Source organism: Daphnia pulicaria, chromosome 6 (genome assembly GCF_021234035.1).
Source record: "Daphnia pulicaria isolate SC F1-1A chromosome 6, SC_F0-13Bv2, whole genome shotgun sequence".
Classification (NCBI taxonomy): domain Eukaryota; kingdom Metazoa; phylum Arthropoda; class Branchiopoda; order Diplostraca; family Daphniidae; genus Daphnia; species Daphnia pulicaria.
The window spans coordinates 3315486-3372732 of NC_060918.1; the positions used below are offsets into that span (position 1 = coordinate 3315486).

Sequence of the window (57247 nt, forward strand, 5' to 3'; positions counted from 1 at the left end):
CTACACAGATGACGTAATTTGAATGTCGATTGGTGAGGAGCGAACCAATGGATTCCTCGCATTCGGGGTGAATCGAACAACAGCGCACTTTTTCCAAACTTTAAATATCTCCCAAAGGCACTGGAACAGTCCCCCGCATAGTAAAATATGAACATCAAGATCGACGCACCGACTAACATGCCACACGCCACCGAAATCCGCACACTCGCACTTATTCCGAAAAAGGCAGGGTTTTTTTCTTACAATTTCCTTGAGGTTGGATGGGGTTTTTAAACCAATACAGTTCCCGGTTTGTATCCAATCTGAAACTGCATTACGACGAAGAAGGAATGAAATACCTAGAGAGTGACAGCTTCAAAAGAGTGAGCGGTCGTGATGGTCAGTCGACAAAGGATAGGCGTTGATGACGGGGCAGTTGACACCACGACTCGTGACGTTTATGGTCACTGCCCCGTTATTACTGGCCCTCGTTATTGGCGACGGCAGGACTTGCTCTGACGCCGTGTCGCTCTTCGCTCGACCGTTGTTGTTTTTGCTGAGCTGTTGGCTTTCGATCTCGATCACATTCTTGAGCTGATCGCTCCTGTTCCCCTTGTTGCTGCTCTCGTCTTTGGTGAGGATGCGCCCTCGATGCCACTGTCCCCTGGCCGTTAGCGGGAACAAATCCTCCGATTCTTCGCTCGCTCTTGAGTGGGCCATCTGCCCGATCTTGTTCCGCTTCTCTTCGTTCGTGTAGTAGGAGGCGGCGTGGCGTGACACTACGGCGAAAGCGGCGCAGACGGCCGCTACGGCCAGCACCCCGACGCCACAGACAAGCGCCAGATAGAGCGGATTCTCCAGGAAGATGACAAAGCGGCCCATGGGCGTCAAAGTGGCTCCGGCGGCAGTGGCCGGCTTGCTGGGCAGCCCTTGCGAATCGATGAGCATGGGCGGATAGTTGCACGTCGGCAGATTGACGTGATCCAGTCGAGGCAATTCGACTCCGGCCACCGCCGGCGGATCTTGACAAATTGGGCACGGCTGAGCCCCGTCGTCGTCGATGTAGTCGGCCGTCAAGTTGCCGGCGTTGGTCTTTAATCCTCGGCAGCCGTACTTGATGTGACGGCTGGCAGGTGAAATGTCCAGCCACTTGAGCATCGGGCCAATGACACAGGCGTCGCAGTACCACGGATTCCCGTGCAAGTAGATCCGGCGTAAGCTCTGAAGCGCCGACAGGGCGCTGAGCGAGAGATCCGTCAAGCTCGATAGTTTGTTGTACGACAAGTCCAGCTCGCGGAGCGACGGTAGCGAGCGGATCACTGTAATGGTGGAACAATCGGATGAATATTAATTACATAGCTTATAAGAAAATCAAAGTTGATAAGTGTACCCTCGACTGATAGGTAATTGAAGGAAGTGCCGGAGAGATTGAGACTCCGCATTCCGTGATGGAAGGAGAAGAGATCCGTCTGGAAGTTCTGGTCGCGGCCGATGGGGATGTCCGCCACGTCGAATTGGCTGAGATTGAGTTGGATTCGCGGACTGAGAATCGACGACCAGAGATGAGACACTTGCAGCGGATTACCGCCGATCTTCAAGTTGCGAAGTGACTGGTTGAGTGGCAAGAAGACGAACGGGTCCAAGCTCTGCAGACGGTTGTACGACAGATCCAGTTCGGTGATGCTGACGTTGATGAATGAGGCCGGGTCCAGCGTCATCATCTTATTCCGGGCCAGCGACAACGTCGTCAGATTGTGGCCTACATAGCGGGTGATTGCATGGAAAGGAACAAAACAACAATAGACACATTGATTAGCTATTATTCCTTCTTTGGCTTCTTAGTGGAATCGTTAGAGTTGAAGGAAGAATCCTTATATTCTTGACTATATTTTTATACAAGCTGGAAGACGTACGTACAAGCATCTAAAAATAATCGTAATGTCCAGTTCAGTGCTATAACCAAAATAAAAATACTCGAGAGACTGTATAGTTAATAGTTATTCTTTAGGTTATCTTATTCTATCGGAACTACCGTCAACACAATACTTGGCTGACGACGTAAACTCCGATCATCTGGAAGAGATCGAATCAAAGTACCGGTACCACAGCAGCAAACAGATTATTAATACTGGTCCTTTCCCTCTTCACGGATGGTTGCTCTTCTTTTTAGCCATCAGCAGTTGGGATGGAGCCCAGGGAGCGAGCCGATGGAAGACCGAAAATATCTAGGAGTTGCTGGTTGGGCTGGTTCGCTATGGCTATTGGCTCCTGCGATTGCAACTTAATCAATAGCTGCTATTTTTTACGATACAGAACCTTATCTTCGGTAGTAAACTTTCTTTATAGTCTGAGAACCCTGCTAGCTATTTCGAAAAATTGAAGAACCCCAAATTTTGCTACTGCATTACCGTAAAGATTATTGCGAATAGAGTTGCCTTGGAAATTTTTAATCGACTTTCTCAGAGGAAGCGCGTAGTGAGTATTAATTTACCCAAACTGCTTATAGTTGATTTCTTCCGAATTTTTTCCCATCCTATTAGCAATCATTCGAATCACGTATACGTACGATAGCAGTCATAATTGATTATACGCATCGTGAAATGTTTGGACTAAGTTGACAAGGCGGCGATTTAATTTGCAGATAAATAAAAACGCGAATCTTTCGTTTCATCGAGGTTTCAATGGGTCTTGTCGGAGTCAACCCCGACGATAAAATAAATTTCCCTAAAAGTCTAAAACTTCCTTTTATACCGTGAAAAAGAATTGTCTTTTATAAATGTTTCTAGAGTAATGCTCTGAGTTTTTTCTTGTCATGCCTTCTTTCTGAGTTCTTATTGTCATGCCTTTTCATTTTTAAACGGAGAGTTTATTGCACTATTGCCGGTTCGATTACGGCCAGATAAAACTGATTCGCTAACGGAACGATGTGGTCCTGAAAATTATATCGTATCATGCGCACTCTTTAGTTACGCTACTTTAATCCGTGATCAAAAACCGTAAACTTAAAAGAATTGACATTGAAACAAAAAAAAAAAAAACAAAAAAAAAAAAAAACAGATGATCTCACACTTAAAAATATCTATACAGTATGTACCACTCGATTTCGGCACACTACCCTCTAGCATTAATTTGAGATAAGGATCTGGGAATTTTGGAGAGGGGAATTCATCATTTTACCAGAGCGTAACAAAATTGAACATATGGATAATTTTGCGGGTGAGTGTGTGCCGCCTCTACAGGGAAAGAAGACGTCCAACTACGAGAGGAAAAAGAAAAATAGGTTCACCTGTTAATACGCCACTGGTGAGCACGGTCACTTGATTGCCATCTAAATGGAGATGTCGAAGCTTCAAAAGATCTCCGAACGCGTTTTTATCGAGGTAGTGAAAATTATTATCTCCCAAATCGAGGGTGACGATGTCTGGCAGCAAGTGAAGAAGCAGCGGGTTGATGTAAGTCAAACCGCAACGTCGACACCTCAAAGCTCGCAAGAGGCGGACGTCGCGGAATACTTCGGGCTCTAGGTCTTGCAGCAGGGGGTTGTCACTCAACTCCAGTTCCTCCAGTCGATGGAGACCGTAGAAGAGGCGGGGCACGAATTCCGAGAGACGGTTGCCAGCCAGAGAGAGCCGCTTCAAGGCCGGAAGGTGTCGAAATGCGGCCGACGGAATGGAATCTATGATGTTACTGTCCAGCCTCAGATCTTCCAGCGAGATGAGACCGCGAAAATTCGACTCCACAAGAGCTGAGATGTTGTTGAGCGATAAATCAAGGGTTCGCAGAGATCGAAGACCCCAAAACGAATGCTTGCCAATAGCCGGCACGAACGAATTGATGATTTTTAGCTGTTCTAACTTTGCCAAACTCTGAATTTAAAAAAATATACAGGATATAACAATTAAGAGTATTTACGTTATTAAAATGGTGTTCTTATTTTGCTTTGATTGTCATTTTATTTAAAATTGACAGAAAATGATAAAAATCACCTGAAAGATGGGGCCGATCGTCAAAGAATTTGGTTTATCGTCAGGCGCTGCTATAATTAGCACCTCGGTCAATGGATCCATAGTTCTGATGGGGATGGGGTCTCCCAGGTCGCCTCGGTCGCAAACGACTTTGACACGACCGCGGGGGTCCAATCCGCATCGACAGACTTCCACAGGGCAGTTGAATGCTTCGCCGTTATTAGACGCTGGCACCTCAACGGAGCCTCCAACCGCTAATAAGGAAAAGCTCGTCACCGCCATAACGCTGATTATTACAAAGACCCGGAGATCAATTCCAGAAGCAACCATCGTTGGAACCTGTAACAAAAAGTCAATGTAAAATCAACAAAATGTGATGAGTAGGACTTATTTAAAAAAAAAGTGAAATTGTTTATGCTTCATTTGGGAAAGGTGGCGCACAACAAACGACATTTGAGTAACCGGTGGACCCGACTAGGAGACTGCAGCATGCACTCGTTTCCCCTTATTTTTGTCGGCATCCCTACTAGGCTATATACACTCGGGCGCCCGGCGACGCCGACCTAATTAGATCGGAAGCGTTACGCCGTCAGCAACGGCGTGAAGCATTACATTTTGAACGCGCCAAAAATCGGAAGCGCTGATGCTTGTCATTCCACTCTGCTGCTACAGTGGCGGGGTGGTACACAGCAGCATTCTCTAAATTTGTGTGCGTTTATTTCCAAGACTCTCGGTCTTGTACATATTGTAACGTTGGAAATCACGGGATTCCTTTGGCGACTGTGAATTCTAGCGGTAACCCTCGCACAAATGCTATACACATCGAATTTGCGTGAAAGCTAGAAGAAGTTCCGCACTGACGTTCAATGCTGAAGTTCGCCGCAGTTCACTGTTGACATTTACAGAATTTGGGACTATTTTTATTTTCAAACAGGGCCTGTACAGATGAAACGGCGTCTCCTAAAATCGCGATGACGCGCAATGACGCGATTTCATTTGTTAATCATGAAGTCTGCAGCCTTCCTACTAATTATGGCACACTTATACTGTCATTGTCACTGGAAGAATAATTCAATTTACGAAGGATTGAAATCCAATTGAGGTAAATCCTGAATTCCTGATGTAAATCCTTGTTTAGTGAGGTTGTAGCAGATCAAATGGTTCAAATAGTTACAGGCTTTTCCTACGGCAAAAAATAAATGTTTGATTCCATCGAAACACTAAAAAAAGCACGACTCAAGTTCGTCGGTGACTGTCTGCTTGTTTGCTTGACAGTAATGATGTCTCGATACGTGTCAAGCTATAAACTGGCTGCATCACGAGATACATACAGTCTAGCCCGCACGCCTGCTATTATACGGATATTTTTGATTATACGGCTGACTTTGAACTGACTCTTTATTTGTTATTCCTACAACTAGCAACTTGGCTTTGTTACAGTTTTCGCTGGATTCATCTATACGTCACTCTTTCCGAATCGATCTGCATCTGTAGCGCCGTGTAGAGCACGCTATATAAAACAAATCTAAAGAAAAGAACGGAATAAAAGAATATGCTATCCCACTCTCAACTGTGCTGGTATACTCCCAGAGATATTTTTTTAAATCTTATTTTTACCGTTTGCTTTTCAAAACCATTTTGATTGCTGCAATCTGCAAGCAGTGAAAGGAAAATCAATAGTTGTTTTTGTTTTTTTGGTATAATAAAGTTTGTGCAAATTGAGAATCGATCAATTAATATCAATCGCTTTCGATATTAAACAAGAAGCGGGTAAAATAGACTGCGGAAACAATGTGTCCATTCTCACACGTTCGCTACGATGTTAAGTACAAGGTCTATTAAGAAACATAAGCCGAATACTACCGGTACGGTATGTCCTTGAGCGAACAACTTTGATATGGTATTTTTAAAATGTTATCCCGATGAAAATAGTATGTTGTGTCCCTCCGCATGCCGCCTGCGACTTCCTTTTCTTAGACTCAGCGGAGCATTCCTCTCTATGTACCGCTGGATCGTCTTCACTGCCCCTCATCCGCTATAGCCATCAGCCCCCCCCAAAGAAGGAAAAAGACGCACAAAGCGGTGCATTGAATTTTTTCCTTCTTGCTATTGCTCTCGAGTGAGAATGAAGTGAAAAGCTTTACTTTTTCTTTTTCAAAACTCGAAAGGTTTTTCTGCGAGCGTTGGATTCAAAAGCGGCTGCTAAGGCGAATGTAGCCCACCGCGTCGTTATTGGAAATCAAAGAAGAACCTTCTTGATAAAAGGTGATTAATAGTTCGCGGTAGGAAATGAAAGTAGAGTTTGCATTTATCATTCCTTGGAGCTATATGTATATGCTGTGATGTCAGCGTTGTAGAAGTGCGACTGTCTGGGGGAGATCTTCTGTGGAATCATCAGTTTACATGTTGAGAGAATAAAGATTTACTTTTTTTTTTCGTTTAAGACGCGAAAATATTGAATGATGGCACCGAGGCCTCTATGTACAAGCGGTCTAGATGGGATTAATGATGCGCAACCCACGTAGTTTTTCCTTTTCTCTGATAGATGAACAAGATTTGAACTTTAGTGTGAGGTTAGATCCAACGCAAAGAAAACCTAATCAATCCATTAATCAAGAACACAATCTACCAGCTGACCAGCTGCGCTGCATTATGCTGTCTGCTGAATATAGCCTAGAGCCGGTCGATAGAAAAGAATCGTTTTTCTTTTTCTAAAAAAGTAAAAGTTGAGGGATAAATAATTCGTCATCGTGGAAAAAAAAGACGCAGTAGCTGGTGCGGATGCAACTCCAGGATTGCTACCGCATCGTCTTCTTTTCTTCCTTGTTATCCGCCGATTGATGATCTGGGTGCTGGGTTGGCCGCCCGCCGCCGGCCTTTATTTTCTATTAGCTCTAGCTCTCTCTCTTTCTCTCTAGCAGCATTGACTCACAATCTGCCATGGCGCGATATCGTTTAAGAAGGGGAAAATGGGCTTCCATTTATAGTTACTTTGTCAGCTATAGAGCTATACGCCGACGCCGATGGGGAGACTCAACCAATATTTCTGCACGCGCATCACGGCGAAAAGATTTACCTCCCCTGATTTGACTAAATCCCCCCACCCCAAGAGTTGATTCGATGTATAATAGTGTAAAATATATAGACGCTCTTCTGTTCGTCTGCTTGAAATATACCTTCCATGACTCTGCCCCTACTGCTTAATGCTGATTACACAAAAGGTCTGTTGACCTTGGCCTTGTTTTGTTGATTTGGGTCACAAGAAATTAATTGGAAGCTTCTCGGAAGCTATGTTGGGGGACAGAGCTAGGTGTTAATACCATAAAAGTGTGACTCAGATTTTCATGCGAATCATCGCCCCCTATTTTCTCTTAGTCTATCCCCCTCTTCCAAGGGTGTAAAGCGCTGTGACATAAGCTGCTGCGTTGCCAAATATTTGAATGAGCCCTATTGCCTATATAACTGGCTATTGTTTTGTTTTTAATCCAGTCTCTATAAATGAATCCTTCGAACAACATCCCTTAAGTTACTTCTTTGCCAACATTCATCATATTCAAACATCACCATGCCTAGATTGCCTCAACCCGAATCTCTCGTTAAACTGTGTGTCAAGTGCGTAACAAATGCAAGTCGTAGATCTGCAAATAAAATTCCAGCAGTTATGCGGAATTGTAATATGACCGCTATCAATTCTAAATTTTTCCCCAATGCATTTCATCAATTACGTAAGTTTATCAACAAAAAGCAACATTTTATTTTATCTCTTCAAGATGATGCACGAATTAATTGTTTTAAATATTTTACCAAATGTTTTTAGCCGTTGCGCTCCTGGAGGAAATCATTTTTGCTTTTACAATGAGGCGAATGAGAGACAGAGGACGAATGCCGATCCCACATCCATATTTCCTTCATTATCTCATCACTCCACAAATTCAGCATTTAAGTTTTTCTCTTTACTATGGGGGTTACTTGGGTTTATTCCCCAAGCTTGAAAATTTGCTAACATTGGACCTTGGAAAAACTGGAGTGAAAGATGACTCTTTAAAAAGCATTGGAATTTACTGTTCCCAGTTAAGGTATTTATAAGGCTATTACTTTTATTTGATTTTTCCATAGAATGCGGTTTATTAATTATTATTTGGAAAATAGGTCGCTGAATTTAAAAGGTTGCACTGACGTGACAGACGATGGAATTCGATGGCTTTGTGGGGTGGATTTACCGGGAATGGGAAAATCAAGACTTTGCAAGACCATCCAAAAATTAAGTATTCTTCACACAAGTGTTACTAAGAAAGGAATTCAAGTTGCGCTGAAAAATTTCCTGTTCTTGAATATCCTTGAAAATTGTTATATTGTAGATGCATTGGCAGAGTTGGCCCAATCAGCGATAGATTCTAAGCAACCCGGCTTTTATAATAATACGTTCTCAATTTCTACCTTGTACACATCTCCTGATACGCCGTTAAGGAGTAATAGTCTGCCACTAGCCCTCCCTTTATGCCATTTAGTTAATCAGGTTTCAATTTGTGTAACCAAGGAACTGAAAGATAGTGATCTTTTGTGCTTATTGTCGATCAAGATGCTTCGTAAACTTGAAATCGGCGGTTCTTCATTTTGTCAAACAGGCGAAACTGCTATTACTTTTGATGGTGGTGTGGCTCCACTTCTCAAGGCATTTGGAAGATCATTGGAGACTCTTATGTTGGGGGGTATAAAATTAGTTTGTCTTTCCAGCATAATCGAATTCTGCCCAAATCTAATTTCATTGTTTATCAGCGGCACTTCGGGCTCGTTTAAGGACGAAGACCTCTTCCAGGTGAAAAATAAGCCGCCTATTTTGAAAGAACTAAAGGTGTTGACTTGTTATTTTCAGGTTCCAGCCGATATTCTGTTTGTTTTGCTATCTTTTCCTTCACTCGAAAAAATTTCAATTGGTCTTTGCGATTCGCTCACTGATGAGGTCTTACTGGAGGCCTTCAAAAGTCACCGATTCAAGCACCTTCAAAAGCTGGAACTATTTTTTTGCGATTCAGTGACGTGGCGTTGTATCAGAGCATTATTGTTAAACGGCTGCGATTCTCTAGAAGTCATGAGCCTCCATCAGTGTAAATGCCTTGGGAAAAACACTTTTGAAGATTTGCACTCTCTTATTTCTAAGAAAAATTGGAATTTGTATATCACCTGCCAACTTTTTTTTCAGAGAATTTAGAGTCCTGCGTCGGTTCATTTATTCGATTTAATCTGTTATTAGTAAAATCGTTGCATGCAGTTGAAATAATTATGGAATTCGTGGAGGAATGGGGGGAAATTAATATCGAGGTATTAGCGGAGGTATTACAACCTAAACTACTTAGGCTTATTTCCTTTAAAACTTGCAGAAGGTCATTTTTTACTGTGTAATTTCAATATGTAATTCCAAAGAAACATTAACAAGTGAATCTGCATGGCGAATTTTTCAAGGAAAAGCTATATTTTAGTCTTTAATCGTAAAAATTGCTGTTAATAATGTTTTGTCTAAACTGTGTTGTATTTGAATTTATTCAAATCAAAAGGCTTAACACATGACGCAATAATGTGTTATGCTCGGTGTTATGACAGTGCAATTTATGTAATCATATTTCCTTTTTGTTGTGTACATGCATGTGCTGAATATGTAAAACGAACGTTGTATAAAAGAACGAGCGCAAAATTTTACAAAGTGTCACGGTACTATTTGTGTCGTCGAGTCTCCGCTTGTCGTTCTACCAACATCCTTATAGCTTCCCTCTCCATCAACTTTACCCTGAAGGTTTTAAACTGACAAGGTTTTCATTCTAATTCTGATGGATTGAACCGATTCATTCATTGCAACATAGGGCACATATTTGAAATGATTACATCACTGAAGTCGTAGCTAAGCTCATTTTCCAAATTTTTATTAAAATGACTAACTTTGAATCATTGGATTGACAAATTTCCAGTAGTCGGTCGTAGTCGACTGCTATAGGAGCTGTGATCACTGGGTTAATTTATTATAAATTGAAGTGAGTGTAGGCCTACCTACATTTTTAGATTCCTTTTCATGTTTCTTGAATTAGAAAGGGAATAGGAAGGTAGGAAGGTTAAGGCTTACTAAAAACGAATTGAAATCATCAGCGCTAAAAGAGAAATCGAACAGCTCCCGATCAGGCCAAATGGCAGCTAGATCTGAGGACATGGCTGTTAAATACTTAAATCATAGTGGGACTATCTACTCCATCTGCTCTAGAACAAAAGGTGTTAGTCTATTATGCTCAATTTTCAGCTCAATTTATTTAACAGTCAATCATATTTATATTTGCAGAATGCAGAGACAGAAATTAAATACTTATTTGTATCTACAGGCACAAGGAGCACTCTGTCGTGAAGACAAGCAACCAAACTTATCAAAGGTAAGACAAAATGTGTCATATCCATGGGGGATGTTATCGGTAGTGAATCGAAAAATCATGGAATAATAGTCAATCCGCTTTTTCTTGCCACCCAATGATCAATCTGTTGATGTTTTTTGTCCTGAAAAGATATTTGCAATGAGTATTCAACAGCGGCAAGTTTCGATAATTGTATAGCGATTCGTGGTTAGCTTTTTCTTTCATTAGCTTCGTTAATTTCCGCCTGTAGCAAGAAACTCGTCTGAGTTAGTTATCGTCTCCTCGTCCCAGAAGTCTGATGAATCTTCATATTCTTCGATTGTGTCAACATTAAAGCGAACCTCTTCCCGATCTTCCTCGTTCAGATGGACCAACATCATTCTTTTATTACCCGAACTGGATTGGTCTCTTCAACGACAACTGGCGCATTCGCTACAGCTCGATCAAACTGCTGGGTGATTTTCTATGCAAGATTTCCGGCGTCTCTAATAAAATGCGGTAAAATGTCTACGGAAACGTCTAGCGAGGATGATAACTTTGGAACGGAGCAGTCAGATTACAAGTCCATCATGGCCGATCATGGCCACGTTTGGGCGGTTTGGCCCGCCAGCATACAGATCGTCTTCTCTGGTTATAAAGGTGAAATAATCGCCGCGCGTCATTTTCAACAATTCTTCTTGGCCCTGGGTGACGTTGACTACGTCTAGCACGTCCTTGATTGTATCTTAGGTAGATAATAAACGTTTCCGATCTTAATTCATACGAATATCTATTCAAAACGTGCCGGGAACAATTTTTGAATGAGAATCTTGTATCATCGAACACTAGGTGACACTACGGGGATGACATTTTATTCTAAATAAATTATTCGAATTTCCCTTCCTAGATGGCGAAAATGTCGAGCTATTACTGGCTCGATTGAAAACGGGGCATTAGAATACGATTATAAATGAGCCATGTAATTGCGGGTTTGCACTACTAGGTTTAAATAGATATTACATCTATTCATAAAACCAATATTGCGATGTTAGTTTAATTGGTTATTTCGCAGCTGTTTATGCATTGCGTTAAGGTTTATGCTTACCATTACGCAGCTGTTTATGCATTGCGTTAAGGTTTATGCTTACCATTACGCAGCTGTTTATGTTTTGCGTTACGGTTTATGCATGATCAAAAAGTGGCACGAACGGCTTGCCATAGTTTTGTTGATTTGGGTCACAAGAAATTAATTGGAAGCTTCTCGGAAGCTATGTTGGGGGACAGAGCTAGGTGTAAAAACCATAAAAGTGTGACTCAGATTTTCATGCGAATCATCGCCCCCTATTTTTCTCTTAGTCTATCCTCTTCTTCCAAGGGTGTAAAAAGGTAAAAAGGGTGGCGTATGAAAAAAGGGGGACCGAGGGGGACCCATTCACCCATATACTTTCCTCCCCCTTCGGTAAACTGAATTTTCCGTTGTTGTCTTGGAGAAGGTCAGCTGCCGTGATTTTTTCAGATTTTTCATTTTGTTTATGTTTAGCCTGTAGGTAACCATATCGCTCGCTTTGTCTGCCGTTATTTCGCCGTCTTTAACTAAACTGTATTTGAAAATCAAATCCCCCCCCCCCCCCCAATCCCGGTATTTCGGTTCCCAAATGATATTGGTAGTCGGAAGCGATTCCTCTCATCAAGAAGAGCATCAAAAGTTTCAATTGAAAGACATTACCGTGGAGGGAATTTTTCAATCCGGAAGATGTCGTTGGGTTCTCAGTCTTACTCGCTGACGTAATGCATAAACTGCCATATCGTTAGATGAACATTCGTCGTCTTTTTGTTTCTTTCTTTTCGCAACTATAATAAGCGTTTGTTCCCGGTCTTGCGTTAGATTTTCAGTTGCATCAAATTGTCCTGATAAATCGTCATTGATATCCTTATCTGCAGTATTGCTCTTTTTCTTCTGATTTAGACTATTTTCCGCAATGATCTATTGAAGCACAAGTTCAGTCTCACTATCATTCGTGAATAACGTATTCGTTCGGTCAATCGCTTCACAAATTTCAGGATTCCACACATTTTCGATTTTGCTGGCGAATTCCACAACTGATCTTAAAATATTCATTGGCAAATGTAATTCTTTAAAATTACTTGAGCCAAGTGATTTTTTTTCGACCACTCGTTAGTGTTCCTTTTTTTTAAATAACGCAAGAAACTAAATATGCAGTGTTAAAAACACGTACATGAAAACCTGCGCTGGTCAGCTCTTATTTTGTAGAAAAAAAGGACTTAATGACCTCCCCTGACGAGGTTGTTTGAAAGTAAAGAGAGGGAAACTCTTAATGGCTCGCCTTCGGTTTCATCAGCAACCAAGTTTTCGGGGGAAATAATCAACTTGGGTGGCGATCAAACGTTTGGAGGACAACGTCAATTATCAGAATCGGAGTAGGACAACGTCAAGTTAGCAAAAACAACGTTGCGAGAGAAATGCGACAATATATCGACAGCTTGTTTTCGTTCTGTTGAGTTACATTTTTTGTTCTGTGCTGTTTGCATTCTCAACTATTGTTGTTCCTTATTCATTAGTCATGATGGCTGCTCCTAATGTGTCCGATCTCTTTTGCAAAGCTGTCAGCGAAGGTTCGTTTGATGAATTAAACGCGTTATACCGAAAACACGGACGGGAGGCAATCGTGGCTAATTTTATGGACACTTGTATCAACAAACATGGTGATGCGTGTCTAAAAGTGGCTGTTGAAAGCAAATTTTACGACGTGCTCGAGTTCCTGATAAACCAGCTGAAAGAGCACATAATGTGCAGTACATGGAAAACCTCTATTGAAAATGTAAGTCCTTTTTCATGGGAAACGTTTAATTTGATAGAAGTCACAGAGCCGTTTGTACTATCACCCGATATTGCGATCATTCGTGATATTTGCCATCAAATGCCAATTACCAAATTGATAGAATATCTCGTTGATGTTAACATTGACGAGCCTCTGTGGTTAGAGTTTGTTTTAAACTCAATAATGGCAAGTTCAATCCCTCGGCCGGTTAAAATTGTTGCGTTTGAGTGTATGGGTATCGCCTTCATCTTCAAACAAACACGTTGTTACAATTGTTACAATATCCATCAGAAAACTCAGTTGAACGAATTTATATTTTGGCGTGGACTACGTTGTTGGAAAGAAGCTTTGATCCTAAGAAATGCGACAGCAGATGGTGACCCAGTTATACCCAAAGTTTCCATCAAACTGTCTGAAATGTTACGCAATGCTTTGGGGGACATAGCCGAAATAATGAAAGTAGAAGAACTGGAGCAATTGGAACAACAGTGGTCCTTACCTAGAGAACTAGAAGAGTGGAAAATATTACGCCGGTCCCTCGAAGCTCAGGCCCTTCTCGTTGGTCATCGGATCTTTACCCAGCAAACATGTTTACTCAGCACCGATATGAATTCATTTCACCTAGAAAATTTTTGATTATTTTTCCAAACCATTATCGAAACCGAATGGTTATTCAACCAAAACCGTGTTCGCATGTTCAACATTTGTCTAATCATCCTGGTTCTGTCTTACGGGTTCAGGTTCAATTCAACTAAAATTCACGAATACTCATATTTTGATGCGGCAATTTATGTATTGTTTGAAGATGCTAAATTTGCCGTTATCCCACGAGATTCGCCAAACATCGTGCTAACCGTCAAGTATACGCTAGCAGCTTTAACAAACGTGTTTTCAATATCGCCATACTTCCACCGTAATAGCTACTGTACCCAAACTAAAATTCACGTTCTGTTATCAAAATGGCTATCCTACTTAACACAAGAGCAAATTGCAAATGTGAAGGAGTGCCTTATTCCTTTTTTTCGAATTTCAAACCCAACATTTCACCACAATTATACCGGTCTTCTTCGCCAGTCGGTCGTTGGACACTGTCGTAGAAGTGGGGTTCAACTCATTCAACTACTGCTGGATGCTGGAGCGGATCCCCAAACTACCGACGGAAAAGGCAAAACTCCGTTTCACTGGTTATTTGAAGGTTGGTCAGCCTATGAGCCCTATGAATTTTAAATGGTTTTCAAGGCATTGCTGGAGGCTGGAGGCCATCTCGATCAAGCGACTAAAAATGGGGATACCGTTATCAGTTTAATTAAAGACTGGAGAACCTCGACATTGCCTTTTGCCGATCTCGTTCGTGATTCTTATTTTGACTCGATTATTTACTCTGTTCTTCCGCTTTCGTGCTCTTGTGCGCAAGTCATAGCAGAAAATCAAATTCCATTTGAAAATCAACTGCCTCCAAGTTTGAAATCGTTCGTCCTCAGCCACAGCGCGTCTAAATAACACGAATGAAAAGGTATTTAATTCAATTATTCATTATTGTTATGAAATCTTATGATTTTTTATTGTCTCGACTAGTTTTCATTGGTTTGGTTCATCTTTGAAATCTGTCTCGTGATTGCATCACCACCTGGAACCGACACATATGGAACTGACACGCATGCTTTGTGCGGTTAAGAAGATAAAATGTAATTAGTACACCATGAAAATTGTCCAAATAAATTTAGGCCTCCTAATCGTGTTTGATATACTATCAATAATGTTTGGTAATGTTGTTTTTAAGAAGGTATCAATAAAAATTGCTATTGCGACTTACTGCGGAGTGGGTGGTTGGTTGCCTAGTTACAACGTAGCTTAACGTACCTTATAACTAAATGGATAAAAGTAAACTAAACTTTTATCGTTCTGAAGCAAAGGACTCGTGCAGTGTTTTCCACCGATTTCTTTATTGCTGCACATTTGTATCGTTCCAGACTTTCCGTCAACGTTGTAGTAGTAGTAACAAGTATAGTCAAACGGAAATCCCACTTAATTTTTTTCTGAAATGTGAATCGGCACTGAAAGGATTTACGCCGATGCAGAGGTAGGGAGAGAAAATCAATGATGGCCGATCCTTCCAAGTCCTTCCCCGCTATGGAGACCTTTTGGGTGTGCTATTATTTATTATTCTGTTTTACGTTTTCACACTGTGTCAAGGACCATTACGCAATATCTAAGCGTAAAGCTTTATTGAAATGGTGTGATTTTTTAAATCTTGACTTAAGTGGGAGATGGAGACTGTTTTATCACTCTCAGCCAAAATGTTGTAATCTAGATTCGAATCCCCATCGCCATCTTATTTACGTTTTTTATGCCATGGATTATGGCATGTTGTGGCGTTCCAGTGGCGCAGTTGGTTAGCGCATGGTACTTATAAGACAATATTAAATTACGGTACTTATAAGACAATATTAAATTACGCTAGCACATATGAAACTAATGCCGAGGTCGCGAGTTCGAGCCTCGCCTGGAGAAGCGTTTTGTAATAAAACAGATGGATTATGAATAATTGGATTTAAAAAATGAACATGAGCAAAATAAGGTAAACTATTGAGTAATTCAGAAGAGAAGAAGAGATATTGATCTGGATTTAAGTACACAGTAATTACAACTAACCTTAACCCTGATTCCTGACCCACCCCTTTGTATTGTCTACGGAACGCACGAGAAATACTACACTCACCTTCGTAAATCACGAAGTAAGCTGGATGTTTTACTTTATTTCTAAGTTATCTGGTATCTTTAACACTTCTCATGAAAAATTTACAGAGGCCGACGGATATGTGTTTCACCATTTTCAGCCAATAAACGCCAAAAAACAAGTTTAATGTCGTCAGTATTTGAATCCGGATCGGAAACGAATTAAAAAAAAACAGACATCATTCCTAGAAGTTTTTTGTGTTGCTTGTTTTCCAATAATATGCCACAAAGAAATTCTTTGTTGTTGAAATCAAGAAACCCACCACGGTATCCTTAATTCTTAATGCCCGCAGACGTGTATAACATCTCCAGTGGCGCAGTTGGTTAGCGCATGGTACTTAAAAGACGGTAAATCTAATACGTTAGCACCGACAAGTAATGCCGAGGTCGCGAGTTCGAGCCTCGCCTAGAGAATTCATTTTGAAAACGATAAATAAAATTCGCATAAATATAGGCATGGAATAGAAGCAAACTGCTCAAATAAAAGTATGTTCCACCCGACCCGTGGTCCCGTCTTGTTCCGAGTCCAATGGCGTCCAGATAGGAAACTTTAAAAGAAGTCACAGAGCCGTTTGTACTATCGCCTGACATTGCGATCATTCGCGATATTTGCCACCAATTACCAGGCTGATAGAATATTGATGTTGAGTGTGACGAACCCCTATGGTTAGAGTTTGTTTTAAGCTCAATAATGGCAAGGTCTATCCCCCACCCGGATAAAATTTTTTACGCTTGAATGTATGGGCATCGCCTACAACTTTACAGACGTTGTGTTTAACCAAGTCAAATTTTGGCGTGGGTTACATTGTTGGAAAGAGACTTTGATCTTTCGAAATGCGACAGCAGATGTTGAAACAGCTATTCTCAAAGTTTAATTCCCTAAGATGCTTCGTAAACTATTTGAAAGATCATTGGAAGCTTGAAAAGAAGCCGCCTTTTAAAAAAGAAAGGTGTAAGATTGTTATTTTCAGGTTCCAGTCGTTATTTTGCTTAGTTTGCTATCGTTTCCTTCTTAGAAAATATTTCAATTGGTTGTTGCGCTCTTTTATTGCTAAAAATAAAAATTGGAATTGAATTTCTCCTTCTGATTTTGCATTCAGAGAACTTAAGAGGGAGTATTGTGGCGAATTATCAAGGAAAAGGGGGAGAAGGTATAGTCCTTCAGCGACTTTAAGCGAAATTATTGTCAATAATATTTTGTTAATACTGTATTGTATTTCGATTTATTTAAATCAAAAGACTTGACACATGACTCGATAACGTGCTATGACAGTGCAATATGTGTAATTATATTTCGTTTTTGTGTATATGCATGTGATGAATATGTCAAACGAACGTTGAACAAGTGAAAACTTAAACGAAGAATATAGTCGAGCCTTATCAAAAGCAATTTCCTCTTACAAATTGACGGTCGAACTTTGGGGGAATCAAAGAATATTATTTTACTTTGTAGGAGAGAAATATCCATGAAGGCATTTCGGCACGGGGCTAGGAGTGTGAAATTCTGTTCGACCGATTTCCTTGAAAGTAGCCGCATCCAACACTAAAAGGCCAGTCCGCTTTTCGTTGTGTCCGCCAAATATCATGGACGACAACAGCACACCGTCATCTTCCGACTGCAGAGTAAGGTAAATAGAAGTTATTTAAACTTCTCTTCAGGGTAATGAATAACGTCATAGCTCGGTCCTTTAGCTCCGATTTTCTGGCCGAGTTGATAAGCTTCTCCGCTCTCTGTGATGTGCGGATGAGACGATTGATTGAAGACACTCAGCGTCTCGTGAAGGCTTTCCTGTACGTCAAACGATCACCGGTAAATATTTCAATTGCTTCATTGATTTACTCGCTCGACTTACTCGTCTTGTCGTTTCCATAGTTACAGGATCGATGCGATGGATGAACGGAGTCTCGGCGAAGGCGTAAAGATCCTTGGCCATCGGATAAATACTAATCATCGCGTTGTCTGAAACGACTTGATCCAAAACGAATAACGAGCTGATCCTGAGTGAGTTTCAAAACCAAATTGACACAAATAAAAAATGCTTTTATACACAGGAATATTTTCAAAACAGAGGTGTTGCCTATTTACCTGTGGAATATGGATTTACACGGATCGGGAGCTGCTGGAGTAGTGAATTCCGGGACTACCAATTGCCCTGCAACAGTGTTGAGCACGTAAGACGTCGAGTTGACATAGCGGGACTGGTAGGTTACTTTGCCATTTGCGGACGTTAAATCTGCAAAAGGTGTAACAACGTGAAACCGTAGTCTAATATTATCAGGATGCAATTTTAAATACAGGAATTCTTACTTATGCAGAAGCCCAGCAGCGTCGAAAAGATGGTTGACTCTTTGGCGACCATAGTCTTGCTTTCCGGGCCCATTTCTGTACAAGCTTCCTATTAAAGGTAAAGCATTTTTAGTTAATACAATTGTGGAATAGCTTTTTAAAAAAATTGAAATCAAATTACCATTGACCCATAATGGAATGGCTCCCGTAGTGATGCCTTCCAGTGGATTGATCACTTCTATCTCGCAGGACCGCAACCAAATATTCAAATCACAGTTAGGATACGCCATGGATGTTGGGGGATTGGTCGTCTTCAAGTCGGTTGGTCCATTGCTGCCGTCCGGAATCGCTTCGTGGCCGTACGATTCTTCGATGACAGTTGTTCCGGAATTCTTCTCGTGTTCTGCGATCGACCAAAAATGAAAATTTTCACAAACGTCTTTCAGCGTGCCTTCAAACAAACTCGTTTTTTTAGTAGCTGTAAGTCCTTCCATCTTCGTTGAAGTTGCCACTGGAACGGTCGCTGCCGATGTGATGACTTTCCATCCGACCGACATCAGCTTTTATATTATCCTTTTCCTTTAAGAAAGAACTATTCCCAAACTGGGAATTTGAGACTGTTTTTATTGTGTGTTAAACACGTGACAGTCGTGAACCCCTCGTACTTGCTGGCTTCAGTAAAACATTCGACGGAAACAGTTCTTAGTCGAGTCCTAGTATTGATATCAAGGCCAGCTTATTCTTGGAGCTCCGCACGTAAGTCAGTCATCCTGTCTCGGTCGAAACGTGATTTTGAAGCGCGTGCATGTCGCCTGCCATTCGATACTGAGGCCGATTAACAAGAGATGGTCATTCGGTCACTTCCCAGTCGCTAAATTGCTCGTCGGAAATCACGTAGATCCGAGCGTCTACTGTATTTTTTTTATTTTGTGAAAAGCTCCGATTACTTTGGTGTCACGTTTTCAAAGAGTTGCATCCTCCGACTTAAGGGCTGATCAAAAGTTATACCTAGCAAATGATTAATTGTCAAGAGCTTTGTAAACTTTAGCACAGTTGGAAAGATTAGAGAGAACTTTGTAGAACAGGAAAGACGAATAGATGACAGCTAGTAGTACTGGCGTTGTTCTTAATTTAAAATGTTAACTTGACTTTTTTCTTCTGTCGCCGGTTTGAACAATAACACCAATAACAAATTTACATTTTAGTTAATTAAATTTCAGATCTATCTGTGTACTATAATTTATTATTTTTGAATCCTTAGATATTTGCCTTTGTTTTGACGCGCTGCATTTCATAATGTCCCAAGTTGCCACAAGGTATTTGTTGGAATTTGATTTGTTCTTGCTACGCGGAAAACAAAACGAGAATTTTTTTCTAGTAACGTGATAAATGATGATCGCGACTGTGAACTGTCAGCTTGGCACTCCTTGCAAGTTCAAAAAGAAAGAATCGCACAAATCCGTCGATCGCACGAAAACCGGATTGGCAACATTTCGGACAACCCTTCAGTAGTGGGATTTTTGAGGTAATTCAATATTTCATCTGCATTCTTCGCTTCATTTTTGCTAAAGTTCCTTTATTCCAAAAAGTTTGACAGAACGTTTGTCTAGAATCGGCGCTGGAAAATGTCACCTTCGTTGGTTCGTTCTACGTTGTGTTTCCGGCACCACCAACAATTAACACATTTTGTACGTAATTAATATGTTTAAACGTTCATTTAATATAGAATTTTGTTACTTTTTTGAGTTGCAATACATAATTGCTTTGCTTCCAAGATTGTTGTCATGGTCCATTTGGCGTTGCCATAGCAACGCGCAATAACATCATAACAAACCTGCGGTAGTCAGTGTTTGATTCAGTGATTCGTTACTTTAGCAAGATGAAGCCTGAAGACAGATTGCAAATTTTACCCTCCTCGCCCATTTCAGTGCTTGAGAGCACTCGTAAAGACTTTGAAGTTCTACTGCTGGGAAGTGCAAATTCGTCTAGCGAAGAAGTTCAGGAAAGAAAAACAAAACAGACGAATCAATCCAAGAGGCATCGATTCAAGAAACAAGAAAAACACCGTAACAGTGTTAAAGAACACGTAGAGCTACGTGAGCTTTCTTCCGTGCAAAACAAAACTATCATCAATGTAGGCCTTCAACAAAATTTTGTGAAAGTGAAATCCCATACCAACCCCTCTTTTTGGTACGAAGATGAGCAGCAGAATGAAATGAGCAGCTGCTCCAGCTCTTTAAATTCTGAAAAGCTTAAGAAAGTGAAAAGTTCCAGTAATTCTCCAGAACTTGTGCATTCATCTTCAGTTGAGCGAGCAACCATACACCATGGAAGAAGGGCTTCACCAGCAATAACAAACAGCAGTGACGATGAAAATAATAGTGACAATGTTTTAAGTGTGGTACCTTCTGGTGGTAGCCAACACACAAGAACTTCAATTTCTTCATCTCATCCAGGAAAGATAAATTCTAATAAAGAAAGTCACAAGAATAGTAGACAAACATCAGTGAAGAACCTGTACAGTTCAGCAAGTTCATCATCAGATCACAATATAGAAGAAGAGAACAGTGCTGGTTATCAAGAATCGAATAAAAATCTGTCATTGGAGCACAGTATCTTGAAAATTGTTGTCCACCATTGTGACAGATTGATTTTAGATCAACCTAAAAGTCAACCACTGATTGTGGTCCATGCCGTCAATTGCAAGACAGGTCGTTACATAGTGCACAATAAGGTCCCCGTTTCACCGCAATTTACAGGATCATGTATTGCCCATAGTCCTCATCAAGTCTCCAATAAGTCCAATGCTCTGCCGGAATGGAATCAAGAAATGGTTTTTGACTTGGATGCAGACAAATATTTATCAGAAATCCTTTTCTTATTCGAATTAGTGAGTGAACCCAACACGACAGTTAGCTCTTTATTGGCTTGGGGGTTTTTGCGCCCCATGTCAAGAACTGGCGTCAAACAAATAAGCAAGAAACTTCAACTTCAGCTGTATAAAACGCCTGCGCGTCGCTTATTCGGACACGCAACACATAGGCCGACTATTAGCGACCTCTTCAATTGGTTTAATAGCGCAGAGAAAGAAAAGTATCCAGCAACTCTTTACGTCACATTGCTATCTTCCGGCAGTTCTAAAAGTTCAACCGTCACGAAGGAAAGTCGATTCAACGTAACCAGTCCATTACGAGGAGGCCGGCTCAGCGGACAGCCATTCAAACTTCCCACCAGACGAGGCTTTACATTCGAGTCTGCTGCGGCAGGAGCCTTAATTGCCTGTTACCGCTCAGATGGATCATCTTTAGCCTTTGCTTTGTCAACTGGAGATATCATGGTGTATCAAAACTCAGTTATTTCTTTGCATCTAAAAGGACATCAAGGCAATGTGTATGATCTTGAATGGAACAAGAATGAAGGCGGGGACGGTTGGTCTTTACTTTCCTGCGGTGCGGACTGCACTGCTCGAGTTTGGAACGATTCCAATGACGTGGTTTTGCCTCATCCAGCTTACGTGTACAGCGCCCGTTTCGGCGAATCCGACGACCGTGTAGTCACTGGATGTTTCGATCAGCTGATACGGTTATGGGAATTGAATTCATCGTCACCTCGTCTAATAAGCACCTATGTCCAGCACAGGGCACCGATCAACAGCCTCTGCTGGGACTCCCATGGAAGATTATTTAGCGCAGATGCGAAAGGTTCCATTTGTGTCTGGAACTCGACCATTTCTGGCTTATATTTTGAAAAGTATTTATTATTTTTTATTGTAATATTACGTGATAGCTATTAGACTTTTTTTTCCCTCTTCAATCAACAGGATCCTCAACGAATCTAGTGAAGAATATCGCAATGAAACTCCCATAAACTGCCTCTGCTTTCATCCTTCTGGAGGCAGATTACTAGTCCACTACAGAGGAAGTAAGATGTGTTTACTCGAGCCAAAGTCGGGTCTTAAATTGATTTCGTACAGTGGCATCTATAACCCAAGGTATAGTCTAATAGCATACAGGCATAGTCTAGCTCTGGCGAAAAGCATTATCATTTATCATTTTTAAAAACTGATAATCAATATTTGATATGGAAATGTTGTTGGCAGGCTGAGACTGGCAAGTAGCATCAGCCCGTGCGGTGGTTACGTGATATCCGGCAGTGAGGATGGTTCTGTTCACTGGTTTGATTTGGAGCGGGGTGATCTTGTAGCCGTTACAACCTTGCCCACGTCTACAATTGATCCCGTCATGGCGGTCGCTTTCCACCCCACTTTTCACGCCATAGCCTTGTGTTCATTGAGCTCGGAATGTTGTCTTTCAGTTTTGGAATTTAACGCAGCCGATACTGGAATTGAAGGGTTTTCCTTGATAACATTTCCTCGTACAGTGCAAAGCGCCGTTTCCCCGATCGAGAATATTTCAAAGAATAATATCTCACAAGGAAGAAATTGCACACCTACGCTGGATAAATTAGAAAGAATTTTCAAAAAACTTGATCTAGTCATGGCCTGGTCCGACTCGCATAAAAAATCGTTGGGAAAATAAAATGTAATTCGTGTTTCGTTGGTTTCAAATTAAAAACTACCACCTGGTAAGCTCTGGTACCGCAATCTGATGGCGACTTGGAAGAATACAGAAAGTACTTCAACGCAACCCGTATTCCTTACCTTGTGTGTGTGTAAAGTAAACATATGTTAAGTGACAGTTGGACCAAAGTGGCCGCTGTTGATAATTAAAATTTGCTTTGTGACTTTTTTTCATTGGACGTTTAATACCCATTTTATGGCACACGCTTTTATCACTCAAACAGAGGTAAGTCAACCTTTTCTTTGATTTTGGTGGCCCTGAAAAGGGCCGATTTGTTGGTAAAAGGAAATCGAATTGCCTAAGCACGTTCACCACGGATACGGCGGGCGAGCTGGATGTCTTTTGGCATGATGGTGACTCGCTTGGCGTGGATGGCGCACAAGTTGGTGTCTTCGAAAAGACCCACCAAGTAAGCTTCGCTGGCCTCCTGCAGGGCCATGACGGCCGAGCTCTGGAAACGCAAGTCGGTCTTGAAATCCTGGGCGATTTCTCTGACCAAGCGCTGGAATGGCAACTTGCAGATCAGAAGCTCGGTCGACTTTTGGTAGCGACGGATCTCACGAAGGGCGACGGTGCCGGGACGATAACGATGGGGTTTCTTGACTCCTCCTGTGGCCGGGGCACTTTTACGAGCGGCTTTGGTGGCCAACTGTTTGCGGGGCGCCTTGCCACCGGTGGATTTACGTGCGGTTTGCTTAGTACGAGCCATTTCGAGCGACTGAAATTTCAGATGTCCTAGCTAGTGAAAACTGAAAAGTGCTAGGTATATGTTACGGACGTTGCAGAGCTAAGCGAGTTTACTGGCTAGGGATTGGTTAGTTCAAAAATGGGAGGGAAAGAATTGATAACGGATATTCTCTCTTTGTTAGAACGATGGGCGTTGCGGAGGTTCCCACCAATGGGCGTTAAGCTTGAGGGAACTGGAGGAATATAAAAGCTTTGTACTCTTTCACGGTATTCACTATTCAGTAATTTAATTTTTCTATTTTCTTATCTCTGAAACTTACTTCAAAAATCAAAATGACTGGTCGCGGTAAAGGAGGAAAAGGACTTGGCAAAGGAGGCGCCAAACGTCATCGCAAAGTTTTGCGTGATAACATCCAAGGTATCACCAAGCCGGCCATCCGTCGTCTTGCTCGCCGTGGTGGTGTGAAGCGTATCTCTGGTCTCATCTACGAGGAAACCCGTGGTGTTTTAAAGGTGTTTCTCGAGAACGTGATTCGTGACGCCGTCACCTACACTGAACACGCCAAGAGGAAGACGGTGACGGCCATGGATGTCGTCTACGCACTGAAACGCCAGGGCCGCACTCTGTACGGTTTCGGCGGTTAAACATTGATTTTCATTCAGACTCCCATCTCAATTCAATCGGCCCTTTTCAGGGCCACCAACGTTTTACAGAATGAGTTCTCGTTTAACTTACGGTCTCTATTTAAAATTGGCTTAAGTTATCTCGTGCTTAGATTCAATTATTTTACAATGAATCAATATTCCAGAATAAGCTATTATTTCAGTACCAAAGCTATCTTTTAATAAAGCCTGAGATTTATTCGTTTTGGAATAAATCTAGGCTATTTCATTTGTTTGTTGAATTTGTTGAATTAATTGAATTGAATTTATCAATCAAGTTGAATGTGTGACAGTAAGGATTTTTTCTATTCTTTAAACGTTTGGTGGCCCTGAAAAGGGCCGTTTGGGTTGAAAGAGAAGACCGAACTCCGGAGACAATTTACTTGGTGCTGGTGTACTTGGTCACTGCCTTGGTGCCTTCGGACACGGCGTGCTTGGCCAACTCACCGGGCAAAAGCAGACGAACGGCCGTCTGGATTTCCCGGCTAGTGATGGTCGAACGCTTGTTGTAGTGGGCAAGACGAGACGACTCTCCAGCGATGCGTTCGAAAATGTCGTTGACGAAGCTGTTCATGATGGTCATGGCTTTGGAGGAGATGCCAGTGTCGGGGTGGACCTGCTTCAACACTTTGTAGATGTAAATGGCGTAGCTCTCCTTCCTCTTGCGCTTCTTCTTCTTGTCGCCCTTGGCGATGTTCTTCTGGGCATTTCCGGCCTTCTTCGCAGCTTTTCCGCTAACTTTGGGGGGCATTCTTCATATTGGAAATCTGAGAAAGTGAAGTCCGTTTATCCGAATTTCTTCTTTATACTGAAACTAGCTTCCCTTCACTACTTGACGGTAGCCAATACTCGCGTCTCCAGAGACTTGCGTGTATCACGTAGGTGTTCACTCAGGGGCGGAGATATAGAAAAAGGAAAGAATTTCGGGGCAAGTGAAGATCAACTATTGGCTACCAAAATTGTGTTCTGAATCCAACTTCAAGTTCCTATATAAACGTCGATTTTTCAAATTGTATCCATCACTCGTTGTCTCGTTCCTTGATTTTAGGAACCGCGTTTACCTACTCTCAATCCTAATATGTCTGGTCGTGGTAAAGGAGGCAAAGTAAAGGGAAAGTCAAAGACCCGTTCCAGCAGAGCCGGACTTCAATTTCCCGTCGGTCGTATCCATCGAATGCTCCGCAAGGGCTCGTACGCTGAACGCGTCGGTGCCGGTGCCCCCGTCTACTTGGCTGCCGTCAAGGAGTACTTGGCCGCTGAGGTCCTCGAGTTGGCCGGTAACGCCGCCCGTGACAACAAGAAGACCCGCATCATTCCTCGTCACTTGCAATTGGCCATCCGCAACGACGAAGAGTTGAACAAACTTCTCTCCGGTGTCACCATCGCTCAGGGTGGTGTCTTGCCCAACATCCAGGCAGTTCTCTTGCCCAAGAAGACTGACAAACCCACTAAGGCCTAAACTTCTCCCGTCTTTGACTAAACGGCCCTTTTCAGGGCCACCAATTTAATTTTGAAAAAAGGAATTTGCTAAGTTCTATATTTCGTTCTGACTGAGAGAAAAACTTTTTGGTGAAGTAGATGTATTACAAATTTTACATGTTATTGTACAGATTTATAAATCTCTTAATCATTGTCTGAATTCAGTATGAGTTTATGATCCTCGTTTAAATTCAGGCAACCTTGCCCACTCCCCGGTCATGGACTACTCAATATTAAGGACGGGACTCTTCGGCCTTTCCTATGTCGGCCATGTAAATTTTTTTCCGGAAGAATAGGAATCGAAATTTAAAATTATTTATTGTTTTACATAATGTCCCTATACCTAAAATGTACGGTTATAGAGATATTGCAAATTACTGTACGGAAAATTTGAAAAAAGACAAAACACCGGTGCCATCTAGGAACCAAACCTCCTAGGCTCTTGGAAGTCTACAAGCAGATGCCCATTCGTGCATACCAAGAGAAAGAGACACCACTCTCTTATCTCTATTGCTTTGACATAGCTGCCTAACTCTCTTTTACCTTGTGGCATATATTCTTGAGAGCTTGGGGTGCTTGGCTGCTAGATGGCACCGGTGTTTTGTCTTTTTACCCCTACTCCTGAAAGTAAAATTAGAATACCTTATTAATTAGTTTTTTTTACTAAGTTTTTTAAACAAAGTTGGAATCAGCGATAAAAACTATGTTTATTGATGTTTTCCATTAATTATCTCCTGAACAAACCCAACCCGACTAGCTTTAACACGGCGAGATAGGCGAAGAGTCCCGTCCTTAATATTGAGTAGTAGTTTGGTCATTTTAGCTTTTTTACCTCAAACAATTAGTCATTAGGAATGTTTTTAATGAGCACTATTTCTACTTACTTTTTAAGAAAGCGTTCAAAATAATTTTAAAATCGTACCGTGGGATCCCATATAAATTTTCAATTAAAAATAAGAAAATAAGAAATGGGTGACTTAATTTGAATATTTTATTATTTTTAGTACATGTTATCATACTTTATACGTCAATAAACGTGTGTTGCAAATTTAAATGTTTTTGGTGTAGATTTACTATTTTTTATTTAATTTAAAAGTTACTGAAATTGGTTTCCGCGTCAAAATTTTTTCGCCGTATTTAACACGGCGCTTATGGCGCTACGCGTCTTCTTAAAATTAATGCTACATAACAACTAAATAACCTAAAAATCCCCAAATAGTGTGTCATGGGTGATTTTGACAATAGAAATGTCCAATCCAAGCTTTGCCTTCCAAAACTAAGGAAAATTTATTTGCAAGGTAGTTATTTTGATTAACATTTTGTTTTATTATTGCGATATTTAAGATGTTAATGCATAATTAGGTAGAAAAACTTTATGACAAAAATGGTTTTCCAGTCGTTGCTGGATGGATTGTTTTTTGGTTAGTTCCCAATTTCCCATGTCTAAAGGCAAATCCTAGCCGACACCTCACCAAAAGCATAGCCTAATCACTCATTCCCTATCTGTTTGTAAAATGCAAGTGGGCAACCAGATGCTTGTGGTAGAGAAATGGAAACCTATTTGTTATATTTGAATAGCTAACTCAATTATGGTCAAGATTTGGTTCCCACATGCATTTAACAAGTTGGAAAGCAGACTCCCTTTTTCATTCACTTATAATAGTCTAAATTCCGTAATGTACTTTCTTCAGGAAAGGTAACATACTGGAATTTTCACTTGGTGAACATTTTGGTATTCCTTTCTATTATAAACTGCTTAGTTTTCAACCTATCCTATAATAATAATTTCACTTGATCGCTAAACGGATAAAAAAATAATTTCTTGTTTATTTTGTAATTATTCCTTTCATTTCTTGTTTACTCCTGTATGATTCAAGAGTAGATGTTGCGCTTTCTGAAAGCAATCAAGCCGTTCGTTGATACAAAGGAATCCATCGGATACCATTAGTTGGCTAAAACTGTGACCACCAGAAGGCCGAGTGTACATTCGTGAGGGACGGAATTTCTCCCATTTTCTTCGAGACACTGAGCAAAAATGTGTCGCAGTATGAATGGTTATCAATAACATTGTATAATGAAAATGGCAATTCTTATTTTGTCCTCAAGTTTACTTAATGTAAAATATTTATGTTTGAATTAACATGTAAGCCTATCATTTCAACTTGGCTAAAATCATCTTATCACATGGCCCAAAACTGATGTTCATTTTTTCTGAAATGTCATCAGACTTTTGAAATATTTGAGAAAATGTCAGTGAATCCATACGACGTATATACTCCAGTACCTGTAAAACAGAAGAATCGAAAATTGCTGTGCTCGATGAACAAGATATATGGCACCTCCACAAAGTATACCAATAGCGAGAAAACTGGTTTTTCCTACTGATCCTCTCAGCCATACGGATACTTTCGGTACCCACTGTATTTGTCTACGTATCCTTTGCCTTTCTTTTTAATTACGGTGGCTTTTTCACCAACAGAACTTCCTACCACGGGCTCCGTAAGTGTCAATGAAAACTATTTTCCCTAAATTTTCGTCTTCACTTGTTTCAGCAGTATCTAAACAATATTTAAAATAATAAAAAAAACTATTGCATTGTAATTACTTGCAAATAAAATTGCCTTGAGTAATTGAGTTGCTGTTAATTTTCTCTTCTTAGTTTTAGATTGTGTTCCTTCTGTCGTTGACGGAGTGGTGCACGGCGATTGGTCCTCTTCTATTAATTTAAGACGTGCGTGATTGAGTCTCCTTTTTTCGTTTTGAATTTTTCTTTTAGCGATTGGCGTGCCTGTTTTAATTCCCTTTCTGGCAGCAAAGGTGCTGAAACAAATGGATTTGTCTTCAAGATAGAAGTTAGACACAACATCACGAAATGATTTGGTTTTGTAACACCACTGAATGCATAAATCAGATGTTAGTTTTATTTTAATCAATAAGCAACACAATGACCTTATTATTTAATTATCTTGATTCACCTTTTTATTTTAAGACTCTACAGCATTTGTAGCTCCCACCCTTGGTTGTTGGCGTTATCAATGTTGTTAGCCCAACATTTAATTTCGTTCATCAGGAATGTTTTCGCCTTTTACAAATCCAATTTCACACACGGAATATCAAACGCCATTCGAACATTGTCCCGTGTTTTAGTTCCTATGAATAGACACAGTATAAAATATACACACTTAACACCAAGAAAATTAAACTTACTGGAATTGCATTGGCAATTTAAATAAATAATTAGAAGTCACGTCCACTGTAACCAGGTTGGCGATTTTTCACCCCTCTTTTGTAATGGATATCACATCCTCGAATGGAGTCTGCTTTTTCCACTTGTTGGGTTGGATTACAGTACTTGACGTTGCACCAAACTAAAATCAAGTATCCATCCTCTAACATCCTTTCCATTTTCAAATTCCCATTGTATGTTCGTAGTTAATTCCTGAATTATTTTTAAAAGATTGTGATTTTGTTTTAATGTTAGTTTTTGATTGTTATTTACGAGAACTTTTCCAAATGCTTTTTTATAAGTGGACACCGTGAAGCTGGTCATCATCACCCTTTCTACGAATTGGTAATTCAGTGTTTCGTAATTAAACGACACCATATTCAGTGGGTAGGGAAAAGATTTAGCACCTGGAAAAATCACATCTGCTTCAACGTCCCTTGATTCGTTTAGCACTTGAAGCATTTGCGGTGTGGCCAAAATACAGAAGTTGAAAAATTCACCATAATGAGAAAATCTTTAAAAAATGGTTAAATTGACAGTTATTTACAATGAAAATTATGTTAGAAAGATATACCTGCAAAACGGAGAGCACGCATTTATATTTCCTTGGCTGTTTCTTCATTTCCCGCATTTTTTGCGTCTTTTCGTCGATTGAATCATATAAAATTGAATCAGCAAGTTGAAATTTTCAATGATATATCGATCAGCAGCACCGCAATAAAGTCCGTTCTTAGCCTTTTTTACGCAATTGGCTAGGGTGCAGGAATTCGAAGTAAGCGCTGAAATACTGGAGGGGTTGTATGGCAATTCTACACCTATAGATTGTGAAAGAAAAATTACCAACGAAATGGTAATTAGAACTAGTCCAACACACAGAAATACAAAGAATAATACCTTTGCTTATTTCTTTAGTAGTTTTTGACGGATCAATTTTCACAGCTTCTTCTATAGCTTATTCCGCTTACTGACTAACTTCAGTCTGACTGGGTAAGAACGTGAATGAACTGCTTCTAAGCCTTCTGCACAGAGAAATCCGAGCCACTTTTTCTGATTCTGATCGAAGATAAAGAAAGTAACCGGCACATGGTCCAATGCGCTGATGATCACTAAAATGGTTGGCATTTCTGCGCGGCAGTTACGGTAACACAGTTTTGGGCTCTCTGTTGAATAAAATTTTTGCTGTCAAGAAACTGGTCAAAATGTGAGAGGGTTGCCCGGTAACTGAGGAGAAAACGTTCTAATCAATCCTTCCAGTTGCGTTCTTGTACTACTGTTGTAGTTTTAACCATCTTGTCGATGGGCTGCACAATTCACTGAAACCTAAACTGAGGTGACTTTGCACAGGTGAATGGAATGCCCATCTTCTTCGTGTAGGTTTCAAACTCAAGTCCATTGAATGTTGGACCACTGTTTGCCTGAAGGACGTCCAGAATTACATGTTGGGCAGAGATACGCTCTAGGGATGGTATCGCGCTTCTATCCGATGTGTATCCAGCATGGTGAATTTCTCGATAACGAGAGTATAGTCGTCAGTGACTAGAAACAATTCTTCATTTGTCGGGAGGGTGTACAAATTTATGCTGGGATGACTCAAAGGACTGGAAGGCATTGTTGAAATTACTACCGGTTCTCTTTTGTGTGATTTTTACTAGCTATTAATATGGCTTTGTTGGAACGAATTTCGAATTGTTGGTTCTCCCCTTTTGTTTATGCTTGGGATACGCTTATCTTCTCATGACTTCTTTAGTTGTTGAACGCATCGGTGGCCTTGATGAGCCAGCAGAATCGCTCTTTCTTGTAGGAGTACAGGAATGCAGAGTTTGTGTGTGACATTTTCACTCACCGCTAGTTGATCACGGCATTTGTGTTATGCTGACATTTTCAGGTTCTTCCCATTTTCAGATTTGACCACTTTGATGGCCGTTTGGAGACCTAGTAAACAAACGATGTCGTCTAAAATGCCTTTAATGCTAGTGCTGCTATCTTTGGCAGCATAATCTTTTTCGTTGTTTTGTAATCGGGTGATTACTAAGAAAGCTTGTTGGAAACGCTTAAATTGGTGTTATCAAAGAGAACAAAGGAATAGGAAAACAACTATAGATTTATGAGGTTAGATTGATTTTTGTGGGTAGTAGTCTTGATGGCAATTTCACCCCTCAATACTATATTTGTAATTTCAGGTTACAGTAACGCTGGTAACTTTCCGAGTGAAAACTGATGGTACGCATATCAAACAAATCCACAACGCTCGTGATTATATTCGTATTATGCACTGGGATTTTGAAATAGAATACTTGTCAGTTGCAATTCTATACTTACTATACAGGTTTTGTCCATTTGTAATATTAATCTTTTCCTCAGTTACACACAATTGATGAGGTGATATTCCAAGAATAACACCTCATCAGATGCAAGTTATGACACCCTCTCATAAGTCATAAGCACACACGACGTGCTACCCTCGTCCCTCCTGCATGTTACCGGACTAACTGGCCATCACTGCAACCAGCGCTTCCAAACGTGTTTTCTATTCCTTCCTAAAAGTTAAACAAATTAAAAAATTAGTTTTTTAAAAGAGTAAATTTAGAATGATGGCATAGATATCAAAACGTTCTCACCCACAGGTGTAACATCCTGATGTACTACAATGTGTGTTCAGATATAAAACTGTAAGATAGATAACTGTAGATAATTCGTTGTTGGTAAGCAAATACTATCGGTGTTTATGAGAGAAAAGCAAATAAACATTTTCTATTTACTCTTTGAACATAACTTAAGATCCTCAAATGATCCCAGAATGTCTTAGATATTAGATTTGTCATTTTGTTTTGAACAAGTCATTCAAAAATGAATTTTCATTTACCTCACTGGTCCTACACGAAAAAAGGTTTACTTTCTTTGAGTAATTTTGGTGGTGAATTTGGTAAAAAAAAGTAACAAACAGAAAACAGTTAGATAACAATATAAAAAAAAAATGTTTTTATTAGCCATAAAAAATCATGTCAACACTTTTTACTTTACCTATTGTACTCTGGTATGCGGGGGTGTGCCTGTTGAAACTGTGGGCAAGTGTTGAAACTGCGCAAAAAATTTTCAAAAAAAGAAAGGATTGGTTACAATAGAGATCTACTTGTACATGTCGTTAGACACAGAACTTACTTCTTACCATTTCAAACTTAACGCACGCATTGGTTGATGTGCAAAATTACAATACATATCAAAAGTGTAAATTCCCGTAAAACAAGAATAATAAAGATTTTCACACAAATTTGGCATCAACCAATCCGTTAGATGTCAAGAACTTAAAATCACCCACAAGTTATTTCTAGAGGAAGATATCTGGACCCTACGAGCAGACAATCCACATCAAAAATCAGATTTTTCACATTCTGAGATTCACAAATCAGTTTTATGTAGGATATCCTGACTCAACCATTAGTAGTGCAGTTAGAATATTTTACTTACACAATGGATGACAGGTTGAATGAATACAATTGTTTCAATTACTAATTGTTGAGGCGAACGAATTTTTAACAAAAAATAAGGTTAGCAAAAGGAAATACAATACCCCGACAAAATTATTGTAGAATTGTTGGTACCTTCTTCAGCTGGTACCTTAACAGCTCTTGAAAAACTTACGTATTTTTTCAGCTTAAAGTATTGTAGTGTGTATTTTCAGCTTTCAGTATCGCATTGCAGTGCGTGAAGACGACCTTCGGATCGTAGAATTTGCAAAATAATTTATGGTAGTTACATTTTCATCCACATCCTCATTTTTGGCAAATCGGTGACTTTACTTTGCAATTATTCAAACCTCTGGTCTAGATTTTTAGCAACCGAATTTCTCACCGCAACACGAGGCTGGGAAGATGGAATCTGAAGTTAACAGCCTACAACGTAACAGTGCAACATATATCAGTAGCTATCAATTCGGCACACTACCTTTTTAATATATACCTATCTAACCCAGTTTATTTTCACTCGCGATAATAGCAACCAGGCAACGGAACAATTTGTAAATTTAATAACGCGGTATCGTAAAATCCTCAATCCCCAAAGCGCTGTCAATCCCTGAACTCTCAGAAGCATATTTTTAATGCCTTGTCATAATTACAAAAACTAGTGAAAATATACACCTGGAAAAAGGTGGATGGAATAAATGTGATTCATGTATTACATACAATTTCAAAATTCGCTATTAAGAGAAAGAAAAAAAACAATATATGATTGACTCATTACAGATGCAACCCTCCTTGTGTGAAAATTTCAAATCGTTTGATTTTTGAGTTGCTAATTTCCACTTTTTGTTGTTTGCCTTCCAGTGAAGGGAAGTTTAATGCCAACGTTTGCAGATGTAAAAATTTTTTGCTTCTCCAGTAATCTTTTCTACCAATATTATCGTTCATATTTCCAAACATACTTTTCTCTCAAGTTGATATACTTCTAACGAGCTTTGTCAAGAGAAGTGTGATTTTATCTCTCCACTACATTTGTGAAATGTCGACCATATTGTTGAATTGGATGATTTTTTTCAACTTGGAAATGACAACAATTGATTCGTCGATGTTGAAGCTTAACAAGATTCATAACAATACAGATGTTACTGTGACTATCATAGTTACAGTTCCCATCACTTTGATTACTTTAGTTGTTTTGATAGCCTTCCTGTGTAAAAAATATACTGAAGACTATAATTTATTTTGTTTTTATTTGTTTTCCTACTCACTCATCGTTTTTTTCTTCAATAGAGTGGTCATAATGCCACTCCTGGACAAAGGACAGACACCGATTTGCCGAAAATGTAGATGTTGAAATATTAACTGCCATAAATTCTCTTGCAAATGCTACGATCCGAAGGTCATCTTTGCGCACTACAATGCGATACTGAAAACTTACAATGCTGTTGTTGTTGATTAAATTGAAAAGTTTCAAGCAACTTGATAGCAAAAGTACGGACATAATTATGTTGCTGTTGTTGCTGCTGCTGTTGTTTCCCCAAAGAAGATGATGATGATGGGCTGTGACTGCAATCCACACTCTCGTGACCCACAGGACGCCCGCCTCTAATTACGTTACCACCCACCTGTCAAATAGAAAAGAATGAAAAGATCATGTAAAAACAAAGGCTAGGTAAATCTGATCATTGGGTTAATCTTTGGAAACTTACGGCCAGGGCATAGCCCGTCATTGTGATGTAGATGTGGTCTTGATTCACTTTATAAAGACTGCTGCAACTAGGACCAGAACTGCAATAGTGCAGCCTGTTGTGCTGGATACTTCATAGAGGCTGACTGAATTGGATTGATCCAGTTGCTGCTGCACAGAGAGGCTGCGCCCAGGTACCCAACATTTAAGTTGATTGTGTTTCATAATAAACTTGCTAATAGTTTGTGTTTATTGTGTTTTGTCTCTAGGTTGGAGTTTTGAGTTAACGCTATTGTCTGTGACTGCTGTTTAGCTACTGCAACTCCTAGTGCTGTTGGGTTTTTCTCGTTTTCACCCACTGAAACACCCTGAAGTCACTCACCACGGGTACACAACATTTAAGTTAATTGAGTTTTATTTATATATTTAATTATGTTTATTTATATATTTCCATGAAATAGGAAGGACTTCCACCAACGTTCTGATCCATCCTTATCCTCGAGACGTCCTCTCATCCAGCTTCACTTCTTATGCTGCTACACAACTAAGCGATTAGCTGCCTACGTTGCCGTTGCGGTTTACCACCGTTCAGTGGTGCTTGCGTTGGTGGTGCAACTCCTCTGCCGCCAATTGGTGGTTCTCCTCCTGATTTTCATGTAATTATTTGTCTGTCGTTTATGAATATAGTTATTTCCGGTTTTCCCGTGTTACGATATTGCACTGGTCGATCTCGTCAGATTACCCGTGAATCTACCCCGTTGTTTGAACTGCATTGGTCGATCTCGTCAGATCGTGCGTGAGTTCTACCTTTCTTCCGTCTCTAGTGTGTTGGTCGATTCCGTAGAATCGTCCGCAATATCCCGTGTTTCGTTCCGTTATCATTCATCGCCATTCAAGTTCAGTTCATCATTCATTCATTATCATCATTCATCCCGTTCAGTTTGTCCGCCTTTCGGACTGCGTCAGCTGATTTAATTTTTGTGTGTTTGTCTGGTCTTTCAGCTCGCGCCAGCTATCGTTCCCATCCAATCTGTCCGGCATTCTTGCTGGTCAATTGGAGTTTCTGTTTTTTAGTTGTCCGTCTCTTCTTGTCAGGAAGACTTATCACCCGCCTTGGTCAGTGTCTTCCAGCCTTCCGATTGTGAACCCAACCTTTTCAACTGTGAGGTACGCAGTGAGGTGGGCACCTTTTCGGAAGACGATTCCCCTGAACCAACACCACCGCCGGTGCCACCGTCACCACCTCGGAGATGGTAAGAGTCAGAAACATTAAAACCAAAAAGACACGCTGCGTTGGTCTAGAAGAACTTTTCCGTCCAGAACCTCAAGACCAAATCGTCCGTCAAAAATAATTTGCCAATCAATTTATTACCCAATAACCTTGCACCGAGATTCAATTCTAGTAATAAAGGCAATTTTATAATTTTAACCAATTTCTTTATTTTTTTGTTTCACTTGGGTAGTAATGATATTGCACCTCTTCATTACACGACTGCCGTTGCTCTTTATACTTAAACATTTTTAAATTTTTTGATTTTTTTTTTTGATTTCATTAAGATGTCGAACGAATATTTGAGCAAAGTTTACAAAAATAAACTTGGACATTTTTTGAGTCGTAGTAATCACACTAATTTTTCTGGATTAATGAGAGGTTATTTCTTTTGTTAATTTTTTAAATGGGTAGATTTCTTTTACCTTTTTTCTTTTTGTAGAAAGACATCAAATGAAGGGAAAAGTTTACCATGTCATGGAGTCTAGCACATCTGGTTATCATGTTGCTTACTTCGTAGAACGTCAATCCAAAAAATGATTCTTCGACCAACCCAAAGGTCTTACATGTCATAATAAGGCTTGCGGGTTGCCTTCGCATACACTTCATGGAAGTGAAAAAATTTTTCGAAGGTGCTACAAGACTGGATATCCCACACATTCCTTGTTGTGGATATGCTTTGTTTTCCTGCCCAGTTCTCACCCTATCATTGAATCCTGTGATGTTAGTTGGATTACTTGTAAGACAATCCAGGGGAGAACATGTTCCCAGCTCCATATTCGTCCGCCTTAGAGAAATGGTCTTCGATAAGATAAGGTATTTATTTTATTAATTTATAGTCATGCTAGAAAGTTTCTTAAAGAGATTTTTCTCTATTTCAACAAATTTTTCAGGGATCTACACAACTTTGTTGGTTTCGATATCCAATTAAGGATTGTTGCGGAAGTTGCGGACAATGGGAGTGCACTTGCGGAACCAAAAACGATGTCTACTACTTGCCGTGGTTATGAAAATAAAAGGCATACCCCACTATCGCAACTATTGGATATTTTCACCATTCTGTACCGCCAAGGAAATTGGATAGCCTACGTGATGAATCACCCCGGAGACTACACCGCAAAAGTCCAAAATATAGTAAAAATTAAAATTTAATTTTTGTTTACCTTACAACTAATTTTCTTTCAATTTACAATTCTGTAGCTTGCAGCTCAACAAGAATTGGTAGATAAAGGTATTCCTTTGGAAAACGTTGTCTACATCTGCTATGGGATTGATATTTGTAGAGGAGGTAACGGCTGGGGCACTATTGATAATTTAACCATTTTCAGTGCTGTACAACTTAATGTTTTTATCCAGCAAAATTCCGGCAAAGAATTATCACGAAGCAATGCCAATGATGTACATGGTTTTTGCACTACAATGCTGCATGGTAATTAAATAACTTTTGATAAATGTTTTAAATATTTAAATAATATTTGCCATATTCTGGTTCTTATTACTATTTTCGTTGTAATTTAGATTGTGATGGACGCGAGCATGAAACAACCGTAGGGAGATCACTCATGGCCGGAACACAAAAAAAGGAAAAAAGAACTTTTCGGCATTGCTGGAAGTATAATACACAAGGTTTCTCAAAAATTAATTAAACACTTAAAAATAAACCGGCACATCCGGAGTCTTACATGAACTTACTCTGGCGCGAGGGTCGAGGTAGAGCACCAAGACCCATCCAAGGTGGGAAAGCTCCCCGGCCGGAGTTCAACCTTATACTCTTCAAGGACGGGTAAACAATCCGTCCAGTGCTATGACGGGTCACCCCGTCAACATGACTTCTGGTTTCGTCTTATTTCGTGCTCTCTCTCATTTTGTTAAGCGCCAAAATTTGGGACAAGTTAGCAGAGCCCATTTACTCTCGAACAAAACAATTGTGGTAAAATAAAGAAAAAAAATATCCCATTTCCCGTTAAAAAAGAAAATAAATAAAACGCAAAAATACAAATCATGAGAAAACATTTTCAAAATAAGAACAAAATCTCAAAAATAAAAAGAAACATCGTTAGATGGCGTTGATTGTCAGCATATGCGTTTCATTCAAAATTTCAATCCACGTAAAAATGTATTCTTATATTAATTTAAGAGATTTATAATAGAAGATAAAAATAGAATGTACCAGTATATAAAAACAATTTCAAACAGAAATGTTGTAAAAGTACACCTGGTAACCTTGAGCAGACGACTATAGCCAGAGATAAAAAGATGGGACACTGAAACGGAAAAGCCGCCATAACACATTTCGACACACCCCCTAGCGGCTAATGCCTTCCCTTCATCAATGGCAGACGAATTCGGTCCTGACGCCAAAAAACATGAACCAACACCTCCTGGTTAAAAAAATATTCCCATAATTTACCCCTGATCTTAATGCAAAAACTATTGAGCAAACGTAAAATTTTTAATGAATAAATAATATTAAAATAAAATTTTTATCCCCGGCGACTCCATGCGCAGAACGTTCCCGGAATTAACCACTGTAATGAATTTCAAATCTCCCGGACTTACCCCTTAACTTATATTCAATCACGACCACTAGATGTCACGATATGTTTTTATTTTTATTTTTTATACCAGCCAATAGAGGGTTGAGGTAGGGAGACTCGTAAAGGAAAGCAAAATTCACACTTCTTTCCAATACGCCAAGCCGAGAGGGCATCCCTAACTCAAAGCAAACCTCCAACTATAAAAAAAGCTAGTTATCCCTTGCGAGAATTTTTAGTCTACTCTCATATACTTTCGTGGTGTCATCCACAATTAATCATCATAAGCTTAAAGGGCAGGACATACTTTGAGTAGGGTTGGAGCAAATTAATTGTGGGTTGGCTTTCGGAAACCAGATTTCCTTTTGAAAACCGGTTTAGTCGAACACTTTGAAAAGATTCTGGTCTATGAGACAGTTTTTTTTTTGTGATTTCCTTGTTTAATTTTGGTGTCAAATGTTTTTGGGCATTTATTAAAATTTTTCAAATGAAATTTCAATTTTTTGATTACGATTTTGAGTGCAGTCGCTTTTGAAACACTTTTTATCAAGTACAAGTTTATTGAGAGAAATCACTTATGATTTAGTAGTAAACGTAGTTTGAAGATAAAACACAAAAAGAATGGAATTTCTGAGAGGGGATTAGGGTAATGTTTTTTCTTGTAGGAGGGTAGTAAAACTAGTTTAGTTTTTGGCGTTTACATTGCATCATTGCTCATCCTTTTCCTCTTTTCCAACTCTTAAATTCAAACAGATAAAAATTAGTTTTTAACAATAATAATTTTAAATGAAAATTTACCTTCAACCAAATCCAAATTAATTTCCTCGTCCATTGTTAAGTCAATAGTGGATGCAAAAGAAATTTCCAGATTGTGATTGCGTTGTTGCTGGAACTATCGGTTCACTGCGGGTGTGCGGATCGGATCCGCTGCCGGAAGTTTCTTTAAACTAAAAATTTGATTTAATTAACAATAATGATAGAAAGTACAAGTTTATTGAGAGAAATCACTTATGATTTAGTAGTAAACGTAGTTTGAAGAAAAAACACAAAAAGAATGGAATTTCTGAGAGGGGATTAGGGTAATTTTTTTTCTTGTAGGAGGGTAGTAAAACTAGTTTAGTTTTTGGCGTTTACATTGCATTGGGCCATCATTGCTCATCCTTTTCCTCTTTTCCAACTCTTAAATTCAAACAGATAAAAATTAGTTTTTAACAATAATAATTTTAAATGAAAATTTACCTTCAACCAAATCCAAATTAATTTCCTCGTCCATTGTAAGGTCAATTGTAGAGGCAAAAGAAATTTCTAGGTCTGCCAAGTCGTCATCATCACTTACAGCAGGAATTTCATCACCTGCAGAATTTTTGGTAACATTATTACACACACTTATGACTTGCTTTACAAATTTTAAAACTTACAATAGTGATGATCCAGGTCCAAGGTTTCGTCTCCCCAATCTTGTTGATGACTTTCATCTCCCTAATCAAAATTCTGCTCCCCGTCTGAATTTTCTTCTTCCTTTTCATCTTGAGTTGCTAGGTCTTTAAACAATTATTAACATTACTAAATTTTTAAAAAATAAAATGTAATTTTACTTACTTGGACACTTTTCTGTCAGGTACGAGTGCAGTTCATCACATCTGAAAGAAAGATCACAGAGAAAGGGATATACTACATTTTTGGCCCGAGGTAAAATTTATAAATTTTAAACTTACGATGGGCACATGTAGGGCGGGTATAAGTCACTCATTTCAATTCACTAGTTTAGATTTAAAAGTTGTAAACTAAACGTAGGTAATTTGGCTTTTTTTTCAATCTGAAATTTCGACGTCGTCTGCTCAGTTTTTTTCGGAGTTATAAATCAGACTTTTCAAGGGAGAAATAACAATGGTTCAGTTTTGTTTGTTAAATTCAATCCCATGTTCGGCATCTATCAACACGATCTATTGTAGTTGACAAGCTGTAGCGTAGTGTTATTATGACTTTGTCTTAAATTCAAAATTCAGAGACACACTTCAAGTGTTAATACAAAGTTCAAACGGGAATCAAGGATAAGTTGCTTGTTGTTATTTCACCATTCACTACATGGAAGGGATGAAGATACCGTACGACTTTACTATCATTGATACACCTGGTAAAACTAGTTAAATATTAAAGTGTGAACTGATTGTTTATTTGATTTTGATTTCCTTTTCTTACAGGTTATGGCGACATTCGAGGATTAGAACGTGACCGGGAGGTTACTCGAAGCAAATTAAAATTCATTAATTATTGATTTTCTTTAGCTTGTCAGCGATAACTTACGAAAATTAAGCTTGCTCCCCTACAAAGATCAAGACCAAATAGGTCGCAAAACCTTCACGGCCGACAAGTCCAGTAATTTAGCTATGGTGGTCTCTTCATTGGCCGGTATTGCCTTTGTTGCCGCAGCAGCTGTGGTGGCCATCAGCCCGGTCTACCTGACTTTAACTTCATCCATCCTCTCCTGTCGTAAGAAGCGCGATCTCTCATCGATGATTGATCCTTCCATGGCCGACAAAATCACTGAAAAAGAAATAGAAATTCGCATTTATACGTAAGATGTTCTTACAAGCAAAATGTTCTTAATTATGTCAAGGGGGTTTTAAAGGAAATAAAAATGAAAAGAACTCGTAATCTCCTCTAACCATCAAACTTTCCTCCATCTAACCCATCTCCAAGTGGAGCAGATGCTGCTAGTCTACACTTGGAGATTCCTCCGTTCAGCTCTTTTACGAGCCGCCTCTTGAGTGTAGTATTCGAAACTTTTCACCATTTTTTTTTGAACAGTTTTTGTGCTAAAACCATATGTGCTAACAGATTAGCATCCATTTTTGTATCCAAGCTCGTTTCCTCCACTACACAAACTGTAAAGAAAACAATAATTATTTTATAATCAAACACTTAATTTTGTATTAACTACATACCATCAGGAATATATAGCTTACACCTAAAAACGATCCGGTTTTGGCGTTGCCAAGATGTTTCCCGCATGTTTAAGTGGATGTTGTTTCTGGCCACTAATTGAAGGATTCTCGATTTGGAGTTGCCATAGTCCCACCCGCCAAGATTGTTCCCTCTCTCCCAGTCCAAAGCGAATTTTGCCAAGAAAAATTTTGCCCCACGTCTGAATAAAAATAGAAATAGATAATATAAATAATGAGGATAACATAAAAATTTTAAACTACTAACGTTTCATCTTCGGTCATGTACTCCAAACGTACAAGCCTCTTGAAAAGGAGTGATGCGCACATTGTTCGTCCTTTTGATATTTGATCGGATTCAACCGATATATCCAACTCCGGCAAACCCGATGTATTTTTTAGACGTTTGCTGGTGGGCAAGGTAATGGCGAATGAAACGACACAAGGCAATATATTCTTCCTGGCATTCAACCTAATGAACGGAAATGTCAGTTGTTATTTTCTTTTCCCTCGATTGATTTTCTAATTTTTGGTTTGTTTCTAAGTACCGCGCATAACAATTCTGCCACTAAATAGCGGCTTCGCTCTTCGTGCAGGCGTGATTCGAAGTCTCGTGGCTGCAAACTTGGCATACCGAATATCAAATCTACATGAAATCCAATAAGAAATTCAAAATACAATTAAGAGAGAACGACTTGAAATTTCAAAGTGCAAGGCACCCAGAAAGCGATGAAATCCCATGCGGAGGCTGCGGATTGATTTGCGAACGCTAAACACATCGCCCGGTGCAGACATGAGGATAGTGTCATCTCTGGATCCCAGACGGCGTTGTAAATTCACTTCAAAAAGCAGCACTAGATAGAACTTTTTGACAGTTGTAGTCGTCTGCTTTTCGTGGTTTGTCATTCATCCACATGTCATTTTCTTCTTCGTGTTTTCAGTAAAACTTTTTTACTTCAAGTTACTTGAAGTCAAATTTATTACAGATTTTTAAAGTATTTTCAAGTGAAAAGGGAAGGAAGAATGGAGGACCATGTTGAAGACAAGAAAAAGGCTCACCGGGAACGCCGTGCTGGTAAACTATTTTGCAGCACACAGTATTTGAAGACTATAGCATTTAACGATGGTTGAAAAATTATTAGGGCGCAAAGCGGACAAGAAAAATTCAAGGATCCACACGTCCAAGAAATGGATGAGAAAAGCTTTTGCTATCCAGTCAGTAGCCAAGTCTCAGAAATGTTTTCACAGGTTTGGTTCAGCCTAGATCAATCAAATCTTGCATGAAATGTCTTTCATAGCTGACCAAAATTTATTTCCCACGTTGGTTAGCAAATTTCTTATCCTTTTCTTTTTTTTTCAGGGCCCGTAAATGAAAAAGCAGCATAGACAGGACTCCCCTAGAACCCCCACCGATCATGGTAGCCATTGTTGGCCCACCCAAAGTTGGAAAAAACACTCTACTCCAAGCTCTAATAAAAAACTTTACACGAAAGAATATCACATCCATACAGGGGCCCGTTACCATCGTCACGGGTAATGCGTTATCCGTTCATTATTACTAAAATTAATATCAAATAAATTTATTTTCTTAAAAAAATGTAGGGAAAGAAACGAAGGGTGACTTTTATGGAATGCAATAACGACATCAACTCGATAGACATCGCCAAAGTGGCTGACCTTGTTCTTGCTTGCTTTTGACTGATGCTTCGTTTGGCTTCGAAATGGAAATTTTGAATTTCTCAACATCTGTCAGGTAAGGTCTACTGAAGCATGCTCCTCATGTTCAAAATTAATGATCTCGAACGACTAACAGGTGCATGGATTTCACCGAGTATTAGGCGTTCTGATGACTCATTGGACATGGTCAAGAATAACAAGTAGCTGAAAAAACGAATAAAGTTTTGAAGCACAGATTTTTTACGGAAGTGTAACAGGGAGCAAAATTGTTTTACCTCTGGTCAACTCCACGGAACCTACCCTAAAAACGAGATCAAGAACCTCGGCCACTTCATCTCGGTCATGAAATTCCGACCTCTGCTGTGGAAATCGACTCTTCCTTACGTCTTGGTGGACCGATTGGAATACATGACACCTCCCAGTCAATAATAATAATAATAATAAAGAATAATAATAATAATATAAATAAAGACAATAATCAATAATAACAAATTACATTAACAAGCAATCCACCACTCAACCGCACCAAATCCATGGACCCCACTTTTTTTTCCCATTCCGCTATAAGACCTAAAAATCTGAAATAATTCAGGCATATATAGTTTTTTACTCCGGATTCATCAGTTTTTGCAGACATTAAATATTCCCTGCCGTTCGGGAGATATTTAATGTTAAAGTTTAGGTTTTTTCAAATTTTAACAATTTTGGGGGGTCTTTGGTATCGCTTTTTGGGAAAATGCTAACCTTAAAAAAAAATAAAATTCCCCCAAAAGTTTGCTCGGCCATCCCTCAATACCAATCCAAAAGGAATTTACATTCCGGATTAGATTGGCCGAGTTATTCCCAATCTAGTAAAGTGTAATTTTGACCAGTTTCCCACCCAGCCTAGTCGCCATTTTTTATTAATCTCTCTCGCGTTCCTGGCGGATGACAGCCGAAGCTACGCTTTCCTGGCCTTCACTTTAGAACGGGGGACATACTGTAGGCCCTTTCATATAGTCTAGTGGCCAGCAATATGAAGCCCGAGGTGCAGAGAACTCGTATGTTTCGGCTGTCATCCGCCAGGAACGCGAGAGAGATTTTTAGGTCCTATAGCGGAATGGGAAAAAAAAGTGGGGTCCATGGATTTGGTGCGGTTGAGTGGTGGATTGCTTGTTAAATAATATTGTATTTATAGTTACCTAGAAGGATCATGGGACAATTTCTTTTAATATGTCCTTTCTTGCCGCAGTTGTAGCAAAACCTATTATCAGGACGCTCCACCGTAGCCGCCACTGGAATGACCGCCTCTGGACGCTCAACCGTAGCCGCCGCTGGAATGACCGCCAACTGACGCTCCATCGTAGCCGCCGCTGGAATGACCGCCTCCGGACGCTCAACCGTAGCCGCCGCTGGAATGACCGCCACGGTCGTCACTTGACCGCTGTTTGGCCCGTCACCCGTCGCCCGGTGCTCGTCTCGCACCGGCGGACTAGAAGCAGCTGCTAATGAAGCGGCAGTTTTCTAAAAATTTGACATGTTAATGAAATTTATATATAATGCACTATAAAAAAATTTACTTCTTACCATTCCAAGGATGAATCCTTCTTGATGGATCCACCTTAATTGAGCTTCCAGCAAAACTGCATCTGGTGGAAGAACTTCCACAACATCGTCATCGATCGTTTCAATATCGATGACGGTGTTGGTGTGCGGTTTTCCAGTCCGTTGGTGGGGCACATCGGCATCAGTGAACATGCTCATAATGAGCATTACCCTTTATGTAATATTTGTTCGACCTCGAACATGTCATGCCCCGGAGCAGATTCAGACGCCATATCTGTATTTCTGATCTAAAAAGAAGTATTTTCTGTTAAAAAATTCCCTTGTCACGCCGAATAATAATTCAAATCAGAAAAAATCGACAAATAATGTAACGTTATTGTTTTAATCCAAATCACCAATAATATAAACCATTCTTGGTGTCCTCCTGAAATTGTAAGTGACATGAATCCAGATTTAAGAAAAACTTTATGAAAGTCGTGTAGTCCCTAAAAATCTTCTTCGTTGTTATATATTTTTCCTGATGCCTTTTTCTGGACTTCTTTCGATTCAACTTCTTCTTTTTCTTTTCCCTTTTCAATGTCTTCCTCGCGCGAGGCCTTTTTTAAAGTCCTTTTTTCAAGGAACTCGTCTACGTATGGCCACAAGAAATGTTTCACCAATCCTACTGATACCAAAGCCATTATGAACTTTAGACAAATGTCCTCGTCTGTTAGCAAAGAAATATTCTGACTCATTTCAGATGCTTTGGGAGTGCCGCTAACATTCCCCATCTGAGCAGAATTTTTTTTTACCTAAATTACGTCTGCAAGCGTCAGCAGCCTTTCATCAAACAACAGTTCGTTCATCCCGCCTCTCCGTTTTTGTCTTAAATCAATGTGTCAGAGTCCGTATGGGGAAGAAATGGGTCCTGGGCAACGTCAAAGTGGTGTGTCAAAAGTCTGACTCTTGTGGTGACCACAGTGGATGCCAGAGAGTTTCGCAGAAACCAGAGGACAATGAATTGTTGCTGTAATGTTCAGGTCAACGTGGCTCGAGTTCGGCTTATGATTGGTTGCCTTTTGAAGTTTAAATTGATAAGAAAAATGTTGGAATCTCATTATTTGTGAATGTGCTGGTTCTCTTCGTTAGCTTGTATCACAGCCGTAATTTGTATATCATAGGTTTTCTTTTCACGCGGCTCATAACACAACCAAAAGTTTAGGTATGGCTGTGTTAAAAAAGCGTTGCTAGTGTGCTTTGTGTAACAACCAAAACAAGAAATAATTTGAAATAATGGTAAAGCATTCGATGATCACAGGGACGAAGAATGTCGGATAGGATAGGATGGATCCAATATTTGGCCTTTTGTCACATATCGTGAATCTTTTGGTCCCTACTACGTTGCCTTTTGAATTCAAAAGGCCAATTTGCGTCGAAAGACTCCTCATGGAACATCACTGATGTTCCATGGAATCACCCCAACCTAATTAAGCAAAAATATTTATTTTTTCCATCATTGAAAACACAGAATAAACATGACATTTATGTGAAATATATATCTTCCTCATTAGATGTCTGTAAATGACAGTGATAGCCATTTCAATATTTGCTTACAGTTGGGTGGCAAAGACAAGTTACTGCCCATTGTTTTGATTCTTTATCAATAGAAGCACTACTTAATATGAAAAAAGTTAAAATTTTTTTAATGCTTCCTCAGCCTGAAAAAGATTCTTCCCGAATTTTACAAATGCTTTTTTGGTTATAGGTAACTTGGTTATAGCACCACTATTACTTGAATTTAAAGGACAAACAATGATTTATGAGACAAAAAGTAAACTTTTTTCATTACCTATCTTTAAGTTATGGGAATAGGGAAGTAGACGATTGGTTTGATGGCCATCTTTTTAAAGATAGCTAGAATTTTTTCATCTTTTCGAAAAAAAAGAACGTTAGCATAAAATGTTTTTTTTTTTTTTAAATTAAAAGCTCTAAACTTGTTTATAAGCCCTTCTGATGAATTAAAAGGATAAATAACGTTACGAATTAATTACGAACGTTATGAAATAATTACGAAGACAAAAAGCAAACTTTTGATTAGGAACTATTTAGTCCTCTAGTGAATGGGGAAGTGGAAGCGGTCTGTTTCCTGTAGTGGGAGTTGGACTCACAGTCTTTTTCCGACGAGTGTCGAAGTGTCGGTGTTGGCAAAAGTGTGGGAAACGCGTGCTGCTATTTGTTTCCGTAAAGTCAAAATGGGCACTTTAGATCGATCAACAATTTGGAAACACAAACATATTCCAACAGATGTCGAAAACGCAAAACTAAGCAAGTTTTTACCTAATTTGACTCTGCCACGACTTCTGCCAGTCGAGTTTCTATGTAGCTGATATAGCCGTACAAACAGAAATCTACTACCATAGAACCGGCTCGCAAATTAGTTTTTTCTTTAACTTCCCTTTTATCTTCCAAATTGTTTTTCTTTCTGTCGTCGTGTGGGAGCAATTGATCGTCTTTCTTCCGCTACGCGATCCTCTTCTTTCCGTTTGCCCCATACTTGACCCCCTCCCCCCCCCCTAAAAAAACGGATGTAGAGGTAGACTATACACCTCTGATATTCAGATTTCAGTCAGTGAGAGTTCAGACAAAATTGCTCTGATTAAATTTTTGCGATTAAAGAGAGAGAGGGCATACTCTGAATGAATTAAATGCATCAATGGCATTTTACAATGGAAAATACAATTTTAAATGACAAATAAATAATCCGATAGTATTTTAAAAAAATTCCACTATTTACTGAAGTCAAAGCTTCGTGGCTGTGTCGGCCAAGGCATAGACAACATTTCTACATCTTGAAAGCTCATCACGATTTTCGTCGATTTCATCAGGCAGAATTTTCTAGGAAAACCCCTCTCACCCTGAAATTATGAAAACAAAACTTGACGAACAGATTGTTTGAAGCACAATTTCCGCTATCAATTGAAATATTTTGTTATTGATTTTCAGAAACAGATTTTATCCATGTCGACAAATCGGGTTCAATGGCAACCCAGACAAGCCATTTGAGCGAAACTTCAACTCAAACAGATATAAAGGATGATACAAAGGAAAAGATGATCTCAAAAGAACAGTTGGTGAGCGATATCAAGATTCCAGATATGGGATCTAATGTGAGTTCCTACATCAGATGTAGACTAAGTTACAGTACACTAATTTCTAATTTTCGTAACGTTTTAGATCCAAAGAATTTCTGAAAATATTAGAAGCAAAATTCCTGCTTTGTTAAAAGAAAGAAAATTGAGAGACCCAAAAAATGTTTGGGATACATTAATCGACAAAGCAAAAACCTCCAAGACAACCGAAATTCTCATTTAAAAAATTCATCCATCAACTAATGACGATAACAAAAGCTCCTTTTTTTATTGAAAAAATACAAGACAGTCAACTTTTTCTCAAAATTCAAAAAGGTGGCGCAGTTCCAAAATCACTTTATTCCAAAATAATTTCAGAAGCCCCTAAAAGTAAGGCGGTTTCTTCTTTTTTTAAGTTTTTCCTTTTAATTTCTTTTTCAATTCTATTATGCAGTTCTTCGGACAGAAAAATCTGGCCATCTGGTCGAAGTCTGGCTTCGAAAAAGACCCGATAGTACTGCTGTGGATTCTTGTAAACCCATTTATAACCTGTATTAGTTATGAACCTGTATTTTTATCAGGTTCTAGCGCAAACATAACTCGAGACGTTACAAGGACACCCACCAAGAAAAGCTGTCACATCACGAAAAATTTTGAGGAAGTTCTTGCCAGATGTCAATCTTATCAAGAGAGGATTCCGACAGAAAAACCGATGACTATGGAACTTGGTGAACACCAACACTGGGGACTGAGTTGGCTCTTGTGGCGTGAAACCAAGTCATCTAGAGGTGAATTTTTCTAAATGTTATTCCTTAAAGAAGGGATGTTGGCAGAAGACATGGGATTAGAAAAAACAGTTAATATCATATCTCTCATAGCTCACCAAAAAGAAAACTAATCCGTAATATCCGACTTACTAACGGACCGGAATGGCGGAAATCTGATAGTTTGCCCATCAAGTGTTCTTGGTAATTTAAACTTATTTAAATATTGCAAAGCCATGCGAATAGAAGAGACTTCGCAAGGAGAGGCTCCTTCTGTCGACTTCAAATAATTTCTCTTATTTTTGGAAAATAGGACAGTGGGAACAGAAAATCAAAAGACATTGTGGTTCCCTTGGCGTGGCGGATTATTCCGGAGCAGTTAAACACAGAAAGACAATAGAGCTTATGTTACACACACACGATGTTATATTGACTTCATATGGGGTAAAACAGTTCTTTAAAAAATAACAATTCGTTTCACTTAACTTAATTTTGCAGATAATTACCAGTGAACTTTCGAGCGAGGAATCCCAGTTTATGACTAAAATTACACAAGCCAGTCCATTTTACTTAAAATATCCCTCTATCGTATTATCTTGGACGAGGCTCACACCATTCGTAATCCTGAAAGAAAAGTTTTTAAAGCAGTTAACAGAATACGTGCTTTTTACCGATGTGCTGTGGCAAGAAAACCAATTCAAAATAGGGAGTTGGATCTCTACTCCATCATTCACTTTCTAGGTGTTACGACTTTCGACCAAAATTCAGTAGAATTAAATTTGAACGATTACTTGTTTCTAAAATTCTAAAAGGCCATTCTTCTAACAGGAGTGGGATCGTTTGGTAGGATTTGAAGAAACTGAAGAGGATGCAGGTTCAAAACGTCTACAGCTTCTAATCCGAAATTTACTTCTACGAAGAACAAAATATAAAATAATGGCAGGAAGTCAAACTGCGCTTGTAATAATTCCCACACAAAAACAGCTCTTTTTTGTGTCAGAGGTAACAAACATATTTTTTCTTTGAAGAATTATTCATATGCATCAAGCCGAGCTGTCCAAGGAAGAATGGTGTCTTTACACTAAAATGCTGTCGTTATCGCAAAAAGCGTTAAAAGAAAATATAAACCAGCAAGAACCCCAAAACAAGGATGAGGATCGCAAAGTAACCTGCAAAAATATTTGTTTTCCACACATCTATTTAACATTATTTTTTTTGCAATTTTAAGGGCAATAAAGTCAACAAAATCACCGAACAGACCATTATATTGATGATTTTGCGACTGAGGCAGGTTTGTACGCATCCTGATTTAGTTTTCACTATGTTTGAAAACGACGATTCGCAAACCATGGGACGTGACACTGAAGCTACACAAAATGCTTGCTCTATTTTGTTTTATATAGTAACGATGCCTATTTTAAAAGAAGGGCAACCCTATTTTCCATAGAGATCAGATCAGCACAAAGATGAAATATATTTTAATTGAAATGAAGATATTAATCCTATCCCTCAAGGAGAAAATAGTTAGGCTTTCCTAGTGGAAAGCTATGATCGATCTGATCGCTATTCAACTCGATCATCTCTCAATTGCTTATCAAGTGATGAATGGAAACGTGTCACCGAATAAAAGGACATAACGTGTGGATGATTTTAACAGAAACGATACTGGCCAAACGGTAACGGAATCATTTAAGCTCCAATTTAAAAGTAAGAAAATAAAACGGTACTCAACCTCTTTGGTGGTAACCACCTCTTTCTCCGGGGAAAGTTAAACTGTAACATTCAATTACGTACTTATATGTTAAAATTACATGAAGTAAATCCCATTTGTAATTTAAAACATCAATTCAATCCTTGAATCCAGTATCCAATCCAGTGGCAACTAGATACATCAAAATTTTCAATTAATGTAAAATTGGATTTTATGAAACTTAATAACATATTTCTATGCCTAATTTACCCAAATAAAAACTTGAATTAATTGATCGCAATTTTAGCAGTGATCAGAGCATTCCCAAATTAACTCCAACTTCTTTGCATACATTGCAGAGCTGCCATAAAACAACACGTTCGTCCCGTGGTCGAATGAAAAATTCCACAATATTCGACTTCCGCAGACACCACTGAAGACAAATTCCAAATGATCATTGCTGTTCAGTTTATCAAAAACTTTCCAGATACGAATATTCATTGATATTTGATCAGAATTCAAACCTGTCAACTCGAATGGAAACACGGCACTGAAATAGTAGTTGATTCGTTCGTTAACCATCCCAATATGAAGGAAGAACATTTTTCTGACATTAATTCCAATTAACTTAAGGAAATTAATTTAAAATTCCTGAAAGAAGTAATTAAAAGTTAATTTTTAAAATAATAAATTTAAACATTACCAAATCAACTAGATTGCAAGGAAGTCAGTCTTCATGATTGAAAATCAAAAAGAAAAAACCATTAGGCCTACTATCTTCTTCCATTGCTCTAATTAGTTAAAGCAACATTGATGGGTATGGCATTGGAGAAAAACATGTTTTTACTTAAGTACGTTTCCCGGTCTAGTTGCGTTTTAAATGCCAACTAATTCGAAGCAACTATATACTTTGAAAAAAAACTACGACTTTAAGTTAAAATTTGTCTTGAATTTGTTTCTAAAAGAAAATTCAAACGATATAATTATCAAAACAGATGAAATAGAAAAAATGAAATTGACTAAATTACAAGGCTTAACCAACGAGGCATTATCATTTTATCAAGGCAATCACAGTTTTTAAAATATATAGAATTTTGCAATACAAAAATTAACTTATGTCATTAGCTTCCTCTTGTAACACAGAATATAACTCTTATTTATTTTCTGACCAAGCACTGCTTGTTAGCACAACATAGAACATATAGACTGTTTGTAAATTTTTATTTTGGGGTAAAATAAAAAGGGTTTATTAATCAAAAACAGAAAGTGGGGAAAAAGATCCTTTTTTTGTTTTTTCGTTCCAATCGATCAAAAATCGATGGTAAATCGAGATCATTTGAAATTTTGAAAATTTAAAGCACAGCAGCATCATGCACTGCATTATCATGAGGGTTAATGTTGAACCGAACAAGGCAACGGTTGTTCGAATCTTGTTTAAAGTCGAGATAGATGCTGATAGAAATCGTTTTTTTTAGTGTGTAAGCAAGTGTTAAAAGTGTCTATAGTCTTCATAGGAGTTTTAAGATCAGTGGTAAATGCTTATTTTTCACGATTGCAACCAGGATCGTGAATGTGAAGATTTTAGAGGGAGAAGGCAAGATGATTTCGTGCCTTAGATGACGAGACTCTTTCTAAGGTGTAAAACAACATATGATAACTTCATTATTAAAAGTGAAACAAACGAAAGCTATAGTTCTATAATCTAATTCAATGAATTTCTTCAATTGAATTATTACATATGAGAATCTATTACAAACACTACGAATTTGATATTATAACAACATATCAATATTTTGAATCATTTGAGCTGTAATAATCTTCGGAGGAACTACTGAAAAAAATAAAAAAATTTCTTGGTTGGCGAAATTAGTTTTTCGACATAGTTTCCATTTAACAACTGGGAAAAAATTATTGGAAAGATCCTTTTGCAGAAGTATACTGTCATACAGTCTTCAAAGTTTCTTTAGCAGGAAAATGGCTATACATGTTTTAATTTTAAATTGACTGAAGAGCACACCTTTCCCCTTTTTTCGATTGATTTTGCGTTTTTCCATTCTCTTGTAGTCTTCCTCTTTTTCTTTCAACTTTCCCACCAGAATGAACAAATATTAGAGATAAGGTAATCTTCCGATGCTATACCCCCCGTCAATTTAAAATTGATAGCTTGTTCTACTAGGGTATACCTCATCTGAGATATCAGTAAGTTTCCGTCAAATTCAGCAGTTGTATTCAAAGTGATTTGTAATTATGCATCTCTCCAAAACTGCTCAAATAATTTTTTAGCAGTACCAGATTACTCGTGCACTGCAAATAGTAGTTTTTAAAAAACTTATAGTAAATTAGAGACCCATTTCTGGTGTTGGAGACGGAGGTTCTTTATTTCTAATGGAGGGAGTTATAATTAATAAAACAGCTACGATTTCTTGTGGTTCACAATTCCATATAGCTTTCGAGTGTGACCTCAAACAAAATGCAGCTCTAACTATTAACTTTTTGCGATTAAAGAGCTAGAAAGCAGTCTCTGAATGAAGTAAATGCATCGATGGCTACCAATGGAAAATAACATTTTGAATGACTGAAATAGATATCCTTGGAGTAAAAAAAAGCCTAAAATTTGCTGAATTCAAAGCTTAATGGCTCTGTTCGCCAGCACAGACAATATTTTAAAATCTTGAAAGCACATTTCGAATTCCGTTGATTTCATCAGGCAGCATTTTCGCCAACTTAGCGGAACTTTAATTCAAACAGGTCAAGGCTAACCCCAAAGAAAAGATGATCTCAACAGGACAGTTTGTGGGTGAAATCAAGGGACAAGCCATTTAGTTAGGTGAAATCGCTAGTAGAACGTTTGGAAAACTAAAAGTAAAGGGATCTAATGTGAGTTCCTGCATCAGTTGTTTAAGTAACATTAGGCTAATTTCTAATTTTCGAAACGTATTAGATCCAAAAAACTTCTGAAAATCATGGCGGCATATTCCCTGCTTTATGCAAAGAAAGAAAATTGACAGACCTTAAAAGAGTTTGGGATGCAATCGACAAGCAAAACCATTCAAGACGATCGATTCCATCATGAAAATAAATCCATCAACTGATGACGACAAACCAAGCTACTTTACATAAAAAATTCTTTAAACAAAAAAATCTTTAATTAAAAAATGCAAGAAATTCGACATTTTCTCAAACTTGAGCCTTTATCAATGATCAACGAAAAAATATTTTATTTTCAATGCAAAAAGGCAGCGTAGTTTAAAAATCGCTTTTTTAAATTTCAATTTCCATTTTTAAAAAGCCGATTTCTTCTTTTGTTGTGTTGTTTTCTTTTAAAATTCAATTCTGTTATGTATAGTTTTCCGGATATAAAAATCTGGCCTTCGGTTCTGAATCTTAACTTCTAGAACGTAAAGATTTTACTGCAGTAGATTCTCCTGAATCCGATTATGAATTTGTACCTACTTCTAATACAAATTAGAAACGTAACTCGAGACGTTACTGAGACACCAGTCAAGAAAAACTGTCGGATAACGAAACAACTTGATGAAGTTCTTGCGAGATGCCCATTATATGAACAAAGAACTCTGACACTAAAACTGATGACCATGGAACTCTTAACAGTGGAGGCCATGTTGGCTCTTGAGGCGTGAAGACTAGTCAACTAGAGGTGAAATTTTTCCTGTTTTAGTGCATCCACTAATCCTAATCAAATTGCGATATGGGACTAGTAAAAACAGTTAGTATAGCATATCTCTAATCGCTCACTTGAAAGAAAACCAATCCGTAATGTCACTAACGAACCGGAATGGCGAAAATCTGATAGTTTGCTCATAGTTGTGTTCTTATAGTATTTTAAACTTATTAAAATATTGCAAAGTTACGCGCATGGCAGAGACTCAATTAAGCGTTTTTCGACGAGACGAAGGATCTCTTTTTAGGGCCAGCAGGGTCGGATAGGTCTGGGCATTTTTCTTCGGTTGGCGGGGTTAAAGCTCGGCGGAGTAGAAGAGGACGAAAGAAGGCAGAAAGAGATAAAAAAAGGAATTGGAACCTACTTCTTCCGTCGTGATAAAGTGCACCAGGCCTTAGATGTGTCAGTGCATTTCCGCAGCTAGCAGACCACCTGCGATAATGAAGAAGCCAATTTCTTCTCCTGGTTTGACCAAACAAGTATACTGCAATTTATGAAAATAGCAAAAAAGAAGTCATTTCTTACTTGACCGATTTCCAATGAAACTTAAATTACCAAACTTACGTTAAGGACAGATTTCAAGGGCTTTCTGTCTCAATTGCGACCAAATAACTCGCCATACAGGAAATGTATTAACTGGGCGGATGTATGCAACTAGGATCAAGAAGAAATGGCCGAAGTTGGTGGGAGTTTCTATTTGTGTGTCTCTTCTATATTGGCTGGCTCTATTGAGTGCAATTGGATTGCTAGTTTACCGGTTAACACAAATCTTGTGCCAGTCCACCATATGTCTCTAACTTGAAAAATAACGTCGGCTGGTAAAGGAGATTGAAGTCTTGAATTTGCTCCAGGTAACACTGCTGCCATGGAATTCTTGCTATTCAGGCAAAACAGTGTCTTGCACTTCACGAGGGTAGGTGTGGCTGACAATGAACTTTTGAGTTCCCATCATCAGGTAATGGCTGGTTCTTCATCAATGAATTCTTTTTAAATAGAAGAAACTTTATGATCACTTTGTATTTGAAAGTCTGAAAGGCTTATACTCTGCTGTTCTACACTGCTGTTGTTGTGTTTGAGCTTAGTGAGTTTTCAACCTTGGTCTAAGAAAGTGTAACAGAAAATTTTAGCACTTCACTTGTTTTGTAGTCCTGAGAAATAGATAATCCAACACAAGAGAAACAAATCATGCCTGTTTTTGCACAGACGATATCTGAGAATCCTGGGCTATCGTGACTTATTGCTGCTTTATTTCAACTAATCTGGGGGAATAGAACACCTGTATACCAGTAGTCCAGTACTAAGATTTAGGCTGGGACTACAGACGAACTTTCTTGACGACTGGAAAAGTGGAAAGTGGCGCAGGTCGCGCAGCTGATTAATGAAAGCTATGATACCATTCTTGTTATATGGTCGATTATTTATTTCCTGCCTTTACGTTAGGATATGCAAATTTATATCCACATTTATATTACGTCAGAGAAAAAAGCGTGAATGACAGAAGGCAACGTCACATTCAAGTTTTCATTAAATGCAAGATCAAGAAAAATTAATAATAAAGAAGTGACAAGCAAAGTGACTTCGTTAAAAATAGCTCACTTGTACACAACACACTACAGCTGAAGCAATTGTAATAGTGGACGTGAAGCTTGAATTCGAGGAAGCTGAAAGAGAGGCAGCTGATGCCATATAGCTGAGTTTCATCAATTGGAAGGAAGATTTCCGTTGAAATGGATGCTTATCTGAAGAACCTAGAAAGAATAGTAAATTTTCAGAGTGTACTAATAAGAAGTGACAAGCAAAGTGACTTCGTCAATAATAACTAATTTTTACACAACACACTATGGCTGAAGCAATTGTAGTTGTGGACGTGGAGTGTGGACAGATCAAAGCACTAACGAAAGAAAAAGAAGAAAAACACCTTAACCTACCTATGAACGCAGTAAATACTGCACAGATTGCAGATGCTATGCGTCCCTTGCTTCCGATGTTGAGGGATTTTTTTCTACCCTTAAAATTTGTCCAGTATTTTTTTGTGGTTTTATTGTATTACTCACTGTTGCGTACATAGTAACTATTGTAATTCTGATTTTCACAAATTAATACATTGGAGGTAATCGGGAAAACAAGTTTTAGTGGCTGGTTTAAAAATGCTTAGTTCAAATTTAAAAAGGGAAACTAGCGTATGTGGTGTCCAATCTCAGTAGGTTATTTAAGGTTTTATTTCACAACATATTATTTTTTGGATTGAAGATGTATGGAGCTGAGTATGACAGGTAACATTTGCCTTGGCGAATATACACCTTTATAAATAAAATGGAGCTGCTACTCATCAATGCCATTTTCGTCTTAAATCTCCCAAATGGATAATTCACTAAATATTAACCATAACGTGGGTAACCGGACAGACAATAGATAACCATCATAGTTTGACCAAAGTTTCATTGCCTATATCTTCTCCGGATCTTCAAACAGTTTCGTCTATAAAAAAATATGAATTGAAGGGATATGAGGCGGAAGAGCTTGGTACGATTCGAAGAAATTGAAAAGGAGGTGGGTGCGAAAGTTCTAAAGCTCCTAATCCGAAACATATTTTAACTAAGAATAAATGATCGCAGGGAGTAAAACTGCGCTTGAAACAATGCCCTTTAGGTACGACAGAACAGCTGCTTTATTTGTTTGAGGTAACAAACATTTTTTCTTTTAAGAATGGTTCATATGCATCAAGCAAAAAAATCTTCCAAGGTTGAAAGGTTGCTTGACAGTAAGCTGCTGTCGTTATCACAAGAAGCGTTAAAATAATATCTCAACCAGCAAGAACCAAAAAACAAGGATCAGGATCGTAAAGTAATTTGCACAAATAATTTTTTCCGCAGATCTATTTTACATTAATAATTTCTGCGATTTTAAGGGAAAAAAATACAACAAAATTGCCAAACAGACAATTCTATTGATGATCTTGCGACTTAGACAGGCTTGCACGCATGCTGCTTTGGTTCTCAATACGTTTGAGAACGACGATTCACAAACCACAGGGGGTTACGCCGAAGCTGATCCAAATACTTGCTACATGTCGGTTTTATCGAGTAACGATGCCTTTTTTTTTCAGAAGGAAAACGCTATTTTCCGTCGAAATCAGATCAAAAATATTTTTCAAAATATATTTTGCATGAAGATCAAGGAGAAAATAGTGATGGTTTCTCAGTGGATCTGATCACTATTCAACTCGACAATCTCTTATGTAGTTGCTTATCAAGAGATAAATATGGCAACGTATTACTGAATAAAAGAACCGAACTTGTGGATGATTTTAATATAAATTAGCTCATCAGTAACGAAATAATTTTAGCTACATTTAATGTTAAGAAAATAAAATGGCGTTGCTGTGTAGGTGTTATAACTATCCCTATTGGTAGAGGATACGGGACTCAATCTCGTTGGTCAACCACCTCTTTCTGGTAGATCCACACCAAAATCCCCAGCAAGAAGCACAGGCTGAGGATCGAATACTACGAATCGGACCAAGAAAGGTCCATATTCATCTGCCTGTCATCTTCCAAGTGTTTAACAGCCGCTTGGAAACATGTCTCATGTTTTGCTCACACTTTGAATCTTGCCGTAACGGATGCTCTAAAAAATAACTCTGAGTTGAACGGAATTTTAGCACGTTGTCGCTCTCTAGTTGCATTTTTCAAACAGTCCTCGAAGGCCAATTCTCAATTAAAAAAGATGGCTGTTTTGTCAAAAATCTCTAAAACTACTTTAAAGCAAGAAGTTCCGACGCGCTGGAACTCCACTGTTATTATGTTAAGAAGTATTGTTAAGTTAGCTGATCCGATAGCTGCCGTTCTTGCATCTCTGAAGCGAACTGATCTCCTTTTAGAAGACGAGGCGATCCAGCTAATTAAGGTAATTTGTTTGAATAATGCACTTGTAGGCCTAAATTAATAATTTGTAACATATTTGTAGGGAGCAGTTACAATTCTAGAACCTTTTGAAGAGGCCACAAAAGATCTCAGCTCCAAAAGCTATGCCTCACTCTCAAAAGTAATTCCAGTGGTGGCTCTTTTATTAAAGAGTCTGG

At 38.9% G+C, this 57247-nt stretch overlaps 6 protein-coding genes, 3 long non-coding RNA genes and 2 other non-coding genes across 12 annotated transcripts; 7 read left to right on the forward strand and 4 right to left on the reverse strand.

Moving 5' to 3' along the window:
* Nucleotides 1-354: 354 nt before the first annotated feature.
* Nucleotides 355-4316, reverse strand: LOC124344601 (leucine-rich repeat-containing protein 15-like). Its single transcript, XM_046798204.1, has 4 exons — nucleotides 3966-4316; nucleotides 3266-3845; nucleotides 1370-1738; nucleotides 355-1298 (listed from the first exon to the last, which is right to left on the reverse strand). The coding sequence occupies exons 1-4, from the start codon at nucleotides 4272-4274 to the stop codon at nucleotides 355-357; spliced, it is 2202 nt and encodes a 733-aa protein (XP_046654160.1). The 5' UTR covers nucleotides 4275-4316.
* Nucleotides 4317-7903: 3587 nt separating this feature from the next.
* Nucleotides 7904-9184, forward strand: LOC124344321. The gene is made up of 2 exons (XM_046797838.1): nucleotides 7904-8020; nucleotides 8094-9184. Exon 2 carries the CDS (start codon nucleotides 8170-8172, stop codon nucleotides 9151-9153), a length of 984 nt encoding a protein of 327 aa, XP_046653794.1. The 5' UTR covers nucleotides 7904-8020; nucleotides 8094-8169; the 3' UTR covers nucleotides 9154-9184.
* A 6342-nt stretch (nucleotides 9185-15526) lies between these two features.
* On the forward strand, nucleotides 15527-15663 carry Trnai-uau. The gene is made up of 2 exons: nucleotides 15527-15564; nucleotides 15628-15663. It is a non-coding gene; the product is annotated as a tRNA-Ile (tRNA).
* Nucleotides 15664-16193: 530 nt separating this feature from the next.
* Trnal-uaa lies at nucleotides 16194-16302 on the forward strand. Its single transcript has 2 exons — nucleotides 16194-16231; nucleotides 16267-16302. It is a non-coding gene; the product is annotated as a tRNA-Leu (tRNA).
* A 1225-nt stretch (nucleotides 16303-17527) lies between these two features.
* Nucleotides 17528-18732, reverse strand: LOC124344606 (carotenoid isomerooxygenase-like). Its single transcript, XM_046798211.1, has 6 exons — nucleotides 18639-18732; nucleotides 18364-18578; nucleotides 18197-18284; nucleotides 17975-18122; nucleotides 17742-17886; nucleotides 17528-17677 (listed from the first exon to the last, which is right to left on the reverse strand). Exons 1-6 carry the CDS (start codon nucleotides 18730-18732, stop codon nucleotides 17528-17530), a joined length of 840 nt encoding a protein of 279 aa, XP_046654167.1.
* On the forward strand, nucleotides 18205-22817 carry LOC124344320 (jouberin-like). Its single transcript, XM_046797837.1, has 7 exons — nucleotides 18205-18293; nucleotides 18387-18655; nucleotides 19437-19491; nucleotides 19554-19700; nucleotides 19765-21925; nucleotides 21996-22166; nucleotides 22275-22817. Exons 5-7 carry the CDS (start codon nucleotides 20055-20057, stop codon nucleotides 22711-22713), a joined length of 2481 nt encoding a protein of 826 aa, XP_046653793.1. The 5' UTR covers nucleotides 18205-18293; nucleotides 18387-18655; nucleotides 19437-19491; nucleotides 19554-19700; nucleotides 19765-20054; the 3' UTR covers nucleotides 22714-22817.
* A 41-nt stretch (nucleotides 22818-22858) lies between these two features.
* LOC124344322 (histone H2A-like) lies at nucleotides 22859-25586 on the forward strand. 2 transcript variants are annotated; one of them, XR_006919672.1, is made up of 2 exons: nucleotides 22859-22980; nucleotides 23795-23920. XR_006919672.1 is itself a non-coding variant. In XM_046797839.1 (2 exons), the coding sequence occupies exons 1-2, from the start codon at nucleotides 22951-22953 to the stop codon at nucleotides 25562-25564; spliced, it is 441 nt and encodes a 146-aa protein (XP_046653795.1). In that variant the 5' UTR covers nucleotides 22859-22950; the 3' UTR covers nucleotides 25565-25586. The 2 variants fall into 2 exon arrangements, 1 of the variants encoding a protein (XP_046653795.1); XM_046797839.1 differs by lacking the exon at nucleotides 23795-23920 and adding an exon at nucleotides 25154-25586.
* On the forward strand, nucleotides 23776-24143 carry LOC124344323 (histone H4). The gene has a single exon (XM_046797840.1). It carries the CDS (start codon nucleotides 23776-23778, stop codon nucleotides 24085-24087), a length of 312 nt encoding a protein of 103 aa, XP_046653796.1. The 3' UTR covers nucleotides 24088-24143.
* A 13274-nt stretch (nucleotides 25587-38860) lies between the features above and the next one.
* LOC124344327 lies at nucleotides 38861-39262 on the reverse strand. Its single transcript, XR_006919675.1, has 2 exons — nucleotides 39178-39262; nucleotides 38861-39112 (listed from the first exon to the last, which is right to left on the reverse strand). It is a non-coding gene; the product is annotated as an uncharacterized LOC124344327 (long non-coding RNA).
* A 1820-nt stretch (nucleotides 39263-41082) lies between these two features.
* Nucleotides 41083-41484, reverse strand: LOC124344326. The gene is made up of 3 exons (XR_006919674.1): nucleotides 41421-41484; nucleotides 41250-41347; nucleotides 41083-41173 (listed from the first exon to the last, which is right to left on the reverse strand). It is a non-coding gene; the product is annotated as an uncharacterized LOC124344326 (long non-coding RNA).
* A 65-nt stretch (nucleotides 41485-41549) lies between these two features.
* On the forward strand, nucleotides 41550-42797 carry LOC124344325. Its single transcript, XR_006919673.1, has 5 exons — nucleotides 41550-41776; nucleotides 41844-41949; nucleotides 42062-42234; nucleotides 42304-42454; nucleotides 42515-42797. It is a non-coding gene; the product is annotated as an uncharacterized LOC124344325 (long non-coding RNA).
* Nucleotides 42798-57247: the final 14450 nt, after the last annotated feature.

Coding starts and splice junctions, on each gene's coding strand:
- LOC124344601 (XM_046798204.1), bottom strand. CDS start 4,274: ATGGTTGCTTCTGGAATTGATCTCCGGGTCTTTGTAATAATCAGCGTT. Junction 3,846..3,965: donor CGATCGGCCCCATCTTTCAG/GTGATTTTTATC, acceptor TTTTAAATTCAG/AGTTTGGCAAAGTTAGAACA. Junction 1,299..1,369: donor CAATTACCTATCAGTCGAGG/GTACACTTATCA, acceptor CCACCATTACAG/TGATCCGCTCGCTACCGTCG.
- LOC124344321 (XM_046797838.1), top strand. CDS start 8,170: ATGGGAAAATCAAGACTTTGCAAGACCATCCAAAAATTAAGTATTCTT.
- LOC124344606 (XM_046798211.1), bottom strand. CDS start 18,732: ATGTCGGTCGGATGGAAAGTCATCACATCGGCAGCGACCGTTCCAGTG. Junction 17,887..17,974: donor TGTAAATCCATATTCCACAG/GTAAATAGGCAA, acceptor AAACTCACTCAG/GATCAGCTCGTTATTCGTTT. Junction 17,678..17,741: donor CTATGGAAACGACAAGACGA/GTAAGTCGAGCG, acceptor TTTGACGTACAG/GAAAGCCTTCACGAGACGCT.
- LOC124344320 (XM_046797837.1), top strand. CDS start 20,055: ATGAAGCCTGAAGACAGATTGCAAATTTTACCCTCCTCGCCCATTTCA. Junction 21,926..21,995: donor TCTGGCTTATATTTTGAAAA/GTATTTATTATT, acceptor TTCAATCAACAG/GATCCTCAACGAATCTAGTG. Junction 22,167..22,274: donor AGTGGCATCTATAACCCAAG/GTATAGTCTAAT, acceptor TGTTGTTGGCAG/GCTGAGACTGGCAAGTAGCA.
- LOC124344322 (XM_046797839.1), top strand. CDS start 22,951: ATGGCACACGCTTTTATCACTCAAACAGAG. Junction 22,981..25,153: donor CTTTTATCACTCAAACAGAG/GTAAGTCAACCT, acceptor CCTTGATTTTAG/GAACCGCGTTTACCTACTCT.
- LOC124344323 (XM_046797840.1), top strand. CDS start 23,776: ATGACTGGTCGCGGTAAAGGAGGAAAAGGACTTGGCAAAGGAGGCGCC.